Source organism: Ascidiella aspersa, chromosome 5 (genome assembly GCF_963924565.1).
Source record: "Ascidiella aspersa chromosome 5, kaAscAspe10.2, whole genome shotgun sequence".
Taxonomy (NCBI): domain Eukaryota; kingdom Metazoa; phylum Chordata; class Ascidiacea; order Phlebobranchia; family Ascidiidae; genus Ascidiella; species Ascidiella aspersa.
Window position 1 is genome coordinate 3,265,185 of NC_139451.1, and position 56,800 is coordinate 3,321,984.

The following is a 56,800-nucleotide window of genomic DNA, read 5'->3' on the forward strand; positions in this document are numbered from 1 at the left end:
AATACTTTGTCCTCATTATATTCCGCGTGCCGGTAGAATTAACTCTGCGGGGCGAATTTTGCCAGCGGGCCGTAGTTTGACGACTCCTGGTTTCGTCTACTACAGTATCCTACTTTCCCTTGACTTGAAAAAATATATGTCGGCCGAAAATTTCCCGCCTTCAACTATGACTTTACACATGTGACATTTTCTGTGGAAAAAAAATGGAAAAAAAAAACACGTTACAATACTTTTTTATTTGTTTCACCTTCAGTCTGCTATACACAATTTGTCATAACATTTATTATCAATAATTTTCAACATGGAAATATCCCGACTTTAGAATAATTCATCAGCCTAGAAAATAGGAGATGTTATGTGTACCCTAATTTCGGCCTGAAACTTACCAAAGCCAACAAAAAAATTCGACGAAACAAGATATTTACCGAAATCAAATGTTCGGCCCATATAATTTAAAAAAAACAAGACGGCCAAAATGTTCCGTATTTTTCGTAATACGAGGAAAATCGTTATAAATTGTTTATGTGTACCTTGTAGAAATGCAAAATAGTAACGTAGACTTGCATTTTTATTATAGAAAATGAGGGTCTCAAAGAAAGATATTAAAAACCAAAAAATATACTGTTTTTGAAGTAAATCACAATATCTCCTCTACTATAAAAGAAATCCGTATTTGAAAAATGAAGTAGTTTTTCCGCCACACATATACGACGATTTGTATTCTATGCTAACATTTTTTATTGTTTTTGTTTTTTCGCGTAACATATTTGTCTGATTTTAGCTTTTGCTTTGTTTCGATTTTCTCTAATTGTGGAATGAATAACTTCAGACAGGATTTTTTCCAGAGTTTTGTAAAGAGAAAGCTAAAATCGTAGAAAACTTAAGTTGTCACTCAATTTTTTTCTCAAAATTTTTAAAACCAAACTAAAAAGTTTAAAACCAAATTTGTCGAAAACTAAATTTGTTAGGCTACCCTGTTACTTTCCATATATCTGTACAAATGGGTTTTCTGTCACATAATTGTCTTTTTCTTGTTTTTAAGTTCGTTTTGCGTTTGTTTTCATTTTCTTGTTTTTTTCTCTTCTTTTTGAATGGTTAGCTTTGGGCGAAATTTTTCCAGAGTTTGATGAAGAAAAAATAAAACTAAAAAAAATAAACTTTTTACCCCGTTTCTTTCTCAAAAGTTTAAAATGGTTAACTACTGATTTTTTTCAGTGATTATTAGGTAGAAAACTCAATTTTTTACTTAATTTAAAAACAAACAAAAAAATTTTAAACAAAAAACATACAAACTTAATTTGTTACCCTGTTTTTTTCAACAGGCAGTAGAGAAATGCTTTTTCTATCGGCGCCTTTAGGTTTCTTAGCTGCTTATCCAATTCCAATCTCGGCAGTCACATGTGTGCTGGTGTGGCTATGGTGGCGTAAAAGGCACCCCTTGTACCCACCAGGCCCCAAGGGCATCCCCTTCATCGGGTCCCTACCTTTTTTGGCCAATTCGCCCATGAGGATGTTGAAAAAGTGGAGCGACGAAACGTACGGACCTATCATGTCGGTGAGATTTGGAATGAGGGAGGTGGTGATACTGAACACGTATGAAGCCATACAACAGGTATATCTTATGTGAAAACTAAAAAGGTCTCAGATTATAAGTACAACATAAAAAAATGTATAGCCGTTGTCGAGAATGTTGAATTGGTAGGCCTGTGACCTGAATAAAAAAATACAAGTCCACGTATTACAACAATTATTTTACTTGTGCTCTATTGAAGGCATTTTGACTTAACAACCGGCATTTTAGTGATTTTGGAATTGTAATTAACAGTTTATCGCCAGAGATTTTGCTCTGGTTTTCTGTGCTGCATTACAGGAAGGTCACTTTTTTGTAAAATGAGTTTGAATTACCTTAGCGTAACAAATTCTACACAAATATGTTGCACAATGAATGCACATGGTGACTTAAAGCAAGAGTGTGCAGTTAAGATGTAAAACATTGAAATTGTTCCCCTTAAACGAAAATCACTTTTAATTAGTAGCACTGCTGTCTGCTGTATCCTATAGTAAAACTAGCATGTGGTGAGGTTCGAACTCACGACCTCGGCCGTACCGGGATCGTCGCTCTACCAACTGAACTACAGTCATGTATTCAAAACGCCGAGTTGCAATATATTTTAGACCTTCGTGAAGAAAAGCACGTACTTCTCGGATCGTCCTTGGAACGCAATATTGTGCGCAAATGACGGACAGCGCGGAATTATAAACGCAAGCTACAACGACACCTACAAGATGCTGAAGAAAGTCGGACTAAAAGCTATGAGAGAGTAAGTAAAAAAACAATCGATGTTTTGTGTCTAGAGCACCTCTAACATATTATGCATAACGTTTAAGATAAGAAACATAGTTTTGAAGATATTCATTTTACGTCTTACTACAACCTCCAACCATATACCGTAAGATTTATTTGAAACGTTCAAAATGCTTCCTACTTCTGTATGGGGTTTGATATTCTACATCTAACTTTAAACCCCAACCTTTATGTTCCAACGTTTAGACTAGAGTGTGTTCATTGCATTTTTTTAGAATGGGATACGGCGAAGAAATTATAGACAAGGAATCGCGGCAGCTTGTCCACTTTCTCAAATCTCAAACCGGAAAACCCTGCGACATTAACGTGAGTTGTAAAAAAAATAAATTTTATTTTGCAGAATGGTAAACATGTCATTTTAAAAGCACTTAAATTCCAATTAAGTTGAAAACTTACCTAAACCAAGTCAAGTCGTTTGCGAAAATAAAGTCAAGTCCCAGTCCAAGTCATTAATAAGTCAACTTTATTCAAGTCTATGACATAAATATAAAAGTTAAACCAATTAAAGTTGGTAAACTCGTCCGATTATGGGCAACAATTTAATTAAAAAATAACCAAAACGCAGTATACAGCACAAAAGTTGTTCAACGTACCAAAATTAGGATAAATAACCCGAATTTATAAAAAATATTTAATGTAAACGCCTAATTTAAACTGTAAAAGACTTAAGCAAAGCCAAGTCATTTAAAAACAGTAACTTTTGTGCACTTAAGTAAAGTAATTGACTTAAGTTTTTGCAACGTTATTTTCTATTTGTTCTGTAGAACTATATAATTATGAACCTGCGCCTTCTATAATACCTAATCTTTTTTATGTTTGAGATTTATAAATATTTGCGTTAAGTTTTTGTAGACCACGTGGCTTTCTCAAGAACACCTAATATTCAATCAATAACTCATAGTTCACTTTTTATGGTTGCTTTGTGTTTTTTATTTAGTATTTTCTACGTCGCATGAATACAAACCTACTGACAGGCATGATATTTGGCAAACGTCAGGATTATACCGAAGAAGAAGGCGAAATGCAAAAACTACTAGATGAACTGTGAGTTGAAACACAATTAAAATATTTGTAACTGATATACACGTTTATAAACTGTTACTAAGAATAATAATTATCAAAAACATCTTCTTTGGAACGTTAATCCTAATTGTTAACCAATGGAATTACAGAATTCCAAGTTTTCTAATTAAATTACAATTAGAATTACTGAATTCTTAAAAACCAGACAATAAACTGAATTTTAACTAGAATGACATTTGATAAATGACAGAAAATTAACAAATTTAGTTTAAATTGCAATTTATTCTCATAAGAGTGTGAATAAGTAATATTTACGTGCTAATTGAACATGATTTGGTATAGCCTATGCTTTTCAGACTGTAAAAACAACCTACAGGTGGTTAAAATAGCCAAAAAAATATGAGAAATGACCTCGTGCACAGTTTGTGAAATAGGTCGCGGGCCGGATGATTTGCGTTTCTTTAGAAGTTTTTCAAATTCCTTTTTGTTCAGATTCAACGATAAGAACCTGATGCTTCCACTGATGTGCAATTGGACTCAATATTTTCCACCCTTTTCCGGGGCCACTAAACGCTACCTAAAACGGGAAAAAGCCCTGAGAAGTGAGTGATTCTGCCGTTTTATCGCATTGGTTGCTTTGTTTGATGTAATTATTGTAAGAGGGATTTCAGGTACTGGACAGTTTGTTCTGATAGCGACACGCGATATTTTGGAGAATACATGTTGCGACATGACGTCATTTCTATGCTTAAAACAATGAAAATAGACAAAACTGATACTTCCAAGGGTAATTTTTCTAATTTATTAGGGGATAATCGCTGTAGCGTTAATAAGCTAACTACAGTAGACAAACTTGAACATAATTTTAACCAAAACATTAATTCTTGTTATACCTGAGCACGTCAGAAATGCCTGGTTGAATTACCTTAAAGCATTTAAAAATTGGAATATTTCGCCTAAACAATTTTCAGTTTAAACTTTGCCACTAGCGGTGTCCGATACCTGACATTTTATCTGATACCCGATATTTGAAGCAAGAAACAACGCGATCAGATCCGACACCAAATGACGTCATTAACATGCCAAAACAGTGGTTCTTAGCCTTTTTCGGCTTATGCGCCACCCCGCCTTCTATTAACAACTAATTTGAAAACACTTTACGGAAATGTGACGCTACACGGTTACAGTATTTCAATAAAAAATACATTTGCTATTACTGTGCTTAATTTGTTATTTTCTCTTCCGTGGTATCCGTTGAAATTTTACCCTCATTTCAGAAAGCGTTCGACGAATTGTCAAGAGGCACAAGCGCAATTTTGTCAAAGATAACGTCAACGTTTTGCTCGATGCATTTCTACAACACCAAGCGGATGAAAGTAACGACATATTCTCGGTAAATCAAAGAAACAAATCTAATAGTTCTGTGTATCGCGGCTGTTGAGTCGGAGTCGAACTCGGGGCTCGATTGAGTCGGTTTATTTCGCTTGATTCAGACTAGGGACTCGGAATTTTAAATTTTACCACAAAAAATCAAGGCTCACTACAGTTTTGTTGCCTAGTCATCTATACTTTCTTTGTTTAACGATCATCAAGTTAATAATATTCGACACCAAATTGTACGTCCCGCGAGCCCCACGACGGTAAGGCCTTACACTCATATGTTCCCGCGTTTTTTGGGCTTACAGTTATCCGGCCCTTACTGAAAGTTTGGCGGCACCTGGTAATATTAAGCTAGAGCAGGGATTATTCAACTGGGGCAGGTGAACTAATTTTAGGAGGTCAATTACAGTCTAACTGAAAAAGGGGCACAAATTGACTATCACATTAAGCAAATTGACTGTCACATTAAGCAAATTGACTATCACATTAAGCAAATTGACTGTCACATTAAGCAAATTGACTGTCACATTAAGCAAATTGACTTTCACATTACGTTACCAACAACAGCAGTTTTTGTTACTTTCCTCCAATTTATAAACTGATGAAAATAGTTTGGCGACCCTGGCTTTAGTCGAGTGCACATTTAATTACTCTAATGAAGAACATTGACACTTTTCTTGCATTAACGAATTTGCTTTCCAGGACAGAGAAATCGAACTTGCTTTTGGTGGTATGATGGTGGCTGGTCTGTCGCCTTGCCGAATGCTGTCCTGGATGGTACTTGTATTGCTACATCATCCAGAGTATTACACGGCGTTGGAAAAAGAAATTAATCAAGTTATGGGTGAATGAGTTGTAGTGTTGTAAACAATTCATTTGTAAATGACCAATAAGTCCAAGTCAATTCATTTTTTAAAATAACAAGTCTATAGTCATAATTAAAGCAAGTCTATTCCTTGTCATAGGCAAACGAAACGTTAAACTATTAAAATTGGTAAATCAGTACGATTGTGAGAGGTGCAAGCAGGAAAGGCTAGAAAAACAACTGGCATGTAGTGAGGTTCAAACTCACGAGTTGGGCCAAACCGGGACTATCGGTCTAATTGATCTCCTCTGAGCCTAAGTAGCTCAGTTGGTAGAGCTACGATCCCGGTTTTCCCGAAGTCATAAGTTGGAATACCACCACAGGCTAGTGTTATAAACAGGATGCAATAGTGTTACGACTTTACTAGTAATTCTAGAAAATTACCTAGGCCTCCTGTAAAGTCGCTGTGAGTCCTTAATTTTCGGGCAATAAATAACCTACCAAAGAGAACTTATATTAAAGACCACAACAAGAAAACCCAATGTACAGATGTATTGGTTGCAAGAGTAGAATATTACCACACCACAAACAATAATGACACTTAGACACACACAATTACTTAAAAAGGCGACAGACAGAGCATAATGAAACTTAAAGTTTTACTCGTTAATTTCACAAGGCTACACCCAGACGTCTCTCCCCCGCTGTAGGCGGTGAGCCGCTCGTAATATACGCTAAAACGAAACTCCTTTTCACGGGAACCGACGCGCTCCCGGAAACCCCAGGCCTGCCTTACAGGGCGGCCGTTTCGTGGAAAGATAACATTGGGCGGACCTTTTAGTGAGAAGTTAAACCGCGCCGGAAAACAAGCGATAAATAATCGTGAGATTTGCAGAAATGTTTGGAGACAGGAAAAAACATGTCTAAAGTCCAATTAACGGCGAACACCACAGCGCACAAGAATATTACGTTAATATACAATTATACATGTCTCGAAATGCGAAAACCTAATTCCTAGCCCTACATTTAAGAACAAAGGCGCAAAATTAATAATGAATGTTAGAATTTACAGTCGGCGTAATTAGCAACCGGTGATAATTTTGTAGTGCTAATTAAGCACGTAACAATAGGCAATTGTGCTTTGCTGGTTTCTCGACTCGCTTCCCTCTGAGCCTGTGCAGTTCAGGTGATAGAACGACGTTCCCGGTATGGTCAAGTCGTGAGTTCGAACCTCTAGATGTTTTTCTAGCCTGCCTTGCTTGCGTCATTGATTAACAGATTTGGTTAGTCTGTGCTGGTTTACGTTGTACTATGCCTACGTACTCGTTGTTCAGCTTCAGAAAGGCTTGATCACAGGTGTTAAACACCTATGTTTGTGCATCTCTCATCTTGGTGGTTTTGCAGAAAATTGTCGATGGAACAGCTCCGAAAACAAATAATTGTATTTAAAATACTGTTTAACGAAGGAACTTGTAGAAAAAAAATATATATATTCATAAAAAAAATTAGGAATTTGCTCCATCAGGCAACATATATTAATAGACGTAGTTCACACCAGACGAACAATTTTTATCTATTAATATTTACCTCTCTATATATACATGTTTGTGTGTCTTTAAAGTATTACAAGTTTGTTAAGTTATATGGCTTTCGGTGGCCACCACATAATGCTGTTTAACAAGAGTTGTTGTCTTCCCTTTAGCCAAGAACGACCGCCCCACGGCAGCTATAAGAGCAAATATGCCGATCACAAACGCCTTCATCCAAGAGTCGTGTCGTCGTTTCCCAGTGGCGCCCTTCGGCCTGGAACACTCATCAACCTGGCCAGCTCAGATCGGAGACTATTACGTTCCTGGGAAGACACCAGTAGGTTTTTACTGAGATATTTATAATGCTGTATCGGTATGATAAGTATGGCTGTGGAGTCGGATTTGGGTCTAGACGGAGTCGATTTGTTTTGCTGGAGTCGTATTTGTGGCTCGGGTAACCATTTTATAGCATTTTACATAACTAATTTTGTTTTATACTTTTCGAAAAATAAAGTCACTAGCTTAATAATAAATTTCAAAGCCAAAAAGGTCGAGTAGATCGACAGCATCTTGATTAAGACGTTTCGATACGAACTTGCAACTGTAAAAACTCTGATGATAACGATTGCGTCCTACCTTTTATAAGTGAAGCTTTGATTTGCTTTTCAGTCACACTAACTGAAGATGATACAAGTTCGTATCGAAACGTCTTAATCAAGATGCTGTCGATCTACTCGACCTTTTTGGCTTTGAAATTTATTATTAAGCTACATTACAGATCCGTGCATAATGTACCCAAAATCACTTTAGAGCTGAAAGAGTCTACTACCTAGTTGTAAAACTTTTCTAAATAGAAATTATATTATGTTGCTTTTGTAAATGTTGCTACAGTTTATCCGGACTCGGACTCGGGACTCGACGGAGTCAGTTAGTTTTGGTAGAACTCGGGACTTAAGTAAAAATACCCGAGTCCCGATTCCGACTTGCAAATGGAAGGATATTTTCCAACCATGTATTGTGGGTGTAGCTTATGAGTGTTTGATCTGTATGAGTTCAACTCAAGGTCAATTTGCCGAGTCTAACTTCGACATTCCAGTCTATACTCGAAATACGTTAGATTTTTTAATTCCTCCAGCTGTTTTAAATTGAAAAAGTCTTTTTTAAAACATGATTGTACTTTTTAAGAATAATAAAATCGATGCAAAATGCTGTCAGCTTTAAGTTAAAATGTAACTTAATAAGTTCTGATATCAATAGGTTTAAAAATGCTTGACTTTGAACTTATTTTAAAAATGACATGACTGGGATTTAAGTCAAAATGACTTGTTTACATCACTGCACCTCGCAGGTTTAACCCAATAACATTGCAGACGCCACAACTTTTTAACAATTTTGTCTTTCGTTTTTCCAATTATCAAGTATTTATCTCAAAAACTAACCAACCATCTCACTTTTTCGCCAGGTAATCGCCAACTTGTGGGGCGCCAACCACGACGAGGAGTTTTGGCCAGAACCGGAAAAATTCGATCCGTACCGCCACATCGACGCCCAGGGTCAATTTATCCCGAGCAGTAGGGTTATCGCCTTCTCTCTGGGGCCGCGAAGTTGCATAGGCGAGGGCGTGGCCAAGGTGACCTTGTTCGTGTGGCTCGTTGACCTTGTACGCAACTTCAAGGTCAAACCGGCGTCGCACGTGTTGCCACCTTTGGATGACGGCGACCTCAGAATTGTGTTCACTCCATTTCCGTATGAAGTAATCTTGGAGGAAAAAAGCTGATGCTAAAACGATCTCAAGATACTTTTTCCTGAAATGGCGTTGGAAGATTTAAGAAAAGTTTGTTTTGAATTATTTATCACCAAACGCGCTTTTTTTTATTTTAAGACAATTTTATCATTTTAAACCTTTGAAAAAAAAATAAAATAAAATGCTTATTTACAAACATGAAACCTATAGGAATAATTTTTCCAAATAAGCCGAAAAATGTTTTTATTTATTTATTGATGTGATAAAGCTTTTCTTTTTTCTGTTAGAGATTTATAAAAAAATTGACATGTTGTGGCAGATGTTAATAGAATTTTACAATATATCAGGGATTTTTATATTTTAGGGGATTTTTTAATATTTAATAAGATTTTAAAATATTTAAAGGAATTTTTTAAAATGTATTATTATATTTTAAGGGAATAATAATTTTTCACGGTGAACAAAAATATATATTTATTTACCTTTATTAATGCTTGTTTTCTTTTTTAATTCCTGCGGTCGATGCTTTACATTCTTACATTAAAAAGTATAAAGTTTTCTTGAAAGAAAGAAATGATGTTAAAATATGGTAACGATTTTTTAAAAGCTGTGTTGTGCAATTTGGATGTTTGCAACAAATCAGCTTTCGAACAGTTTGTGTGAAATTGTGTGTTGCCAAACGAACTTTTCGCGCGAGATTATAAGATAATTTATAGCAATTAAATACTTTGATATGATATACGTTTTACTGTTTGATATTTGTAGCAGCCTTTTCACAAATCATTGAAACTTCAGCCATATTGTAAAGATTTAACAGCAGTTGCACTTTAAGCAAAAATCCATCCGTTTAGTTCAAGTTAACATTTATTTTTAAAGAGTGCACGGAAAGGCCTAAAAAAATCCATGCTGAGAGCAAATTGAGATTCCGGTCAAGCACAAATTCTTATTTTGGTAGTTAAAGTTGGCAACAATTGGTTCTTAGGGGTACAAGGCCTTCTCTAGAACATACAAGTCAACGCAGCATTTCAATAATCTCCAGGATGTTGCTGTTCAATAAGCATTGACAATTATATCGTGACAATGCTAGCGCTGATAGTACTAAAGAATGCCGTTGGTAAAGTAGCATTTTTGGGTAAAATCCGAATTAGATTAGAACTGGAATAAGAGCGCACAAGCAATTTACAAATTGAATTAGAATTAGAATTAGCCGCGTTTTGCTCCAATTCGTTAAATTAGAAAACTATAATTATTATTTGTCCAAGTCTGGTTACAATAAGATTGCCAAATATATTGTCACAATGTTAGCGCAATAACTACTAAAAAAATACTAAAAAATGCCGTTGGAAAAAAAAAATCCGAATTAGATTAGAACACATAAGCAATTCACACTATAGTTTACAATTAGAATTAGCCGCATTTTGCTCTAATCCGTTAAATAAGAAAAACTATAATTATCTAGTTGTCCAAGTCTGAAGCGGCAAGCATTTACCTAAAGCATTTAAATCATTCCGCTGGAATTAGGTTTCTCATAAAATCAGTCAGCAAGCTTTAAGAATTGCAATGCACCTACAGCAGCAACCAGCCATTTATCGTAAAGTTAGCCTGAAGCATCCTTCTAGCAAGTCAGCAAGTAACTTGACAAGCCAAGCGAAGTAACTAGCAAGTAACTTGACATGCCAAGCGCTATACAGATCAGACTTAGAAAACTAGAATTATCTAGTTCTCCAAGTCTGATTTACGGCAGCGTTGTAGTAAGTTAGTAACTAGACAAGCCAAGTGTACATTTCACTAGCCAAATATTACTTAAAAAAATAGAATTATCTAGTTCTTTAAGTCTGATCTAAGGCAGTGTTGTAGTAAGTTACGAGCTTGACCAGCCAAGCGTTCTAGTAACTTGACAAGCCAAGCGTCAGTTTCGTTAAACCTTCGCGTTTCGGTATTTCCTTGCTTAAATAAATCTCTCGTTTAACTCCTTTTTTCTCTCGGCGTTGAAAGGTCAGCGAACAAGAGAACAACAATAGTAGGTCACGAATTAGTAAGTTGGGAGGCAAAATGCGACTAATTCTAATTCTAATTTAATTTCTAAATTGCTAGTAGGCCGATTATCTTATTCTAGTTCTAATCTATTTTTACTAAAAATGCTACTTTGTCCAACGCCATTTTTAGTCCTAAAGTCGGGACAAAGAATTTTAACTCATAATTTTTTTTGTTTGGAACGACTTTATATCGATTTTTACAGTCTGAAAAGGATAAAATTAGCACACAAATATTTATTTTTTTCATTATCATGATATTTAAACACAGATGTTTGTAAATAACTATAAACGTATTTCTAGTTTAAATACTCGTTTTCAAGAATATGGTAATTCGAATCTAATTTGAGAAAAGAAAAATGATCAAATTCAAATCTAATTTGGAAACACTGAATTGCTTTAATTTTAATTCTAATCTATATTTAAAAAGCCATAGTAAATCTAGTCGCCCAAGTCTGCCTCTAGCCTTCGCATTTCAGTGTTTTCTTGCTTGAAAATCTCTCGTTTAACTTCTTTTTTCCCTAGGACCTCAAAAGGTCAGCGAAGTGTCACGAATTGTTGTAACAACAAGCGAGCAATTGTTGGTCACGAATAGGTTAGTTGCAGGTTGCAATTGCTCTGTGTAGCGTGATTGCTGTCGTTTTCTTGTAGTTGGAAGGGCATTTTGCTAGTTTAAGATGGCAAATGTATATTTTCAGTTGCTAATAAATATTAGATAAAAAGGCAAAGTCGGTTGTCAGTTTGTCTCCTGGTTCAATAACTGATTGTTTTTGAGTAAATTTAGTTCAACAAGTTTTAGATTTACAATTGTCGTAAAAGTATTTCAAACCAATAGCTACTACTGAACTTAAAACTAGTTTAATATAGCCTGCCCCCAATCGTAGTCTTGTAATGACTAAACTTAAGTCGTTTCGGTAAAATTACTTGACTAGAAGTTTTTATACAAATTATGCAAAACATTTTATATCGTAACACACTATCTTTAAAAGTCACGGCCCTGTAAAGATACTTAACATTAGAGTCAGGTTTAAAAATAGCTGTTATGTGCTCTACCATGTTTTAATATGTTTTTTCGAGTTACTGAGGCGACTTAATTCCGATTTAAAGGAGCCACAGATTCAAACGCTTGGATGTCCGATTTAGGCAATTGAATCCAAATATTTACGTTTTAAGCGCAAATAAAACAGCGTGAATCACTTGGCTGGATTTTTTTTATCCGTCGATTTTACTTATGTTTTAGTCCACTTAATTTAAGTATGCTTAACAATTGAGTAATTCTCCTGGTCTGCTCTGCTGTAATATACTTTTGGTGAAAACGGAAATCCCCTCGAAAGAGTTAATGGACGAGTAGCATGTTAATAATTAATCTTCGCGTAGAATATTAAGAGTTACTTTACAAGTAACATAATGAGAGTTTTTAATATACGAGTAGAATAATAGAGTGTATTGTATGAGTAACATAATACGAGTTAGTGAAAAATAATTACATTTATTGTAAGAGTAGTTTTTCCACCCGCTTATCATATTTCCGCCTTAGGGGCAATTTCTAACAATGGGGCAAATTTGCCCATTTAAATCTGGTACAAGTCATTTTGAAATGAATTTATTTCCCGTCATTTTTGTGTAATTCAGGGCTTGGGCCATTTAATTTTAGTATGCTTAACACTTGGGTACTTCTACTGGTTTGCTCTGCTATAATATACTTTTGGTGGAAACGCAAAATCCACCCTCAATTTCCCGACGGCCCGGTTGGGTTTCCTCTGCTCGGCTGTCTGCCTTTCCTCGGAAAGCATCCCCACAAAACCATAAAGAGATGGGGAAACACCTACGGCCCCATTATGTCGGTTCAGTTCGGCTATCGTCCAGTTGTGATGCTAAATAGCTACGAAACGGCACACCAGGTAAGTTTTTGTATTGTCTTTATGCAGCGGTGAATGGATTCTAAAGATTTTATATTCATATTTAATAATTGCTTTTAAAAATTTAAATAAAATACGTTTTTTTTGGTTTTGTTTTAAATTTTGTAACATTTTGTAATTTTGTAATTTTTTGCTTGAATATTTAAAATAATTTAAATAAAAATTACAACCAGTATAGCTACGTTTGATTTTTTTTTTTTAACTTAAAAAAAGGAATTGTTTGTTATATCTTTTAAAGAAATTAAATAGAAACTGCGACCAGTATAAGTTAAACTACGCTTTATTTTGCTTTTTAAACATTTTTTTTCTTAGAGATTTTAAACAAAAAATCTTATCAATATCATTGCAGGTGTTCGTCCGACAGGGTGCGAAGTTCTCCGAGCGTGCATTAAACGAGGTTTACTGCAGCCGGAGTGGTTACGGGGGAATGGTGATGAATCTGTACGACGACGAGCATAAAGCGCAAAAAAAGTTCGGTTTGAAAGTGCTGCAAGGGTAAGTAGCAGTAAAACGAAGCTCTTTCGGTGATTATTTATTTTAACCGACGTTTTGGCTACCTATACTGGGACTTCAGGCTTAAGACCGAATTAAGAACAACATCAACGTCGGAATAAAACACTGTTCGGAATAAGACCAAAATACGACTAATACCTAATAGTCATAATACCGTCTAATTCGAAAGTTCTAAACCCGTCGGACAAGACTTCAGTGCCTAGAATCAGGCCTATACCACATCTAACTACATCACTAACTCCTCTAACAATGTCGTACCTAACACATTTTCTAACCCAACCAATTAACGAACAATAAACCCAAACAGGGCAAAACCCGGTGCCAAAACAGCGGTGTTCTAATGGCGCCAATCAAACTAGGGCGTCCAAACGTCGAAACCAAAACGGCTGATGGCCTCTGATTGCCTCAGATTGTCTCATACCCACCCGTACAGTTTCAGGCGTTATTTTGGCCATTTAGGCCTTGTTCCGACAGGGATGCCTCAGGCGATTTAGTTATTAATCTGTCGTGGATATGTTCAGTTTTATGTGTTTAGCTGTATTTAGTAATTGGTCTTAATACTATGGTTTCATAGATTTTTCGTCTTTTGGTATTTTTGCTTTTTAGGTCTTATTGTGTGTTCCCCTATATTTTACAGAATCGGTGTTGGTCGCATGTCTCTCGACAAAATAGTCTACGACGAGTCGCAAAAACTGGTGGCATTTCTAAAATCAAAGACACGACAACCTTTTAGTTTTAAGGTGAATATAGTGTTTTTTTTATTTTATCTATTACTGAGTTAACGACAATCAGCTGACAATCTTATGGTTGAAAAATAGCCTTTGTTGTTAACTATAGTAAAGGTAGAATAATTTTGGAGCATAATGGCTAGAGATTGTAGCCCATACAGAACTGAGTAATAGGTAATTATATGGTGTCACGACAAAAGGTTTTCTTCAGTCGTAAGACTTTCATCTGATTTTCATTAAATCAATAATAAATAAACGTTTAAAATCAATAATAAAACGTAATAAGAAAATAATAAAGGATTAAAAACTTTCTTTTTTTATTTTCATGTTTTTTTTTTTATTACTTTGCTAAATATACGTATTTTAATTTACTTACAGGAACTGATGATGAGATTATAGGCGCAAGATACATTCCTTTAAAAAATGTCTTATCGTGGTTTCACTCGAATTTTTAAACTTTTAAGTTTTTTTTTTAGTTTTTGAACACTTTCAAAGAAAGTCATTTGTCGGACTTACAATTTGGGTTTTCGAGCCAATAACGGGCATGTGTAAATATTATTTGTGTACGTTGCACTGAATATATGATATTACAAATCGCCTTGATCCTTCCAAGATAAATATCGACGTCAATTCCTGATAAGTAACTGCTGAATCCACTTACGAAGCTATTAAAATATCTTAAAATATATTATATATATATTTCAAAAAATCTATTTGAAAAGGATAACGGACGCTGCCCTTGCTGGCAAAACATATACATATATCTCTTATAAGATGTTTTAACAGTGTCTGACCTGAATTACTAGCTTTGCTACACAATTTAAAGTGCACAGAGTTATTCGTTTGTACGTGTTCATTTATTAGGGCACGATCAACAAGATAAATGTCGACCTTAATTCCTGATCAATAACAGCAGATAGATATACTGACAATTCCTTTGACATATATATATATATCTTATAATATTTTTTGATAGTGTCCGACCTTATTTGCTAGCTTTGCTAGAGTATTCAGCTGTTTGTGTGCGCGTTTTAACAGTCTATTTCTTAGGACACTATTTACAAGGCAACGTCAAACGTGATTTCGAATATGGTCGTTGGCAAACGATTCCGATTTGAAGACGCAGAACACGACATGCTGCAGAAAACCAGAGAACTGTACGATATTTTACAGTTTTGTAACGTTCTTATTTTATTCGTGTACAACAGGGTCCGCCATTATTGGGTTCGCTATACCGGTAAATGTATTGCAATGCCTTAAGTATACGGGTAAAACAAATTACCCGAGTTTTAAAAATTGTATTCACATACCCAGTGTATAAACACAGGCTTATAATGTGAAGATTTGTTACATAATGTCTTTTAGCCATTAGACGGGTTATCAACCTCTTTTCCAAAAAAAAAAAAAAAAAAAGTCATTTTGAAAAGCCCCACTCAGGTCAATCGTGAAATATCTTAAGCCCAAGTAAAGTATTAATAACAAGTCAAATAACAGGTCAAGTGTCTGTCAAGTCATATTAAAGCTAGTCCACTTCAAGTCGATTTCCACCCTCTTTATCTTCCAACCTTGGCTGAGAGTATTTCACATGTTTTTATCAGGTTTACAGACCCTGGTCATTACGTCGAGGTTTTGCTAGTTGTTATGCTCTTTGACCGTCTGCGGTTTGTCCCACCGTTTTCTGGAGCCTTCAGGCGATTTGAAGAACGGTTTGAGGCTATTGCAGGTATTTCTTGTTATTGAAAACTAATGCATTCGATTTGATACTGAAGTCTTGTTAGTGCGCAAAAATTTATTAATAGCACTACAAAAAATCTTTGTAAATGGCCGTGTTTGTCTAATTTTAAATATCTTTCTGTTTTAAAAACATTGTTATGTAGTAGTATAATCAGGTGCAATATATAAAGACAAATTGTATTGAATTCTCGACAAACTTTCAAACTACTGGCTTCAAGAGGTCAATATATAACGGAAAACGATTAAAATGCACGAATTAAAATTATAATGCTCGTACAAGTCTTTCATTTTTATTTCAATGAATGTCTTTCATTTCTACTTTGACCTGATGAAGCACGGTTGTGCGAAAGATTGTCGAGAATTCAATACAATTTGTCGTTCTATGATCCCACCTGATTATCTTACTACATAACAATGTTTTAAAACAGAAACAGCATCAGTATAAATTAAACAGTTGCCCTACACTTGCAACTAATATTGAGGCGAGATACTACCGCTGAAAGGTAGTGACACCAACAGCCGTAAGGACAACTTCAATGTCAAGGCACCATGTGCTCAGTGACCTTTGACCGTTTGACCGCAAAGAGTTTTTTATGACAAGAACCTGACTTGGAATTGACTTGCTCTAATTATGGCTTGATTGAGACTTGACTTACTATTCGAAAAGACTTGACTTGGACTTAAGTTGTTCTACAAATGATTGACTAGGACTTGTTTTGAGTTGTAGTAGGAATATCTAAGCCCATACACAAGTAGACAGCATATTGAACGTTTTGAATAACTCTTCATTTACACACATTTCAACGTGTTGAGAAGGCTTGATTTAAGCTTTTTTTTGTATTAGCGAAGGTTGGCTAGCGTTCATTGAAACCCATTTCTTGACCAGTTGTGTTTTGCTTGAAATGCAGACCACATGAAGAGAGAGATAGAAGATCACCAAAGGCGGTTCGACGAGAACGACATGAAGGATTACGTGGACGCTTATGTATACGAACAGAGGTTCGGCAAAGAACCAGTTCACAAGAGTTTCACGGCGAGTAGTCGAAGACTTAAAGTATAGGAGTTTATAGAATCCCAGTTTGTTGCGCAGATCAGTGCTCCGCAATCGGTGCATTGACCATGAAAGGTCGTTTTACGTGCAAAGATACCATAATTTTGGAGTAAAATGTTATATGAAACTTTAACCCAAGTCTTTTGGATCAATGACTTAAGTCCAAGTCAAGTCATTTGTCCCTTGTCTTAAGTTATTAGAACACATAAATACCACAAAAGTGTACTGTAAGGCTGCAGTTTTGACTGTAATAAATTAGATTAGAAAATTAGAGCATTTCAGTTATCCTCAATTTAGATTAGAATTATCGAATTCATGAATACCAGAGTTTACTAAAAATTACATTGGACGAATTACCTTTTCACAACTTAGAATATAATAAGAATTATAGGAATTTTGCTCTAATTCATTAAATTAGGAAGCTAGATTTATCTAGTTTTCCAAGTCTGGGTTAAACTATAGTAGCTTATGATTGGATTTTTACAGGACGTTCAACTTGCTTACACGCTCCGTGATCTGATGGTAGCTGGGGCCGATACTTCAAGTGCTTCTCTTAGTTGGATGATCCTAACGCTCCTGCATTATCCCGAATACCAGAAAATCATAGCACAGGAGATTGACAAATCCATCGGTAATTTTACGAGTTTATGAGAAAAATGTTAGTGACGAATGCTAAGTTAATTACTTGAGTAAAGTACACTTAGTTTCAGTGACTTTACTTAATTTTTGGGAAAAAGTAATTGAATTTACCTAAATTAATTATTAGGCCTATGTCGTACATTATTAAAAAGCAGCTTGAGAAAAGCAGCTTTCTGTTGAACCCATATATGTGAGTATTTCTCAGTAAATTCCTAGGTCTTATTTTATCACATTGCGATATGTTATCACAAAGGAAAGAAAGTAATCACGACTGGAACTTAAGTTCTTTCAAAATGACTTGTTTACAACCACTTAGCGAAAATTTTATTTTTGTATCTAACCGCGAACTATTTACGTCTTACGAAGTGTGTCGCAGGCCCCAAAAATTAGTCACTATTGTAAACAATCATTTTGAAATAACTTAAGTCCAAGTCAAGTCTTTTGCAAAAATAACAGGTCAACTCTCTGTCCAAGTCATTAAAATTGGTAAACTCGTCCCATGATAAGCAACAATTCAACTAAAAAAATTAATGTGAAAAACTTGAGATAAATTGTAATGAAAAACGATTTTAATACCAAGTTATTTGATTCCATGCCTTTAGTCCAAGTCAAGTCATTTGTCCAAAAAACTTAAGCCAAGAAAGGTCATTTTGCTCAAAACACTTAAGTTAAGTCAAGTCATTTGAAAACCGTGACTTAAGTGCACTTATGTTTATATCTTACGAAGGGTGTCGCAAGCCCCAAGAAATAAGGCACTTCTGTATTAAGTTTTTTTTATTGTTAGGAAGAAAAGAGGCGATTACGATGGAATGCAGAGAATGCCTTCCATTTACATGCGCGTTCATGCAAGAAGCACAACGCTACTTCACCATCACACCTCTAGGCTTAGACCATTTGTCCAAAGAAGACACTAAAGTTGGGGACTTCTTTATTCCTGCTAACACCTCGGTAGGCATCAGCCTGGTAATGACTTAAGTTGATTACTTAAGTTGAGTTAAGTGCACTTAAGTCACTGTTTTTTGATTGACTTGACTAAAGTCTTTTGGACAAATGACTTGACTTTGACTTAGGTCTTTTTCGCAAAATGACTTGACTTTGACTTAATTCTTTCGGACAAATGACTTGAATTTAACTTAAGTGCACTTAAGTCACTGTTTTCAAATGACCTGACTTGACTTAAATTTAAAACAAATTAATGGGGTTGAAATAAAACAATTTCATTAGACAAATTGGGTTATTTGTGTTTTTTTGCGCATCAATTTTCTTGCTAAATGTTTCGTTTTGTTATTTATTTAGTTGAATTGTTGCTCATATAATCCACGAGTTTACCAATTTTAATAGCATAATATTTAATTGTATGACCAGGACTTGATTTTGATTTGACTTCCCCTAATTATGACTCCACCCCCTAAAATTTAAAATGACTTGATGATGATAAGTTATAAGTACTTTCATTTAGAAATAACTTTTATTAAACTCCATTATTTTTAAGGTAATAGCGAACTTGTGGGCCATTCACAACGACGAAACGATCTGGCCGCGTCCCCAAGACTTCGACCCGTACCGTCATCTTGATGAAAACGGCCAATTCGTGCCCTCCAAGAAAATAATCCCTTTCTCAATCGGACCTCGTTCTTGCTTCGGCAAAAACCTCGCCAGAACAGAGCTGTTCATTTTCCTTGTGGACGTGGTTCGCAACTTCAGTATAACCCCAGTGGAAAGTATTCTCCCCCCGTTGAACGACGGCATCAATTCATTTGTTTTCTCGCCGAATCCATACCAAGTTGTTTTGCACGAAAGGTGAAGCTACACCAACCAAGGGCTGATAGTCGGTTAAAAATAACCCAAGTCCGAGTCCCTAGTGAGAATAAAAAACCCATAATGCTGTCATATAATTAATCTACTCGCAATACAGGGTTGGAAAATATTACACTTTTACGATTTACAGTTGGTGGCAATATCAGTTTTAAAATTTGGAACTGCGCATGCGCATGTCGGACTCGGGACACTGGTAGTCTTACGTGGCTTACTCGAGTCCCGAGTCCGACTTCGACTCCGCAGCCCTGCACAAAACCAATCATTAAATGCAAAACGTCGACCTGAATGCTACACAAGGGTAAAATGGTAAAATGCGTGTGTTGTTAAATAAACGACTCTAAACCAACCATGTCTATTTTGCTTTTAGGAAAGAGTATACAACCCAATTATCGTTGTTTTATCAAAAAAAAATAGGGATGCTGTTCATCTGAAAAATGACTTGACTTGACCTATATGGGCTGTAATATCATTCTAAACAGATGCTTTCCAAGATTAAAGTGTCATGTTAAAAAAGTAAAAATATTATTCATTAATGTACATCTCGCAAAATACATGCTGTATTAACAGAAAGTTTATTACTCATGAATTAAAGAACGAATAACACGCACGGTTATATAGGGCGCAGAATGCAACGATCATTCCATCGTAAACCACCCATTACTGCGCCTTAGGGCAGCTAGCGAAATACCGATACGCAAAATACCAGTTTACCACACAATTGTTCATCAAAATTTAATCATTGAAATTTTGAACATATTTATATTTGATTTATACTAATTTTAAAGCAAGGGGTTCATAGCACTGTTATTTTGTAGCAAACTACCAGCACTGCTAATGTAAACATCATTGGGAATTAAACACCAGAAACAGTCAAGTCAGCAAGCACACAACTTCGCTCACTCGCGAGTGCACCAAAGCGATCGTATATCTAAGCACACCAAATGTAAAGTCTGTAAAAACGTATTTCAAAAGTTTGCTGTTGAACTTACCAGGGCGTCGGAGTCTGGACTCGGGACTCGAAATATGTGCGATGTATAACATGGGTGGTAGGATATTAAAGCCCATACAGAACTAAGTAGCAATTCAAACGTTTCGAATATCTTTTTATTCATTATCAATATCCATAAACAAGTCCCAGTCAAGTAATAATTAGAACAAGTCGGTTTTTAGTCAAGTACTTGTCATTAAAATTAATGATAAACCATAGCTGTAACTTAACTATGAAAAATAAAAAACGCGATATAACGAAGTCAATTAAGTCATTTATCGAAAATACTTAGGTAAAGTCATTTAAAAACAGTTAAGTAAAAATACTTAAATAAGTTGTTGACTTAAGTCATTATAACGCTACTTTTGCGTATTCAAAGTTATAGTTCATGTTTTCAATTGCGCGAACATTGCAATCCCCGGCTGCGTTTTAAATGCTTTACAGAAAAGAAAATTGTTGAAAAAGGGCCGTTTTCTGGTCGTAAAGAATCAACACCCTGATTGAACTTAAATCAACAAAAAATAATATTCTAAAAATATAGAAACAATAAAAAACTTTTACGACAAACACACAAAGATCCGTTTAAAGAGTTTATTACCACGCTAAGTACATACATGAAAACATTTGTACAACAGGGATTTTGCATAGTTCGAAGCGTATTATCAGAAGGCGTTTCTTAATATTGCGATTACAAAGGAGAATTTGTACAAACAATAAAAATCAACAATATGTATCTACAGGCGCCATATTGCCAGCTACATATAAAAATGTATGCGAAGCTAGACAAAACGGCGAAATACTCTACACAAGGGAAATGACGTTCAGGATGTAATTGTAATGTAATTTGCGCTATCTGCAAATGTGCTGAATAAGTGCAGCGCAAAAACGCTAAATATTTACAATATAATTTAGCAAATAAAAACGCATTTTTGTAAGTCAGTTTTAAATCGTTTCAATCCATTTCATTAGGTCAGAGAACAAGACTTTGTCAAAAACGCCACTAGTTTTTGGAATTTCGTATAACACAAAACCAACCATCAAATAAGATTGAATATTTTACAGGTTTACAAATTTTTGAAAGAGTATACATTTCGATAAATTGTCGGAACGGTTTCCAATTCGGAATGTAACCTGACTTTAAACTCAATCTTACTATACAAGCTAAAATTGAAAGCTAAATGACAAACTCGGCATAATGCAAGGAAATTAAGGGACATTCGTGGCCTAAAAATTGCAACGCAATTACAAAAGACGATAAGGTACAATAGGCTCGGATCTGTAATGTAGCTTGATAATAAATCTCTAAGTCAAAACTCTCAAGCAAATCGACATGATCTTGATAAAAAGCAAATATTAGCTGAAAGATGGTAAGTACGTAGGCCTATCGAAACGTACCTTATAAAGATGATGCCAAACTCGACCTTTTTGTTTTGAGATTCATTATTTAGCTACAAAGACTATATACACTCATAACATAACATAAAACCAGCGATATTCAGCTTTAAAACCTGCTTCAAAAAAGCTAGACCTCATTTCCCTTGGTGCTGGCCACATAGCCGAGAATGGCAGCTATGATACCAGTGAACCCAGCACACCAGCACAAGTAGAAACTGTAGTAGAACTCATTTGCACCCCCCTGGGCTGTTGTTTGGTCAATAGTGCCACCAAGGTACACCGAACCGGCAACAATTGCACACAAAGCTGTGGAATCATATATATTTATTATCCTTGTAGATTTGTTTTTAGTACGAATATAAAAGCCCATACAGAAGTAGGTAGCATTTTGTGAACGCTTCAGAAAAATCCTAAGATTATGATTGAAGGTAGTAGTATGACTTACAGTAGTACGAGTATCAAAGCCCATACAGAAGTAGGTAGCATTTTTTAAAAGTTTCGAACAAATCGTAAGATATTCGCTACAGTTTGTAGTTAGACGTATTTTAAGCATCAAAGCCCATACAGAACTAGGTATCATTTGGTAGATTAAAAATATTTTTCAGAAGAACCATTTTGACATTATTGTAAACAACTTTTAAGTTGACCATCTATTGAACATGGAAAAGATTGATTCGAAAGGTTCACAAAATGCCTCTTCTATATGAGCTCATATAGACTACTTAAAATCGTAAGTCTTGCAATACAGCAATAGAAATAGAAGTACAGTAAAAACAGCAATGAAGTAATAGACTTAAACAGTAATAAAAATAGAAATACCGTAATAAAAATGGTACTACAGTGATAAAAGTAGCACATCTTTTGAAACTATTATAGGCTACTTTTGTAACCCTAGCAGAGATTTATTGTTTACATACTTATATAGGCTACAACCAAGCCTTGAAAAACTGGACATCTTTATCGTAATAAGAAATGCTCACCTGAAATAAGGAACAGTGTGGCAGCAGTCATCCCTTGTCTTCTCACGAACCTTGTCACGAATACGATCATCATAATGAGCCCAGCCACGGCGAAAGTCGCACTCACGATGCACAGGATGGCCGTGATCAAACTGAATAGCTCATTACCTGTTTGAGGGAAGAAGTTGATTAAAGACAGTGTTGGGTAAATTGGAAACTTTGGCAACCAATATCGTAAATTTCTTTCCCTCCTGGTGAAGAAGTTTAGTAAAGGTTTTACTTGTAAAACTGATAACTTTAAATACGACCAATATACAATCATCCTTGTAGAGATACACATACAGAATATGTGTTTAACAACTGTAATATAGCTGTTTTGAAGTTGAAGAGGTTGTTTAAAACAGTGTTGTAAACAGGAAGTCGGACCAGAACCGAACCGAAACTTTATAAACCGGATTTGGTTCAAATTTTCCCGAACCGGAACCGTTTTAAGAATATGGAGCCTAACCGGAACTGAACCGAATAATTTGAAAGAAACTGGACCTTAACCGACCCCGAAACTGTCAAAAAACAGTTCACTACAGCATGACGTCACAACCTGTATTTTACAGAGTCAAGTTATGGCATGTTCGATATTTTGTAAAAACAATTAATACTGATTAAACAAAACATTGAGTTTTTTATTTGTCATATTATATTTCAATAACGAGCTGCTTGTTTACGTCACGTAACTTTACATTTATTGACACACATTTTCATCTCAAATTGCATCCGAACCGGAACTTTATAAACCGGTTTTTAAAATAAAATTAGTCGAACCGAAACTGAACCGGATCTTTTGAATTGCTCCGAACCGAAACTGAACCGGATTCCGAAAAAATCCTTGAACCGGAACCGGAAAAGTCAAACGGTTCGACTCCCTGGTTGTAAACAAGTCATTTTGTCCAAGCCAACTCTTTTCGATTTAATAACAAGTCCAGTCAACTCATTTAAAGTCCCAGTCAACTCAATTATCAACCTGATAAACTTAAATCTAATGAAAATGCACAACTCACCTAAAACTACCGTGCAGCCTGTAAGTTCACCAGAAATCGAGATGCAGTCAATGAAGATTCCAACCCCGCTTTTTAGCCAACCTGGGGTCGCAGCAGCCACGATCACAAGGGTTAAAGTTAGGAGGCCAAATACAAGGGAAATGATAAGGGCAACCATGTTGCTTTTTCCAGTTGTTTGTGATGCTTCGACTAACTGTTTTATTCATATAAAACTATAGTGTAAAGAGCAAAAACCATGTCGGTCATACTTGAACTATATGAACACGTGCATACATAAAACTAACTTTCAATGAAAACGTTTAACAACTGTGATGATATAGCGCAGTCGTTTTTACCGATGGTGACCAAGCGCGTATCGAAAGGTGCTAAAGATTATTTTCATTTATTCGTGTCGTCTGACCATATTATTCATATATTAACTAACTTTATACAATATGTAACAACCAGGCACAATTTAGCACTTATAATTAATCTATCCATTACGCATTGCTTGCTAGAATATTCTACAACCTCAATTTTAAGCCATTTTTTTCTAATCAATTCATTTTTTGATATTAAAGGTTTGTTCTCATTCGTTATGTTTTGCGTCTTGCGCCACCCAGTCCACATGTGACGCGTTTCCATTCATTAGAATTAAATATAAGTAAGGTATTATGCTACGATTCACACTAAGTATAAAGTATACAAACGTTAACATAAAATTTCCTCGCTCCTAACCGTAATCGTTAAAGTTACAATATTCCAACTCTCTGCAACCGAAAGCGTTTTTACGCTTCAGGCGTCCAAGTTTTCCTTTAACTCCAGACGAGTCGAGTGAGAACAAACCTTATAAATTCTTAACGTCAGAATTTTCACTTTGCCAGCAAAGTAGTTTTATGTAGAAGACGAATTGCTTGTTATTTCTAGAGCAAATACACCTTGCCTTTCTTGTTTCTATTTTAACACTCCTAATTCGTCTTTTATCGAAAGGCTGTTAAAGATGTTTTTAGCCATATAACAGGGGTCGGCAACCTACGGCCTCCGGCCTGCCGATCTAATTCATCCGGCCCGCCGCCTCTTTGAAAAATTACAGTCCATTTCACATACTTTTGACTATTTTAACTACGTAAGTTCGAAAAAAAGTCTTTTTAACTAAATCAGCGCTTGTTTATTGTTGCGCCGTGCAAGTCTACCAAGGGCGTCTCGGAAAAATTGAAAACGTATTCAAAAATATTGTACATGTACTTTTTAACATTTTTTTCATTTTTCATTTTCGGCAATGTAATAGAAACTTTCAAGAAATTTAAAAGAAATGCCGATATACCCTAAAAAAATCGCGCTCACTTCGCTCGCCAAGTGCGTCCGGACTTAAATAGCTTAACTTTATATGTTATCGCGTTTTCCTCAAAAGAGTCTTGTTACACTTTTCATTAATAATATGGATTATGACGTTTGAACTCGAATTTTAAACCAAACAAACGCTTTTCTTGCGCTTTGCGCATCACTGCCTGTTCAAACGTAGTTAAATACGTCTGAAAGTGCAAAAAATCCGAGGCCTGCCTGATTCACTGCTGTTCTAACATTTTAATAACACAATTCTTAGTTAACATTTTGCGCGGCCCGCAGAGACCTTTCTGAATTTGTTTTTGGCCCGCGACTAGAAAAGGTTTCCGAGATCGTTTTCTATTGTTTAACAATCCAACTTGACCCATGTGGTTGTCTTAAGTGGTGGATTTTCGCTTTTTTCGTGTTTAGTTAGGTGATATCCGACACTTAATATTTTGTCGCGATATCGATACCCCCCCCCCAGCTTTCTTGAACAAAAACAATCGCTATCCGATCCCATAACAAATGACGTCATTGCCATGTATATACGTGAAATTGAAATGTTCCAAAGCCTTTTCTCAGGTGAATTTGAGCCGAAATTTGTTTTAGGGTTGTATTATATAATTCAATAAGGAAAAAGGTAATTTGTTGTTTAAAATCGATTATTTTTTTAGAATTAATAATTTTCTAAACCCGCACAACCTCAACATGCACGTTTCGGGTATTCCCCTTGAAAGCATTTCTGCGTCACGCCATCCTTAAAAAGCCAAAAAATGACCTTATTGTTTTTGTTTTTATAAAAAGTTACCTACAGTTGTTAACCTGCTATAATACTTTTCAAGTTTGCGTCAAATCGCAAATCATCACTGAAAATAAACGGAGACAAAAAATACTTGCGACAAAACAACAGTTTTCTAACAAAAGTAAAAGAATAATAAGAACCAGGAGCCTTCAAAGAGGACAACATACGAAATTAGCGATACCTACTTCTGTATGGATATCCTTTATACAACCTCCAACCATTACGCTCTATAATTCTTTCAATTGTTTTTAATCTTAAAAAACGCACAAACGCTTAAGATTTAATCCGACTTCCGAAAAATGCAAAATTAGCTAAAAAAAAACGAGATAAGCAGATTTTTTTGTATTTTTTTTTATCTTGCGGGCCAATGTTTTTATATAGCGGTTCTTAGGCTTACTGCTGGCAAATTATACACAGCCTATCTTAACCTTTTTTCAGCCACACCTCCTTTGGTAATTTTCCAATGCCTTTCGCCCCCCAACAAAAAGCAATTCGAACTTTATGAAATGTACACCTTTGTTCAGTTACGGTATTTAAGAAATAACAAAAGATCATTTACGAAGTTTTTTTGTTAATGACAATAACAAAAAATAAAGTGATATTCCTAGATTGAAGCAAAGCTGACCATCAGTAAGCGGCCAAAAAAGCGGAGCTCGCGGGCCAACTTTGGCCCCCAATTCTAGAAATCTAGAACATTGCATGTGACCTCAATTGCGCAAAAGTTGTAAGCTTCAGTTTTGCATTTACTTTACTTGTAGATTTAAATTGGCCAAAGTCGAAATAGGGTAATTCCGATAATTTTAACGTTTAGCAAATCATCCCCAGTTTTAAAGGTGAAGATATTATTTTTCCTCAAAATCACATTCTTAACTTTACTCCTTTCAAATTCAAGAACACTTGTGCCAACTCAGTTTTAGTCAAACCTGTAGTTTTTGCTAACCAACGCTTTCGACCAATGATTTACTCGAGCACAATATTTCTAAGTAAGTAAATAATAGGGTACACTATGCACAAATCTGTAATGTAATTTTATAACAAATCTCAAATCAAAAAATTCCAGTATATCGACATCATCTATTGCATGCCACCTTTTATAAGCGATGCTTTGATTTATTTCTCATTCAAATTAACTTCTCATGATACAAGTTCATTTAGAGAGGTCCTAATCAAGATGATAACTAACCGCAAAAACAAGATATTTCCTAAAAATGAATTTTCGGCCTATATAATTTCGTCTTGTGACTTTCGAACTGCTCCAAACAACACTTATAGGCGGTCTGCGCTTTTGCGTTCTGTGTGTATTCGTTAATTGATAGGAGCGCTTTCGCTTTTTGGTAAGCAAGACAATACGAGACGGAGCGGAAAAAGGCGTAATTTCCGCATCCCGTTTAATTCGGTCCCTTGATAAGCGTTTCGTAAACAACAATTTCGATTAAAACATATTCGGTTATTTTAATCGCTTTGTGGCTGTATTTAAAGTCCGTTGCCCAACGACCAAACATATCTATTTTAAAAGAAGGGTTTGCGCTGAATATGTCATAATGGAAATCACCCTGACCCTTGCAAGATAAATGTCGACCTTAATTCCTGATCAGCAACAGCAAAATACTCTAGCAAAGCTAGTACAGCAGGTCAAACACTTTTAAAAGATATATATACATTTGAAAGATTCTATTTGAATCATACAAACTGACGCCTTTGCTGGCAAAATATATAAATATATATTTTTAATATCTTTACCTTACCTGACTTGCTAACTTTGCTAGACTATTATTCTGCAGAAATTTAGACATGGTGAGAATATCAAAGCTCATACAGAAGTACGCCGATTGAAAATCAGTGTCTTCTCGCCACGGTGCAAGTGAATAAAGAGATATTCGAAACGTTCAAAATGTGAGCTATACTACTAGCACTACTTGTTTATGCGCTTTTCCAATTCTACGTCCTACGTCTAAGAACCTCTAGGCCAGGGGTGGGCAATTATTTTTTGTCGCGGGTCGTATGAGAAACCTAAAATGTTGTGGCGGGCCGGATTAAAAATTGGATTTAAAATACACGCAATATGACGTCGTAATCTGACGGTATAAAACAAATGAACTAACGAACTTGTTATTACGTTTAGAGTTGTGCCAAAATGTGCCATTTTAATGGAATTTAAAGATGGCCATAGGACGTCGCGCGAAGCGCGAAAAAATTGCGACTATATATAATTGTTTTAAAATGAAAACTTTAATTTAGACATATATATAATTGTTTTAAAATTTAAACTTTAATTTACAGAGAAAAAATGTACAGTATATTGCTTGATATATTGGCGTTTGTCAAGTTGTCCCAAAAGTTAAGACTAAAATACGTAAAAAATGCGTACAAATAAACTACAATGTAGTTTTCTTCTTTTTAAAGCTTTAAGTTACCGATGTGTTACATGCGGTACAACAGCAATATTAAAAAAACACAACATGGCATTAACTAAATTAGGTTGACAGATTAGAAATCGGCAAATTTCAGAGTTTAGAAAACGGTAGCCTAGGTATCGCCTTTATATTTTAAAGACGGAATTTCTTTTGACGCGCAAAAATATATAAATATTAGGCTAAAGTTGTTAAACTTTCGTTGGATAGATTGTCAAAGGTCGCTTTTTGTCTGTAAAATTGCCAAAAATCGCGTGAGACATACGAGAAAGACAGAAGAGTTTTTAGTTTAAAACAAGCTTAAAACCGAATTTGGCGGGGAATTGACTAGATCCGTCCTGTCTTGACTTAGCCTATGTATTTTAAGGAAAATTCGCCGCGGGCCGTATGTTGCCCAGGTCTGCTCTAGGCATTACCTTAAGATATATTTGAAACGTTCACAAAATGCTACCTACTTCTGTATGGGCTGTGATATTCATTTTACGTCTAACTACAACCTCCAAAGCTATCAACCATTATCTTAAGATAGATTCGAACTATTCAATACGCAACCCACTTGTTTATGGACTTTAATAATAATTATATAACTACAACCAAGGCTGCGGAGCCGGTTAAAAACAACCCGAGTCCGTCTCCCAAGTGCGACTCCCGAGTTCGAGTCCCGAGTCCGACTCCGGCCAAATGTAAGATTTTGTCGAGTCCCGAGTCCCGAGTCCGCAGCCCTGCAACCTCAAGCCATTATTTTCATATTTATTTAAAACGTTCACAAAATGCTATCTATTTCTGTATGGGCTTTGATATTCTTACTACAACCTCCAACCATTATGTTCGAAAAAGAAGAACTTTTTGTGCTATATTAATAAGTCGAACTAGATTGGCTTCAAGCAGGGTTAAATTCTCCCTTACGCGACTGAAAAAGCGATGTAGTTCAATTTAACACTGCAAATCTTTTCACCACCAGAACCCAAACGCGAATTTTAACTCTCAGCCGAAAACGTTATAACGTTTACCTCATTGTCAAGGAAGAAACATCGATAAAGCGAATTATCGTATGCGCTACTTGTTTAAAGTTATATTACTTACATTTTTCTACATTAAAATTTTGGTCGGGTTACATGGCCTTCCCCCCAAAAAAACTTATTCTTGTCTATTTTAACAGACCAAATTCAAATTTTTTTCACGTGCCACGCAAATCTTGATTACATTTCTTTTTTTCTTATATATCTTACCTCATTTTGATGAATTTGTTTTAGCCCAAATGTGTCTTATCGCAATTTCCCGGATGAAAGTTTTGGCAACTTAAACGATATAAGGGCGTTTTTTAGCTTTGCAATCGATAACCATATAGCTTTTGCATTGAAAAGTAACTCGATGCGGTAGTGTGCACAAAGAGATATTCGGAATGTTCAAAATGCTTACTACTTCTTTATGGTCTTTAATATTCATTCTACGTCGAACTGTACCGTGTTCTAAGGTTTACTTCTTTATGACGTCAATTTTAGATGTAACTTTGTGACGTCTCATCATGACGTGACTTTGTGTGTTTACCCCTTTTTGTAACGAAAATCCTAGATCCTCGCCAATTTTTGTCCCAGTAGCAGCTATCTACTGATCATGCAGCTTGAAGGCCGGAGAAGAAGAAACATTTCAACCTGGCTTCTGGCTCTCCAAAGTAATAGGATCACAATGTATTAATCGATTCGCAAAAACGGGCGAGAATAAAAATTACTTATTTGTACAATAAAAATAAATGTACAGCGTAATCGTTTCACTGAAGTGAAGGAGATCTGCATGACGATTCCTTAACCCCTGCAAACAGAAAACTGGAATAAATGTACTGAAACTAATAAAAAAATCAATTAGATTGAAACTGTAAGAGAACAGAATTGATAAAATTTAAAACAATTTATGCCGTTAGAGTTATTTTCGTTTATATACAGTCGCCGTGCGTTCTGACTTTTGTTGGATTTTTCTGCAAACTTTTTTTTCGTTATTAGGACGATGGATTGAAGGTTTCAAAGAGCAAATAAAACATCTTTGCTTTGGGGAAGTGAGTTTGAAACCAAAATTATACCTACTTCTGTATGGGCTTTGCTATTCTTAAAAGTCATTCTACTTTTGCCACAAGCCATAAAATACGGCCCTGCTGGATAAAGGCAAAAAACAAACAATCTTCCGCTTCTATGTGTAATATTTTATTGTGGGGTGAAAATTATATAGTTACCTCGTTTCAGACACAATTAGCGACAAAGCGTCAATAGACGACCAGCGCCTTTGCAGTTTTAAAAAGTAGGCTACATGTTTTCTGATTCTGCTAGTACAGTGATTCTTAACCTTGTATGGTTTGCGCCACTCCTCAGAAATAATAAATATGTTGCAGAACCCCTACAAGATTTTTTGTAGGTAATTCACTAGATTGTCACAATAAACGGAAGAACACACATCAACTCTGCACAACTTATAGGAAGTTATAATTGGATCTCTTTCACTCTAATCTTACACAAAAAGTTGCAAGAGTTAAAAAAATCAAATTTCTAAATATTCTCAAATATTTCGCAACACCCTTGAGCATTAGAAATGGCTCCCGGGGTGCCGCGGCACCCTGGTTGAGAACCACTGTGCTAGAGTAACGCAAAAAACACAAAATCTTACGTTTCAATGTCGGCGTCCACCATCTTGTTTTTGGGAAGGAATTGAGAAAGTCTCCAGATCCTAAGCAGGGTCAAAGCTCTCATGATGATGTGGTAAAAAGCGGTCTTTTGGCGGCTATAGCAAGGTTAGTACAACATGCAGGTTACGGCACAGAACAGGCAAACTATATAAGCACAACACACTATATATATAGGCAAGCTACTCTACCGGTATAGATAAGGCTGTTATAGATTAGATGTGAAATCGTATTGCAGATATCCACTGGTCGACGAACGAATACAGCACATCGTTGTTTGACTGTACAGTTTTGCCTTCTAATAGTAGGAAAACATGTAAAATCAACTCAAATTATTGATCGAGGTACGAAGCTATAAAGAACTTCCTGGTGTCTTACTCGGTGAATTGAATTGGCAATGCAGAAAATGTGGCTGTTTTTAAATGATAAATAACAAAAAACGGTTGTAAAGTTCCGGTTCGGGTTCGGTTGTACTCCCTGGTTTATGAAAACTCCGTAAAAAGAAACTTAAGAAAACGCATGAAAAAAATTGAAAAAAAAAAAAAAAAAAAAAAAAGTGAATTTGCTTCCAGACACGTTTTGTCGTTTCCGTTACGTCACTCGTAATGTTGAACGAGCAGAATTCTGGTTTGATGCAAGCTCGGTAAAAGGAAAATTAAGAAAACGCAAGAAAAAAGTTATATGAAATCACCAGAGCTTTGTCGCAATGTTAATCATTCCCTCTTAAAAGCTTAGAAAATGACGTATATTGTTATTTTTGTCGTTTAAGTTTAGTTAAACCCTTAACAATGTCCGACAGCGATGCGTATAATTATTGATATTTAACTAGTGTGCTCCTAATTCTTAATTTCCCGTTTTTTTGTCTCCTGTAATCTTTTAATACATAGGCAAAAACTTACTATTTTCGATTTAATGGAAAGAAATTACGTTATATATAAAAGCTGTTATAGATTAGACATGAAATCTTATTGCAGATATTTACTGTCTGGATGACAGCTAACGAATTCAGCACATCGTTGGTGGACTTTAATTAATTCCAAGACTATCCGATACTATTCGAGGCGCCGATCCGATATTATCGGACATAATTACACCAAGACAGTCCGTAATTTTTTTACTAGAGGTATTGGGTATTGGCTTCTCTATCCAATATAATCAAACAAACCGTAATCTTTTGTCCAACTACAACATGGTTTCTAATAGTCGGTGAATTCAAGTTGAAATTCATGAATTCTAATTTGATTTGTCATAAACTTGTGTGATCTTAGTTTGTTCTTCAAAACTTTCCGTTTTTTCCGGTCTTTCCGGTGCACTCCTGAAAACATTTCATACTAAGGCTAAATCTTACTATTTGCGATTTACTCCTCCTATCATGCCCACATTTTTGCCTCCAAGCCACCTTTAAGTAATTGTTTTAAAGTGACTTTTGTAGAGCAACCCGAGGTCAACCAACTAGACCTGTGCGAGGACAAATGGCTTAACCTTATAAATGCTAGCATAAACATCCAAAAAATGATTTTACCTCGTTTTAAATAGTGTTTTATTTTGGTCTTTTACTTTGTTTTGTTTAGTTTTCTCTATTTGCCCTCTTTTTTTTTATTTTCCACCTCATGGCGCGCTTTTATCTGTCTTATCAGTTTACGTCACTTTACTGATTCATCGTCATTTATTTGCAGCAGTTGCGGCTTGCGTAGCGCACCACTTGCCTAGAACAGTTGGTTTAGGTTTTTATTAGCGTATTCTTGAGTTTTGTCGTGTTATGTTTTTAGATACTGAAGATGCCTTATAGCGAAATATATTTATCTTTTTTATCATATACATACAAACTGATTTTCGGTTTACTAAGTTCTGCACTTAGTTTAATCTTTATTTGCGATTTAATTTAAATAAAGCTTGTTTCTCACTGACAATTGCCTTGTAGTTGAAAAACATGTAAAACAGCCAAATCTAGATCACGTATAGAGCTAAAAACTAACTTATGATAATGTCAGATTATTTTCCGATTTTTGCCCCCCAAATAAAGGCCCCTAACGCAGTAGACCTTAGAACCCCTAAAATGTCGGAAAATTAGAAGTTTCTTTGGTGTATACTTTTCTATAAATCTCTGCGTAAAAATTGCTCGAAACGTTCCAAAACAAACCAAAGTAAACCAAACCGGAAAAGAATATGGACAAATAAAGATATGTCCCGGAAATCAATTTTATATCGTGTTTTCAGGAAATTATTGCAACTTGCACAAACGCTTCCAGCAGCTTAAATACTTTCGCACAGACGGGACATTTGTAGACAAAACAGTGTAAAAGTACATTTTTCCTGAATTAATCAGTGTTTTCAACAGGTAATATTGAAATGACCCAAGTCCAGTCAAATTAGACCATAATCAAAGTGGGTAAATAATGCGCGTTTTTCATACATCATAGGGCCCAGTAAAAGTAGGTTTTTCTGTTCCACGAATCCGTATTATTTTGAGGTGGAGAGGGTACGTTGTTCGTCAACTAATGCATTCCTTGTAATTTCACGTTTTCACGTTCATGCATCTGTTCAAATCCTCATTTATATTGCAAAATGATTTATTTTAGTACCATCATCACCAAAATCGTTGCAGATTTTTCTGTTGCTCTACGTACATACCAAGCCGCTATAACTACGAAGCTATATACGTTAACACACAGTGGTTCTCAGACTTTTTTAGCTTGTTGTGACACATTATAAATACTAAATATTTTGCGATGACGATAGAAATGCTTTTCGAAGCGTCTTAATCAAGATGATGTCGATCTACTCGATCTTTAGACTTGAAAATTCATTATCAAGCTACACAGATCCGAGTATGATGTATAGAAATATAGCAAGTTTATAGTTGCCCTTAATAAACTACAAACTGTCTGTATATGTTTTTGTAGTATATCAATTTTGGTAATGGATATAGTGGGCACTCGTGCTTTTTAGTCTGCCGCCTGCAAGCCTTACGGACCAAAAAGTTTTAACTCACATTCTGTGTTTTGACTGAAAGATTAAAAATACCGTTGGACAAAGTAGCATTTTTAGTAAAATCCGAAAAAGAGCACACAGGCCATTCACATATTAGATAAAAGTTAGATTTAGTCGCATTTTGCTCTAATTCATTTGAAAAATAAATATAGAGTTCTTCGAAACGTTCAAAATAAATACCTACTTGTTTCATTGATATTCTTATTACGTCTTACTGCAACCTCCAACCATTATGCTCCATAGAATTATCTATGTTGTCCAAGTTTGACTCAACGGTGTCTTGCACTAATTTTTTTAGCAAATTAATTTTTGCGTTTATAGACTCAGTGAGTTTGAGCGGAACAAAGCCTTCTGGACTCAGATGGTACGCGTTTGTATTGCAACAACGCGACTGTCCATAGTCGAGAACCACTGGTGCACATAAGCTACTCTAGTAAAACAACTACATTATACGAAGCAACTACTGTTACCAGGCATAGTAATTTTAATCAAAAACAGCTCCTCTGGTAAACCTTGAAGAAGGCGATTGTAAAAGGTTGCCAAAACGTTGGTTAAGGATTACAATTACCAGAGGAGATGCTGTTTTTGATTAAAGTTGCAACTACTGTTTATCACTTTCAGATGAACTTACTTCGGCAGACGCATTTTTTCTTTTCTGTAGGGATGAAAATTGGTTCAATTTCGTTTAGATTGGAATACTACTACATAAAACTAAGTAGAATCGTTGGGAAAATTGTAAACAAGATATCTAGATTGAGTTCGCAACTTAACGAGAGTGATAATATGTATCACCAATCCGTATATCACCAATAATAGGTAAAATAGTGGTAAGCAATATTTAAAAAGCGGTCAATTCAAGCGCACAGATCCTAACAATTTTATTGGCCAACGGTCGGTTTTTAAAGCAGTTTTTCCTATCAGTTATTAGGAGACGCGCGACAGCCAAACAAATTTGTAATTGGTACGACACCGTAAGCACGCTAGATAAAAACTAGTTCTCACGACCTCCGGTCATACCAGGACCGATATACCGATATATACCATTACAAAAGTAAGTTGACCTAATCAGGATTATAGTTTAAGTAAGTCTAGGATAGAAAAACAACTATATTGCGGTGAGGTTCGAACTCACAACCTCCGGTCACACCAGGACCGTCGCGCTCTACAACTGAGCTCATGTGAAAGCATCTTTCATTGCATGGGGTGAGACGTACTAAAAATAAAATCCAGCCTAAAAAAATTGCATTTACGCAAAGAAAAATAAGTTTTGGAGGACGAGGTAGCCTCCAAAGAAAAAATAATAAAAAGGATTCTAGCTCAGCGCCATGTTGTTTTAATCTAGATTTGAATCGTTGCAAGATTTGAGGCTTAACAATTCAACTTTATATGTGAATCGCGTAGACTTTTTAGGTTTTCAACGGTGATAAAAAATAATGCCGACCCAAAATGGCGTTTTTAAACAAGCTTGGTAATGTAGACTTTTTCTAAATGCTACACTTACGTGGCCTTGGTCGGTTCTTTCGAGTTGGCCAGCGCCTCTTTGTAAATCGCCGAGCTTACGAATCGCTTGTAGGAGTCCTTCTTCATCAGCTTGTAGATGTGCTCAAGTGCAGAGTCGAAAGTATAACGCGTCTTGTTCTTCTTCATCTCCTGCTTCACGTTGTTCATGGTCTGTGTGTCGATGTTGATCGGGGTCGCCGAGTTGGGAGACAAGAACTCGCTGCGATTCGAAAAGAAGATTCAGCATTTGGGTACACTATGCACTGGATCTGTAACGTCAAAGATTAGCCGACCCTCTGGTTTTTCGTTCAATTACTTTGCAAAGCTAAAAAGGTCGAGTAGATCGACATCATCTTGTATCTTTATATCATCTTGAGATAAATAGCTAAATTTTATAAAACATTAGCCGAAAAAACGTTAAATGAAAATCTAATTGTTTTAAGTGAAACATTGAGATGTATATAAGCGAATTTTATAATAAACTTTAATAATAATTAAATAAAATCACTTAATTTCAATCTAAGTCATTTGACTTAATGAATTGAGTCCAAGTCAAGTCGTTAGTCCAAAAAACTCAGTCAAAGTCATTTAACAACAATGTTTTAACTGCTCTAAAGTCAAGTCATGCACCTAGGTCATTACAACACTCGCTGTTTATAGGTTGAAGTCATAGGCCACAATGATTAGCCATCCCTATGGTTTTTACTTGAAAATAATTTACTTCAAAAACTCAATGACGTAAGTGAAGCCTTAGTCTCAAAAACTTAAGTCAAATCAAGTCAATTAAAAACGGTGTCATAAGCATGTGCGACAAAGACATTTACGAACAGTGTTTTAGGTGCTCTTAATTATTACAGAACTGTGTCTAGCTTTAAGCCATAGGAATGGTCGATCATATGTTTTTTTTTAAATACTTGAAAATGCTCTTGAGAAGTTCCTCGACTTCACTTTGCGGCGCGCTTCGCAGATAAACGCACTCGAGATAGAAGGAAAGATTTTCCTCACTGTATTCCTTCTTTAAATGCTCGGTGAAGTAACTCAAGCCCAAGTCGTCCTTCAGCAGAACGTCAAAGTTGGACGCCCAGCTCTTGCATTGCATTCTGTACGGTCCCGTATCTCTGCAAAGCAACAGACGTTTTTACAGTGTTGTAAAGTCAATGACTTGAGCAAGACTTAATAAGTCAATAACTTGATAAGTCTCTTAAGTCATCCCTCAACAATGAGGTTACTTGACTTGAGTCTTTTGAGCAGAATTGCTTGACTTTACTTAAGTCTTTTGGGCAAAATGATTTAACTTGACTTAAGTCTTTCGAACAAATGTTTGACTTAATTAAATCTTTTGGAAAATTGACTTGGTTACTGCTTACGCAACTTTGGTATATAAATCTAAAGAAAATGGCACAAGGCTCACACAGATGTAGTTTAAATAAAAGTTTAACAACGAAGAAATAATTTCATATTACAAATAATTACACTTGGTTGAATGATTCAACTGTTTATTATCTCAAGAAAAAATTAGGTTAGGCCATCTTTTATATTGAGACTATTATTTACAGTTTTAGGTAAAAGGGCTTAGAAAGGGCATGAAGGGGGCGTAAAAAAGGGATTGAAACGGTCAATTTGGTAGGAGTCAGGCTCGAGACTCACAATAATTTTACTTTCTCACTTGGAAACGAGAAACGCCTTCATGAGCTTTTTTAGATCGACTTTTAACCTATGCAGAAAAATATATGAAGACTTTAACAGCAGAATAGTAGTCTGTGAATTCATCACTCGAATTAAAATATACTGATGATGCTTCTACTGGCAAAATATATATATATAATATATATATATGTGTATATTATCATCTATAAATAGTGCCTGGCCTGAATTACTAGCTTTGCTATAGACTATTCGGCTGTAACTAATCAAAATTGAGGTCGAAATTTATCTTGAAAGGGCCAAGGTAATTTACAATATCGCACATTCGGTGCAACATGAAGGCTTTAGGCGTACAACCAATAAAAAAACAAGCACTCACAGAGTTGCTTGTTTCGTCCAAGCCCCTGCAATGGTGTCCGACTTCCAGGGTGTGTAGGTCGGTTCGTGGGGCATCAGGGGATCGAAACAGTCCCACTCGGTACATACAGACACGATTCTGTGAGGTACAAAGACAATTATCCTGAACGTTTGGTATGGGTAAAAACAATGTATTATTTTATCTCTATTTTGATGATTTATTTTTTATTTTTTACCACTGTACTATACACACTTACCCAAGGTATAATCGAAAACAAATCTAAGCACCACAAAGCAGGGCTGCGGAGTCGGACTCGGACTCAGGATTCGAATAAGACCTTGTAAAACTACCCGACTCGAAACTCGGGAGTCGGACTCGGGTTTAGTTTTTTGGCCGGAGTAGGACTCGGGTTATTTTTACAAAAAACCTTTTAAATGTTGAATAGCAGAACTGAAGGGTGTGACGCCAAACAAAAAATTAAAATAAAAACAAATAAAAAAATGGCAAGAAATTTAGTTTCACGGAGCGATTTAACAGCTCAACGTTTACGTTTACTTCAAATTTCACAGCCAAAAGATTCAATTTTCAATTTTTTTGTAGTTTTGTAAATGTTTACGCCCATACGGAGCAAGTGTTTTACCTTGCGCAACTGGCTTTCAGTATTTTCGATGGCGATAGTCCGAGTGATTTCTTTTCTTTTTTGCCTGCTGTTAGAAAAAATTGAATTGTAGCGTTAACATAATTTTGGCCTAAAATCAGAGCTTTCAAAATGCAGTGTTGCAAACAAGATATTTTACAAATGAAAAATGACTGGAGTCATTTTTAACATGAATTGTTTATAACACTGTAATGAACTTCTTGGGGCCCACACCGGTCTTTAATCCATTTCAAACCTTATTGCATGGAAGAGATTGGCGGCATATTGCGATTAAGACTTGTTGCTCATAATCGGACAAGTTTACCAATTTTAATACTTAAACAAATTTCTTTAATTTCAATGACATGACTTGAAATTGACTTGTTATCACAATGACTTGACTGGGACTTGACTAGGGAAACCGATGACTTAGACTGTTATTTTTCAAAATGACTTGACTGGGACTTAAGTCATTTCAAAATGATTTATTTACAACACTGTGATGAACTTCTAGCACCCACACAATTCTTTAATATATTTTAAACCTGATTGCTTGACAGCGATTGGCGGCATATTGCGATTAAGATGCAATACAGATCATGTTGTGTTTTTGTTTTCAGTTAAGGTATTGCTCTAAATCGAACATATTTGTAACCTGACTGGGACAAAAATCACTTGACTGGTACTTTAGTTATTTTGAATTGACTTGTTTACAACACTGACTGTCTTCAATTGATTTCAAACCTGGTTGCTTGGGGGCGACTGGCGGCATATTGCGATTAAGTCCCCGAAGAGATTGATTCCAGTTGTCTGACGTAGGGTTGCCGGCGCATCTGTGGTAGCACTGAGGTCGGTTAATCTTCCAATAAGCCGACTCCTGCCACCTGACTATGTACTGGTCGGTGATGCAACATTGCTCCAGAAGCCTGAGCGAAAAGAGTTTGTGTTTATGGTAGGGGTGAACGTAGAATGAAAATTTGAAAAATTAAAATTACGATGAAAAAAAAAATTTCTTTCTAAAAAAATGTTTTTTTCAAAAAACTAAAATTACATTGAAAATTTTTTTAATTTAAAAAAAAAATTCTAATAATTTTTTATGAATTACCTTTCAAAGTTCACGAACCAACTGGTGGTTGTCTAAAACAATTAACTAAGGATGTTTGATAATATTGAAACCCATATGCAAACTGGTAGTATTGGCTACTTAAAAAATCAATTTGTTCAACATATTTAATACATAAAATAGTACAGATGCTATACGCAAACTGGTAGTATTGGAATAGCATCTGTACAATGAAAAGGCAGTGGTAAAATAACGGTCAAAGCAGCTGTTAGTCTACAATAATACGAAAACAACTATATTATTTTATGTATTGAATATGTTGAGGTAGTGGCAGTACTCGCCCGATACTAGGGTAGTGTCTGTTCCAATCCAATACCAAATTAATATGAGAATTTCAGCTAAGATTTGCGAAGAAATACCTACTTTAAAGGGTGAACTTAAACATAGGCATTTTCACTGTATACAACAATTCTGGTAAACTTACTTTTACTTTTATGAAACCTATGTTATCTTCCATCGCAAAAAGTCGTAATTCCAAAATAATTTTGAAAAACTCAAGTCAGGTCATTTTTGCGTGTATGCATAATACTAATACTTTGTTTTTCAGAATTACCAAAAGCTTCGCGGCACACTTAACAATCTCTCGAGGCACACTACTAAGCCGCGGCACACAGTTTGGGAATCACAGATCTAAACCAAACAACAAACCTATGTACAGACGTGGAACACCGGAGATATTATCCATACGCCAAAATCCCATGTTAATTCCATGTAAATAATAGTCATATTATGGATTAGATTGAGGATCAAGACAGTTGAGTAGAATAGGCTATTGACATTTCATTTGCCGGTTTAAGCACGGATTTCGGTAAAGCGGATTAAAATAAGTAGCAACAGTGTCATTGAACAGATTGCATTGGTTTTGAAAGACTTAAAAAAATTGTGTTACCGATCATTCCATAAGGTTGTATGCTAAAATCACCCTCGTGACTATATATGGGGACAAACAAGACCAACAACAACAATTAAGCAGAATAATGCATAACACCATAGTAGACTACTAATATCAACGACCTAATATAGCAAAATACGCAGTAAAATACGCGACAGAATATATCCTAATCGTCTGAATAAGACATAAACCTGTCGGAATAAGTCATAAATACAGCAAAATAAGACCTACAAGGACAAAATAAAGCTAAATACACAGTAATAGCCACGGTAGAATAAGATCTAAAATCGTCTGTAAAATACCTTGTCGAAATAAATACTACATTCGTCGGAACAAGACCTACAAGGACATAATAAAGTCAAATACGCAGTATTATCCACGGCAGAATTTTAAAATGTACTAAAAACACCAAAACCTGTTATAAGTCCTACATTCATCTATAAAAGACCTAAAAAGGACATAATAAAGCCAAATAAATAGAATTAGCCACGATAGAGTGAGATCTAAAGTCGTGGTTATGTCTGAGGCGCATTTTGTGTTTGTTTTTGAATTAAAAAAAAACGGCAGAAAATACAAAAGGTGACAGTGTGGTTGTTTCTGTTTATTAGGAACTTGCTAAAATTTCGAGTTGCTGTTTAGTATGACACCAGTTCAAGAACATCTAAACTCTAAAACAAAAGCAAAACATCACAGTTTTATTTTAATTCAGTTTGCAATTACCTTTCTTTGACCGACGCTGCCTTCTGTGTAAAGCCCCACTGATGACTGAGAATCTTTTCCAGCTTTGTTAAGTATTTCTGATCAAACAACGCAATGTTTAGTTGTTAGTAGTCAAAGAATCTTTGTAAATGGCCGTGTTTGTCTAATACCATATAGGGTAATCAGGTGGCACTATAAAAAGACAAATTGTATTGAATTCTTGACAAGCTTTCGCACAACCGTCAAACGTGCTTCGGCCAAAAAAAAAATAAATTCGAATGCGACGTGCGCACTACCAAACTTCGAAACTGATAAGGGCAGTGTGGGGCACGAGTTTAATAGTTGAGGCTTCTGACTCTTGTTTTAAGTTGACTTGAAGGTTGCGTGCGTGTAACTCGTTAGCCAACCATAATACTTCTGGTTATTATTAATTGTATTATCTGATGAGCGAACACCCAGTTTAAACTATAGTCAGCGGACAAGTTAGCATATAGGAGATGCTACTTGCAATATCAAAGGTTGCGAACAGCAAGACGATAACTGAGAAGAAGTTAGTTTACAAGCGGATAGCGGCCTTAAGTAGCCACAGACAATCGAGATAATCGCGGAACAGGACATTTAGCATTTACTTTTTGGTGCGAGTAGACAATAAATCTGGGGCATAAGCCGTTACAGCGTAAATTGCACAATAAACACAAAATCTCTTAGTCGGTAAATAGTCGTGCGCTACAGCAGCCAACTGTAAATTGTAAATGTGGAATATCATATGGTGGAATATTTTGCAACTATTTATTTTTGGTGGATGAATCGCACGACACCCGTTTGAGTGGATTGCCTAATTTCCACTTTAGTTACTTAAATATAGGTGAATTAACGGCTGTAGAGTTGGAGCCAAACTGTTTTGGTGTGTTACATTTTCCAGTAGAATATTAAGACTCAAAGTCACAAAACAGGATCCGACAATAGTTAAAGAAATATATATTTCCCCTATACTGGCATCGTCGATTCTTATAAGTAAGCAAAATACATAATATACATAGAAAGTAATAACAAAATATATTCCTTTAAAAATATCTGATCCTTGTTTTATACGGGTTTTCAAACTTTGAGTTTTATTGTTAATATTCGCGTCAGCGAAACAGTGATCGACAAGCAGAAACCTGCTTCTACTGGTTTTGGATTCCATAAAGCAGACTTGGGAAACTAGATTTATTTAGGTTTTTAAAATTAAAATTAGAGCATTTTAGTTTTCGCAAATTTGATTATTACCGACAGGTTTTTTTTAAGGTTTGGTTTGGGTGACCGCTAAGTAGTTTTAAGAGACCGCAAGTGTTTCATTTAAATACCAAAAAGTTGCAAGTTCAAAATTTAGGAAACCGCTGGAGAAATTTGGGGGACCGTTTCGGTCGCCCAAAACACCTTTAACCGAGTTCTAAAATATTTCAACTGGAATTCGATTTGGTTTTACGATCAATTTCAGTTTTCTTTTTATTCGCAATCAAGTTCAGTTAAATCACGAATTATTCTAGTATGAATGTGAATTGTAAATACGCTTTTGTTAACTTTTAGGCCTTTTGCATAACACATGCTTTTCAGACTGCAAAAATTGCGTGCCGACCAATGAGTTTCAAATTAAATTCTTTGCTTTGACTAAGAGACTAAAAATTCCGTTGGACAAAGTGGCATTTCTCGTAAAATCCGAATTAGATTAGAACTAGAATTAGAGCAAACAAGCAATTCACAAATTAGATGAGAATTAGAATTAGCCGCATTTTTGTCTAATTCGTTCAATTAGAAAACCAGAATTACGGGAAGAAGCACGTCGTACACCCTTTTATAATTTCCAGTAAATTTTCACACACAGTGCAATTAGGTTTTTAAATGTATAGTAGCATTTCAATCTTACCGCTTCGTATTCGTTAAGTGGCGGCAGCATCGTATTCGTGTCTCTGGTAAACAAGTAGCAAGCTAAAAGAAAAAAAACAAGTTTTTAATGCAAACACTTATAATGCAAAACAAGTTTTTAATGCAAACAAGTTTTTAATGCAAGCACTCACAAAACTGAAGAAAACTTTTGGAAAAACTGGTGTTACCTGGTTTGCCTATAGGGTAAAATACGAATATTTTGACCAAAATTTTAATGTCAATTTGTTGTAAAAATAATCCTGTGTTGTAAACAGGACATTTGTAAATGGCCTAAGTTACAGTTAAGTTATTTGAAAAAAGTTACTTATATGCACTTAAGGCTAGTCATTACAAGTCATTGAATTGCAACCATCAATTTATCAAAGATCTAATTTTTAAATTAGGAATTTTTAATTTTAATAAAAATATAAAAGCACCAGTTTTTAAAAAAATCGACATATTTTACTGTTTTCCTAGACAGTATCAGTATGAAGTAAAATAATAAAAGCGACCGCTTCTAACGACCAGCTAGGCTTTTAAAGTTTAAATATTTTTTTATATTTTAAGCGTTTACTCAAACATTACATGTTAACACAGAAGTCGTCATAAAGTATATTTACTGTTTTTTTTTCCAATCTTACCGTGGTCACTTTCAGATGCGGAAAGAGTCTCTGACGGCCAGTAATATGGGGACTAAAATAATATCAAATTTAATTGGTTTATATATTTATATATATATCACTCTGTAATTTCATTTCTTTACCTGTGCAAGCATAATAATGACGTCATTTAGTATCGAATTGCGATTTTTTTGTTCAAAATATCGCGCACCGTGATCATCCCTAGTTATAGTAATGACGCCCGATAAAAACTCCTTGTCAGAGCGTTTTGCTCGCAATTTGGGGTAATCACCTGGAAACGATAGATGTTTGCGTCATCGTGAGTCAGCTTTATCGAGGTTGAATTCCAGTCGGCCGAACAGGGATAGATGTAGCCGGATTTACACAACATCGTTGCGAAATGGCAAGCCTCTGTGTACAAAAAGTGGTTTCATGCTGTCTTCTGTTGTTTGGCTGTTTGTAAGCGACGCTTTTGTTATATGCATATACTATATATATTTTTAACCAAAATTTTAATGTTAATTCGTTGTTAAAAAAATCCAGTGTTGTAAACAGGCCAGTTGGAAATTACAGTTAGGTTATTTGAAAAAAAGTTACTTATGTGCACTTAAGGCTAGTCTTTACAAGTCATCAATTTATCAAAGATCCGATTTTATAATTAGGAATTTAAATATATATATATACATTAACTATTTTGTAGTGACTGAGTAGTTTGAAATTGCAGTTGGTCAAGTCCAAGTCAAGTCATTTTTTAAATAACGTAAGTCCAAGTCAAGTCATTTTGAGCAATAAGTCAAGTAAAATATGTTATAAACGCAAGGTATATCCATTAAAATTTTATGTGAAATAAAAATTGAGATGAAAAAAACCAATAAAAGTTGTTTTACAAAAATTAGGACAAAAACAACAATTTAAAAAAATTCGTAGCGAAAAAACTTTATTTCAACCCAGGTCATTTGTCCAAAACACTTCAGTCAAATCACGCCGTTAGTCCAAAATACTTAAGTGAAGTCTTTTGCCCAAAAGACTCAAGTCAAGTTAGGTAATTTGTTTAAAACACTTAAGTCAAGGCATTTGTCTGAAACACTTTAGTCGATTCAAGTCATTGTTTTTAAATACTAAAGTCAAATCAAGCCATTTGAAAACAATGGAAGTCATTGGCTCAAGTCATTTACATTACAACACTGATTTGTAGTAAGCTTACCTAAATGCGAAGAGAAGTCCATGTTCTCGCTCAGCCATTCGATGAGGGCGTTAGCAGTGAAGGCGTCGGGAGCTCCTTCTTTTAACCCCCCGGCCATCTTAATCCCCCCTGCGTCGCACACCGACTGAAAGTTTTGACGGATGAAGCTCAATCCGGTGTTTTTGTCTTGCATCTTTAAGATGAGCGCCGTCATCTGAAAACGCAAATTTTGATATTATTTTATTAAGTCCGATGGGGGGATTTCCAAAATTTGGTGTTCATTACAATTAGGTTGGAATAGGGGATTTTCGATTCTTGACAGTTGAGTCCGATACTGATACCCGATATTTTTGACAAAAATATCGCGATCTGATACGATACCAAATGACGTCATTATAATTAGGGATGTCCGACACTTGACGTTTTATTCCGACACAGCTACCCGATATTTTTGACAATTTATCGCGATTCGATCTTATACCATATGACGTCATTGCTATGCTCAAATAATAAAACATTTAGAGGTATTTTATTTTCAAATGATTTTTAATTATTTTTTTTGCTTTAAGAAGCCTACATACATCTTTAATTTTGAATGTAATTTTTCCTCCGAAATTTACTATTAAAGGTAGAGAACTAAACGTTGAACCAAATGGATATGACTCAAATTTGCTTTAGGAATCCTATATTTATCTTTGATTGTTTTTCCAAAAAAAATAATCTTGGATAAAAAAGTAATACAAATCAACGACATGAAACGGGAAACAACACAAAACACAACCTTGCGAAAGTATGGTTTTTCTATGTTAAATCTTGGCATGAATGGTTGCAATATAATGTTGTTGGTTGTAACACATTACAATTAGGCCTACATTATTTCGAATAAAGAGTTATTCCAAACGCCCATTTCGATATATGCTTTGATATTCATTCTACCTCACACTACAAACTCCAGCCATTGACTTAAGATTTATTTAAAACGTTCAAAATATCGAAAAACTATATTTGAACCTACTTCGATATGTGCTTTGATATTCTTACTACGTCTAACGACAACCTTCAACCATTATGCGCCAAAATATTGAATGCAAAAATCGTAAACGAACCAACCTTGCCAAGCGCAGACTGACGTGGTGCAAATTGCAGACCCTGGTCCTTATTTTGTTTGGCTCCTGCGCCGTCGTCATCCTAGAAAAAATAAAAACTTGGATTACATGTATTTAAACCAGGGGTCGGGAACCTATTTAGCTAAGGGAGCCATAAAAGCCAAATTTTCTTGGTTGTATTTCCGTGAGAGTCATGTTATAATACTTTTTAACATCTAGTTATAGGTTGGCAAAAACTAGTATATTGAGCAGGGCCGTTTTATTTTGTTCTCGTTAAAGGGCAGAACAGGATATAAACCAAAAATTAATTAACTTAGTTCGCATAACTTTGATTACGGAGTTCCGTTAAAAGAACAGGGCTTTTTGGATATTAAGAGATTTCTTCAAACGGGATAATGCTCTAAAAAAACCAACAGGATTCGCGCGAACCGCCGAAAATTTGCTATGTGTAATAAAAAGGAAATAGTAGGTTAGGAAAGCGGCCATGGACGCGTGCAGTTAATATTCTTAATCGGTGCAGTATTTAAAAATCAGGCTGAGAAATAATAACTTAGATTTTTCTGCAAGCAAGATTCTTTTATCAAAAGAGCCATATGGCGTCACAAAAGAGCCATATATGGCTCGCGAGCCATTGGTTCACGACCCCTGATTTAAACAAGATTTTAGTTACATATTTGTGCAATACTTTAGGTGAAATATATTTTACTTTTAACAAAATAATATAAAAAGTCCTTTTGAGCAATAAATCAAGTAAAATATGTTATAAACGCAAGGTATCTCCATTAAAATTTTATGTGAAATAAAAATTAAGATGACAAAAAAACAATAAAAGTTGTTTTACAAAAATTAGGACGAAAAAACAATTTTAACAAAATTCTTAGCGAAAAAACTTTATTTCAACCCAGGTCATTTTCCCAAAAGACTGAAGTCAAGTCACGTCATTTATCCAAAATAATGAAGTTATGTCAAGTCATTTTGGCCAAAACACTTAAGTCAAGCCAAGAAATATATTTTACTTTTAACAAAAGTTTACACAGGTTTTATAACTCTGAGTTTTATTGTTTATATACGCGTCAGCGGAACAGTGATCGACAAGCAGAAACCTGAAACCTTCTGCCAATGGTGAAACAACCTTTTACAAGTATATAAAAATTTTTTTGTAATGCTGCGTTGTGTTAGGAAAATAATCGTTTTCATGTGTAGTTTTCCAAATGAGAGTCACTGGGAGCCGTTTCAACGACATGGCGGACTCCACCTATACGACCGAAATAAGAACAACATCAACGTCGGAATAAAACACAGTTCGCAATCAGATCATAATAGGACTAATACCTAATAGTCGGAATATTACATAGACCTGTCGGAAGAGGACCTCAATGGCCAGAATCAGGCCTATACAACCATTTAGCTAACCCAAAACCCCAGCCCCAACTTCATCACTAACTCCCCTAATAATTTCAACCCTAAACCATGTTTTATTCCCATCCATTACCCAATAACCCCAAAGGACCCCACAATCCGGTGCCAAAACAGCGGCCGTTCAAACTAGGGCGCCAAAACGTCGACACCATAACGGCCGATGCCAGACCCATGGCCCCCGATCATCCCATACGCCCTCTACCTTCAGTCTCAGGCGTTATGTCGGCGATTTAGGCCTTATTTCGATGAATTTAGGACTTATTCCGACATGTTTGGGTCTTATTCAGACGATTTAGATCTTATTCTGTCGTGGATATCACTGCGTCTTGGCTGTATTATGTCGTTGGTCCTCATACTATGGTTGGATTTTTCTGCTTTAGGCATTTTGTTGCTTTTTTGATCTTATTATGTGTTACCGACATGGCTTGCCAGTAAAGGCACAGCGCATATACCCTAGGTTAGTGCTCTTCAATCTTTCCTTAAAGTCTTCGCTGCCGAAAGTACACACTGTCGATGAGAGTTCGATTGTGGCTACAGGCTGCTTAATTGCAAGTACTACTAAATGTCATAAAACCAGACTTGGACAACTAGATAATTCTACCTTTTTAATTCAATGAATTAGAGCAAAATGCGGCTAATTCTAATCTAATTTGTGAATTGCTTGTTTGCTCTAATTCTAGTTCTAATCTAATTCATATTTTACAAAAAATGCTACTTTGTCCAACGGCATTTTTAGTCACTCAGTTACAACACAGAACTTCAACTAAAACTCTTTGGATTGAACGACTTGTATGTAATTTTTGCAGTCTAAAAAACATAAAAAGGCAAAAAATTAACAGACACATATTTACCATTTACGTTTCATAAGAATAAATTGCGATCAAATCAAATTGGTTGTAACTAATTAAATGTGATTCTTGTTCGAATTCTAGTTAAATTTTTTGGGAATTCGGTAATTCTAATTTGAATCTAATTTGGAAAAACTGAAATGCTCTAATTTTAATTCTAATCTAGTTTCAAAAAGCTAAAATAAATTCAGTTGTCCCAGTCTGCATAAAACAGCATTCAAACAAACTTGAGAAAAGAGCAGAGACTGTTTTAATGACTATTTTGTCATTAAAATTTTCAAATATTAATGGTTCATTATAAGTTTGTGATGCACCCTTGTGTACCTTTTCGTACTGATACACTCCATGCATATTTTGGTGCACTCTAAGGTACACCGTGCACACCGGTTGAAGAGTACTGCCCCAGGTCACTGGGCCTCTAATGGAAAATCAATTTACATTAAAATTGGCATTACGTACCATGTCCAAGGCGTTGACGTCAAGAAGTACTCCATCATTCAAGTCGCCTCCAATAATGAGGTTGCTACCTTAGTAAGAAAAGCAAGAAGAAGTTAAGGTCACATGAAATATTTAATACCAACCACAATATACGTCAGGTGCATTCGGCCTGACAAACTAACGTCATTCCAATTAATAAAGAATTGATTAATTATTGGCTTTGATGTGGCCTGCGAAAATCATTGAGTAAAATATAATCAAGGGTTAATATAAATCATACAATTTATCCACAATGGGGTCGCCGGCTTAGCAGTGAAATGTTAAATATGTTTCAAAAGTAGCGTTAATTTTGTTTTATATAATGTATTGTTAATCTATTTGGTTTGTAGTTTTTGTTTTTCGTGTATTTACGAACAATTATTATTTTTGTAATATATTTTGTTTCGCTTTTTTTTGTAAAATGATGAACACGAATTGAATCATAGCCAGGGGGCAGGGGACTAGATAACTTAACAGTTTTTCTCCGCCCCATGGGAACTACAAACGCTTCTTTTTATATTTCATTTTTTAGGGGAGTCAAACTGAACCCCAACCGGAACTTTTGAAGCGGTGTTGGGCCATTTTTTAACCTGAACCGATGCTGAACTGAACATTTTGAAAGAACCTGAAAGCTAAAACGTATAAAAATTGGCAATAAAATATTTACCATTCACATTCTTATTAGAACAATTGGCGATTTAAATTAAATTGATTGCGAATAATTTAGTATAATTCCAGTTGAAATTTGTTGTTTTAAGAATTCGGTATTTCTAATTGCATTCTAATTTAAAAAAATAATTCTAGTTGTAGTCTAATTTTTTTTAAATAGTTCTAGTTGTAATCTAATTTTAAAATCGAAAAATTCGAATTTTCTAATTTTCATTCTAATCTAATTTTAAAAAGCTAAAAAAATCTAGTTGTCCAGGTTTGGTTTTAACTTTTAACGCAGTAAACATCACGCCACTTTTGGGCATTGTGACGTAATACGAACGGCTAGTCGCAAACAACATCAACAACAAGTTCAGTTTATTGAGCTGCCTTGGTTGGACTAGCAACAGCATAATAAATAGGAAATAATGCAAAATACAACAGTTAGATGGTAATTTGTGACAATTATCTCTTGCTTGGAATTTCTATTTTGAAAACTCGTTTTGTTAATGTAAAACAAAGTGGTAGGATTCTAGACCAATGGCGAATTGTGTTATATCTCTGGAAGTAAACAATATCTCAATTTGAAATTTTACACAATACTCAAAGCAAACTAACTTAGCCAGCAGTCAGACTTTCATCACAAAAAATACTGAAATTTCATATTTTTCCGATACCTTTTCATCGAATTTACTTTGGCTATTATACGACTTCAATTGCAAATTTCGAACGATGATAAAAAAATTCCTAACGCTGTTCATTTTAGTCGTCTCATTATGACGTAACTTTGTGACGTATTTTTTCGAAATTTTATGTGTTACTGTAAGAAAATTGTTCTACTTTTACACTGCTCCTAAACAAACAATAGATTCCTAAACAAGACAATAGAATTCTAACCAAGACAATAGAATCCTATATCTGCTACAACAAATCATATCTTTGCAAATAACGTACTATAATAATAGAAAAGTTTGAAGTGCAAATGGAACAAAACTTACCAAACAATTATTCTGTCTTAAAACAAACTATAATTGTTTGGTAAGTTCACTTCCCAAAGCATTCCAATATTGCTAGCCTTCATACAACATTTACGCATCAAGAACAAATCAGTTTTTCTACCAAAAAGTGGCGATATCAGAACTCCTTCAAATGCCCTTTTCCAAGTGCTGCGAGCCCAGCTTGTCGATTCAGTTCCATTCGACTTTTCAGATGCCATTTTAATTGCACTTAGCACTTAAAACTAGCGGTTATAGCGTAAGTATTTTCCTAAAATACACAAAAAAGCAAAAAACATACAGTTATTAGTCTAGAGATGTTTAAAAATATTGGATCGATTCCGACATGCGATACCAAGTGGTCTTATCGGTACTTGTCCGATACTAAAGTGATATCGGTGATACCAATTAAATAAACGAATTTCAGTCAAGAATTGCTATTCAATACTCAGTGGTTTCTACCATTTTAATTGCACTTAGCACTTAAACCTAGCGATTTTAGCGACAGTTGTTTTCCTAAAGCACACAAAAAAAGCAAAAAACATACAGTTATCAGTCTACGGATGTCCGATAATATCAGATCGGAGCCGATGCCATGTTGTGTATTTTGTGTTTTTTTCAGTAATTTTGGTGCTAACTATACGGGTGTCCGATAATATCGGATCGAGACCGATACCCGATGGCAAGTTGATATCGGTACTTGCCGATCCGATACCAAAAACCTTGTTTTGATCTTGAATGGTAATTTATAAGTAATTATAACGCTAGCGCTTAAAGATGAATTAACGTACAAACGCAAACGCTAACCCTGGCTTAAAAAACTCGAAAACTTTACCATTGCATTTTTAAGTTTGATCCATTACCAAGTGACAGTATTGGTACTTGTCTTATACTAGATCTGTTCCGATCTGATACTAAATTAAATAAACGAATTTCAATCATGACGTACGATCCAGCGGTTTCAACCTTGGAATGCACTTTTTAAAACATATAGGTTAATAACTCGTGGTGCAGTGTTTTTTAACGGGGCTGCCACAGCAATCTAGGGAGACATGTTTAACGCTCAAGCTTGCCGAGAGATTTCAAATTCTTTACAATTCTAAGTTTTGCTCTATTGGTAAGCTTCTTCAATTTTGTGTGGACGATAAAAGTCCCAAAAATTAAAGGATTTTTTCAACCTTGTTGCACAGTTAATGTGCTCTTTTAACTCGTTTATTGTAACGTTACAGTTAGCTACTTAGCAAAAATACGAGTCAGGGTGCCGCAAACTATTTATAATTTCTGTAGGGTGCCGCAAGCAAAAAAAGGTTGCGAAACACTGTCGTATAGTGACTAACTTAACACTGAAGCAAACTATAAGCAAATAACTTGAAAAAGGTATCTCTAAAGGTTTCAATTTTATATTTTGCTTGTTTAAGCGTAGTAGTTACGTCATGTGGTACTTTTTTTCCAAAATATCCTGTATCGGAAAAAGATGTGAAGTACCGGACATCCCTAGTTATCACTATTACTCAGCGCTGTGAACACTTCATTTTGAACTAACTAATGTCCCAGTCATGTTTTAAACTACCTTTTAAGTCTAAGTCACTATGCTAAAACGTATAAAAATTAGGACACAAATATTTACAATTAATATTCTTATAAAAACTGCAATTTAAGTTAAATTTATTGTGAATAATTAAACGTAATTCTAGTTCAAATGCCAGTTTACATTTTGGTTTCAAGAATTCGGTAATGCTAATTCCAATTTAATTTCAGAAAACAAAGTGTTCGTATTTTAATCTAATTTGGAAAACTAAAATGCTTGAATTCTAATTCTGATCTAATTTAGAAAAGATAAAAGAACTCTAGTTTGATAACAGACTACTTGTTTATATTTCGCATAACATAAAACCGATGCAACTTCTCTGCAAAATTATGTACGTCTAAAGGTCTTTTGCTGTTTTCTTGTTTCCCGAACAAAAAATCTTATCTGTCATTTCACGGTAATTTTTATATGTAATTTTAGGCTGTTTCCTGTTTTTTCGGGTTATTTCGCTAAATAAACCATGTCCTTGTCATAACATTGAAACGGTAACTGATAAACTCGTCCAATTATATGAGCAATAACTGTAAATTATATCACAAACGCAGTTACGTACAGCATTTAAATTGTTTAATGTGCATATATTAGATTAAATAACCCATTTTTTAAAATAAAAATACATGAAATTACTTCATTTTATCCGGAGTCATTTGTCGGAAAGGTTTAAGTCAAGTTAGGTCATTGGCTTAAGTCATTACAACACTTGCTAACATTCAAACTCATGAGTATTTTTATCGAAAGTTTGCAGTTACTAGTAATTTTGTAGTGATTGGTTGCACATTGCTATATTAATCCCACCTCTTATTTTGCACTGATAAAACTATGATGATTAAGCCTTTCCGCTCACTATAGGCGTAAGAAAACTTTGCTTATTGTCCCGAGTACAGCCTATTTCATATTTTACGATTTAAAACAGTGTTTCTCAACCTTTTTTGGCCTGAATACAATAAGCATAAATATAAGGGCGAAGCTTTGACGAACCAATTCTATTCACTGACCTGTAATCACAACACAACACAAATAAATTCAAATTCGCTTAATATGATCGAAATTTAGTTAATGTAAGCCATATCTACGTGTGCAGAAATCTTGTCCTGAACCGAAACTAACACAAATAGCATAAATACATTAATATTCGAGTAACATTAGGGATGTCTTTGTATTTTACCCACAGTTTTCTCAAATTGTTGTTTAAGAAAATCTTGCTTCTAAAAATTGCTAAGAAATCTTGCTCTAATCCGATCTCAAAACATTTAACCGTACAAACTACTGCAGTCGGCGACCCAACCAAATCAAACAGCAACCTTAATAGGTTAAGAAAAGAGATTCTCAATCGCCCGCACCTTGAAAAAGGTCATAAGCGATTGCATTCGGGGACTAGAAGGTTTTCATTAACAAATCCTCGAACAATCGATTGATTATTGCATAAGCGCATTGTAATCCCATGCAGCGTAATGGAAAGGTTTCTTGTTAACTAACAAAAACATAAAACAAAAAAAAATCGGTTTAACAGATAATATGAGCCATATCTACGTTTTCTTCAACAGTTTTTTTTTTAATTGTAAAGAAATCTTGCTACTAACCTAAATTAACAAAAAATAGCATAAATAAACTCGAATTCGATCAACATGGGCCATGCCTTTGTATTTCAACCACAGTTTTCTCAAATTGTTGTCAAGAAAATCTTGCTCTGAAATTGTTGTTTAGAAAATCTTGCTTCTGAAAATTGTTACGAAATCTTGCTCTAAACAAATTTAAAAAAAATCTAATCGTATAAACTACTGTAGTCGGCGACCCAACCAAACTAAACGGCCACCCTAGTTTGGTTCTTAATATGTTAAAAAACACTGGACCAAAGAGATCTTCAATCGCCTGTACATTGCCTTGAATAAAAGCATAGGCGATTGCATTCAGGACTAGATACGTTTTCATGAACAAATCCTCGGGACATCGATTGATCATCGCATAAGCGCATTGTAATCCCTTGCAGCGTAATGGAAAGGTTTCTTGTTAAGTGACAAAAACATAAAACAAAAAAAAATCGGTTTAAATTGATTGTAATTCGGTTAATATGAGCCATATTTACGTTTTCTTCAACAGTTTTTTTTAAATTGTAAACAAATCTTGCTACTAACCGAAATTAACAAAAAATAGCATAAATAAACTCGAATTCTATCAACATGGGCCATGCCTTTGTATTTCAACCACAGTTTTCTCAAATTGTTGTCAAGAAAATCTTGCTCTGAAATTGTTTTTTTTTAGGAAAATCTTGCTCTGAAATTGTTTTTTTAGGAACATCTTGCTTCTGAAAATTGTTAAGAAATCTTGCTCTAAACCAATCTCAAAACATCTAACCGTATAAACAACTACAGTCGGCGACCCAACCAAATTAAACGGCCACCCTAGTTTGGTTCTTAATAGGTTAAGAAACACTGGACCAAAGAGATCTTCAATCGCCTGTACATTGCCTTGAATAAAAGCATAGGCGATTGCATTCGGGACTAGATACGTTTTCATGAACAAATCCCCGAGAAATCGATTGATTATCGCATAAGCGCATTGTAATCCCATGCAGCTTAATGGAAAGGTTTCTTGTTAAGTGACAAAAACATAAAACAAAAATAAAACATTCGGTTAAATTTGATCGAAATTCGGTTAATATGAGCCATATCTACGTTTTCTTCAACAGTTTTTTTTAAATTGTAAACAAATCTTGCTACTAACCGAAATTAACAAAAAATAGCATAAATAAACTCGAATTCGATCAACATGGGCCATGCCTTCTCAAAACATCTAACCGTATAAACAACTACAGTCGGCGACCCAACCAAACTAAACGGCAACACAAGTTTAGTTTTTAAAAGGTTAAGAAACACTGGACTAAAGAGATCTTCAAACGCCCGTACATTGCCTTGAATGAGCGATTGCATTCGGGAACTAGATAGGTTTTCATAAACAAATCCTCTAGTAATCGATTGATTATTGCATAAGCGCATGGTAAATCCCTTGCAGCGTAATGAAAAGGTTTTCGTTTTTCGATTAAAATCATGTGAGTTAATGCTTAAGCAAGTGACGAAAGCCATATATCACTGACGGTGGTACATGCAATGTTATTGTGATTTCAACCTAAAAAATGTCACCCTATGACGTATTAGGCTAGTAATGTTGTCGTGCTTTCAATCTTGAAAACGTCATTTATAACGTATTGGGCGACCGGTGGCTTAAATGCGCTTGTCATCCAAAAGATTGACTACACCAGTGATTCTCAGCCAATTAGAACACGGTACATGACATAGTGTTCGCAGATACAACAGGCTAATATGAATAAAAAATGAGTTGATACGACCCTAAAACAATAATTTGAAAATAAAAAGAAACAATATTTAAAAAATGAAAAGGATTAAAGTAATTTAAAAGTCAAAAATGCTTATTTATTTGTTTATGGAAACATTGGCAATTTCATTTTCCATCAATGCTTGCTATTTATATAATTTGAACTTCACTTTTTCAATGCATTACATCCATTAGGCTACATTGCTTTGTATAGCTGCAAAAGACAGTTGCCAACAAGAAGATTAGCGATCGATTTATTATCGCCAAAGAGAAAACAAATCCATTAATCGGTCTTCTTTAAATGCTTCGACCAAATCCGCTTTGCTATTTCAGATGTCTGTTTTCTTAAAGCAATACTTTAACGTTCGCGACCGAGCTTTCGTTTGATCTGTTTGGGTCGCCAAAGGCAATAGTTTTATATGGTTAGATTCGAATTAAGAAATTAGCGGAACTGATAAAGCTTTTTTGCGTAACTATATAGTATTCTACTATTGTGAAATAAAGTTGTTTTAGATATTTTTTACAACCTTTGTGGTTTTGTTCGGATCATATGAAATGGAAAAAAGATCAACAACTAGAAATGTCGGAGCAGGCTTAGATCCCGATATTAACAAAAATAATAATATTATTATTATTAACCAGACATCATTAACCATGTTGAAAATGAATAAAGAGATATTCGAAACGTCCAAAATGCTACCTACTTCTGTATGGGCTTTGATATTCTTATTACCTCTTACTACAACCTCCAACCATTATGCTCCAAAGTTTATTGTCAGCCACTATGGAGAAAAGACGAGAAGAACTCTACGCAAGCTGGAGAGTACCATCCGCAAGCTTGCCAAAAATCTCGAGGACGTATCTTTTCTACGGACTTGGATGTTGAAAATGAATAAAGAGATATTCGAAACGTCCAAAATGCCCCCTACTTCTGTATGGGCTTTGATATTCCTAATGTGTCTTACTACAACCTCCAACCATTATGCTCCAAAATATTCTTATTGTTTCATCAACTTTCATGTGGTTAGCTTTATTTAGATCGGTTCTCGGCAAGATTTTTCATAGAAAAATTTGTGGACGGCGTACGAAACTAAGGCTGATATTAATATGATATGAATTTAATAAAGTGATTGTTGTATTTGGGTCACTTTTAACCAGGGAGTCGAACCGTTTGACTTTTCCGGTTCAGGTTCGGTTCGGTTTCAAGTATTTTTTCGGAAGCCGGTTCAGTTCCGGTTTCGGTTACGAGCATTTTAAAAGTCCCTGTTCAGCTCCGGTTCGACAAGATTTATTTTCAACACCGGTTATAAAGTTCCGGTTCGGATGCAATATGAGATGAAAATGTGGGTCAATAAATGTAGAGCTACGCGGCGTAAACAAAGCTGCTCGTTATTGAAATATCTGAAAAATGAAAAAACTAACGTTTTATGTAATCACTATTCATTATTTTCATAAAATTTCTAACATGGCATAGATTAACTCTGTAAAATAGAGGTTGTGACGTCATTCTGGAGTGAACCGCTTTTGTTGACAGGTTCGGGTTCAGGGAAGGTTCAGGTTTATTCAAAATATTGGGTTCAGTTCCAGTTCAGCTTCTTAAATTCTTTCATAAAACGGTTCAGGTTCAGTTACGGTTAGGAAAAAATTGGCCCAAAACCGGTTCATAAAGTTCCAGTTCGGTTCCGGTTCGACTCCCTGCTTTTAATTAAAAAAAATTCACTAAAAAGAAAATTCGCTTTTATGTCGCCGCGAAAAAAGAGTTACTATTAAACTTTGTAAACTTGTTCCATTATAAGCAATACCCCTACTAAAAAACATCAAAACCGCAACATATTGCAAGCAAATTGTTTTATGTGAAAAAACTAGTAAAAATAGCTCAATTTATAAACAAAAAATGACTAGCCTAATAAAGTTACTATTTTGCCCAAGTAATTTGTTCAAAGGACTTAAGTCAAGTCAAGTAATTTATTTTG

General features: G+C 35.1%; 4 protein-coding genes across 4 annotated transcripts; 2 read left to right on the top strand and 2 right to left on the bottom strand.

Annotated features, from left to right (window-relative positions):
- The first annotated feature begins 1,333 nt into the window (after positions 1–1,333).
- LOC146141499 (cytochrome P450 2C5-like) lies at positions 1,334–8,879 on the top strand. The gene is made up of 9 exons (XM_083390151.1): positions 1,334–1,612; positions 2,176–2,321; positions 2,581–2,671; positions 3,303–3,409; positions 3,881–3,990; positions 4,666–4,781; positions 5,471–5,612; positions 7,276–7,439; positions 8,565–8,879. The coding sequence occupies exons 1-9, from the start codon at positions 1,334–1,336 to the stop codon at positions 8,877–8,879; spliced, it is 1,470 nt and encodes a 489-aa protein (XP_083246277.1).
- Positions 8,880–12,534: 3,655 nt separating this feature from the next.
- Positions 12,535–19,267, top strand: LOC146141500 (cytochrome P450 2D26-like). Its single transcript, XM_083390152.1, has 9 exons — positions 12,535–12,780; positions 13,148–13,293; positions 13,949–14,051; positions 15,090–15,196; positions 15,638–15,762; positions 16,682–16,827; positions 17,311–17,455; positions 18,248–18,411; positions 18,956–19,267. The coding sequence occupies exons 1-9, from the start codon at positions 12,535–12,537 to the stop codon at positions 19,265–19,267; spliced, it is 1,494 nt and encodes a 497-aa protein (XP_083246278.1).
- Positions 19,268–21,791: 2,524 nt separating this feature from the next.
- LOC146141501 (uncharacterized) lies at positions 21,792–23,835 on the bottom strand. Its single transcript, XM_083390394.1, has 3 exons — positions 23,679–23,835; positions 22,645–22,791; positions 21,792–21,970 (listed from the first exon to the last, which is right to left on the bottom strand). The coding sequence occupies exons 1-3, from the start codon at positions 23,833–23,835 to the stop codon at positions 21,792–21,794; spliced, it is 483 nt and encodes a 160-aa protein (XP_083246520.1).
- Positions 23,836–30,844: 7,009 nt separating this feature from the next.
- LOC146141502 (regulator of G-protein signaling 9-like) lies at positions 30,845–50,130 on the bottom strand. Its single transcript, XM_083390153.1, has 15 exons — positions 50,018–50,130; positions 48,249–48,312; positions 45,527–45,604; positions 44,438–44,630; positions 43,526–43,644; positions 43,255–43,306; positions 42,615–42,676; positions 40,730–40,806; positions 38,718–38,920; positions 37,998–38,052; positions 37,379–37,495; positions 36,270–36,473; positions 35,357–35,575; positions 34,487–34,510; positions 30,845–30,926 (listed from the first exon to the last, which is right to left on the bottom strand). Exons 1-15 carry the CDS (start codon positions 50,128–50,130, stop codon positions 30,845–30,847), a joined length of 1,662 nt encoding a protein of 553 aa, XP_083246279.1.
- Between the last annotated feature and the right edge of the window lie 6,670 nt (positions 50,131–56,800).

Excerpts from the sequence above, each read along its gene's own strand:
- LOC146141499 (XM_083390151.1), top strand. The coding sequence starts at position 1,334 with ATGCTTTTTCTATCGGCGCCTTTAGGTTTCTTAGCTGCTTATCCAATT. Across the intron at positions 2,322-2,580 it reads GGACTAAAAGCTATGAGAGA|AATGGGATACGGCGAAGAAA; the intron begins GTAAGTAAAAAA and ends GCATTTTTTTAG. Across the intron at positions 5,613-7,275 it reads AGAAATTAATCAAGTTATGG|CCAAGAACGACCGCCCCACG; the intron begins GTGAATGAGTTG and ends TCTTCCCTTTAG.
- LOC146141500 (XM_083390152.1), top strand. The coding sequence starts at position 12,535 with ATGCTTAACACTTGGGTACTTCTACTGGTTTGCTCTGCTATAATATAC. Across the intron at positions 15,197-15,637 it reads CTGCAGAAAACCAGAGAACT|GTTTACAGACCCTGGTCATT; the intron begins GTACGATATTTT and ends TGTTTTTATCAG. Across the intron at positions 18,412-18,955 it reads TTATTCCTGCTAACACCTCG|GTAATAGCGAACTTGTGGGC; the intron begins GTAGGCATCAGC and ends ATTATTTTTAAG.
- LOC146141501 (XM_083390394.1), bottom strand. The coding sequence starts at position 23,835 with ATGGTTGCCCTTATCATTTCCCTTGTATTTGGCCTCCTAACTTTAACC. Across the intron at positions 22,792-23,678 it reads AGGCTGCACGGTAGTTTTAG|GTAATGAGCTATTCAGTTTG; the intron begins GTGAGTTGTGCA and ends TCCCTCAAACAG. Across the intron at positions 21,971-22,644 it reads CACACTGTTCCTTATTTCAG|CTTTGTGTGCAATTGTTGCC; the intron begins GTGAGCATTTCT and ends ATGATTCCACAG.
- LOC146141502 (XM_083390153.1), bottom strand. The coding sequence starts at position 50,130 with ATGGCATCTGAAAAGTCGAATGGAACTGAATCGACAAGCTGGGCTCGC. Across the intron at positions 48,313-50,017 it reads TTTGGTAGAAAAACTGATTT|CAACCTCATTATTGGAGGCG; the intron begins GTTCTTGATGCG and ends TTACTAAGGTAG. Across the intron at positions 45,605-48,248 it reads ACGTCAACGCCTTGGACATG|GATGACGACGGCGCAGGAGC; the intron begins GTACGTAATGCC and ends TATTTTTTCTAG.